Here is a 60907-nt window from a genome sequence, read left to right as displayed (position 1 = left end):
AATATGTCAAACACCAATAAAAATAACTTGCACCGGTTTGGTTTTTTTTCCTTTAAGTCTAAATGCAACATGTTTTAATAAATTAAGATATTTTATGTTGTGTGTTTGTATTTTGTGAGCTTTTATCTCACAATCATATTTAAGTAAATATTTGGCTTTTATCTGAATGAAAAAACATCTTAATCAATAATAGCTTTCATTTCTCAACAATATCATTATCAAATTATATAATTTGAATTTATTAAAACTCTTCTATATTATATATTTTGGTTCTTTTTTTTTTTTTTTTTTTGTTAATAATAATTTTTAGTATTGTAACGTAACAAAATAAAACATTTATTGTTATCTTCAACTTATATGTTTTGTTTTTATTTCCATGATTTAGTCTTTTAAAACTTTTAGCATGTAAAAAATTAAAATCATATAAATATTCTTGAGGTTACATGTGTCAAAACACTAGTTTTTAGATATTTGCAATAAACGAAATTTCATGTGTAAAAAGAAACAATGATAAAGTTGCAACTGTCAAATGAATTTGTTAGAGGGTATAAAGGTAGTTTAGATTAAAAGAGATCATTACATATTACCCCTTCTATGCAAATGCTTGTGAAAGTGACAATTCTCCCTATCCCTAACACTCTAAAGAAATGTTAACAGATGGGTAGTGTTGGCAATAACGCCGGAGAGCCAACACGAATTTAAAAAAATATTAATCTTTAGATTGTGATTCAAAATAATATACGAATTAATCTTTTGAGTATATATTTTAACTTTTCTAAATTTAAAATATTTGATATAAATATATTTTTAGATTAATAACTATGGAAAAATGAAAACTTTTCAATAATTTTTTTAATTTAATCTATATTCAATTTAAAAAAAAAAAATAAAATGACTCATAAAAGTGTATTATCCTTTGTTTTTAAACTTTATTAAATATATTTCAAATAGGGCATAAATTATTAATATTTTATGTAATCTAAATAAAACATGTTTTACTAGTTAAATTTATATTGAAATAAAATAAAATTCAAGGTATTTACTATATAGAAAGAAAGAAAGAAAGAAATATTGGAAGTTAAAACTAGTAGAATTGCATTAAAGAAATAGCAAAGAAAAGTAGATAATCTCTCTCAAAGCCTGGAGAGAAATATAAAATTCTTAATTATAATTATAAAACCAAAGTCCATCTAAATGAATTTATCCATTCAGGTTCTAAATTATTCAACCCTAAGCTTCTGCTTCATTTTCATGCCAGTTGCCTTCTGACAGCATCAACAGCCCCCACTGTCTGCACCTCACCTGCTCACCGGCCTGCAATACATTCACCAAATATAGACTAATCGAACATTCATGAAACCAAAAAAAAAAACACGAGTTTGTAAAATTATTCCAACCCTAGCACTGATTTTTTGGTGATTGAGCAGCGGTTGTTGGCCTGGTCCATCAGGCCGCTGGCCTTTTCCTGAGTTTGGCCCTGGCCACGCCGGCGTGTAGCACATCTTCTCCTGTTGTCTGCCATTTTGCCTTGGTTGATTGCTTATGGAAAGGGTTTACCGAGGTGTGATAAACAAAACAATACAAAAGATTGGTGATGAATTATTGGTGAAAGTTGCCACTATTTATAGGTTCTGAAGCCACCATTGCTTGAGGTGTGTGGACAGAAGCTTGACAAGTGTCACTCTAGTTTGGGATGAGTGGATGCCATGGATTTAGTCCTTTTGACTTGGAGGTCTTAATTGGAAAGATATTTTTCAACAGTTATAATAACCCGTGACAGCTTATAATTTACAAAGATATTTATTCTACCGACATCTTCCGATTATATTTTACTAGTATATTTAATATTTATATATATTTATTCTTTATGACAAAGAGATGTTCGGCTTCCTCGAGAGCCTATAATTTAGCAAGAGTTCCAGACTTCCAATCCACTTTCATTAGCAACAAAAAAAGACTTAGACACAACCTCTCTTGAAATATATTAATATATTATTTTAGTAATATATTTAAAAATTTTATCAAATTATTAAAAAGGTTCGTTAATTAACTATAATTTAATCTTATAATTTTACTCATAATTATAATTGGTCAACTCTTTCTCTCATAATTTTGAAATAAGTTTTACTTACTATAAATCCTACTTATCTACTATATCACGTCAGAAGTTACAAAAGAGGTTTTGCCTACTTGCTTATCTACTTATACTAGAGGTTATAAAAGAGGTTTTACCTAAGTCTTGCTTATCTATATACACGTCAAAGGTTATTAGAGAAGGTTATAGGTTTAACATTATGGTTTATATTTCAATCAACTTCAATTTCTATAAGATTTAAAAGAGCAAAACACTTCTAAATTATTGTTAAAACTTTCAAATTTAATAAAGGTTAAACTATTTGATTATATCTTCCGTCCCACATCCTTTCAACCATAAAAATTTTTACTTGTAAGAAATCATTATACAATCACCAGCTTGGAGGCTCAAATCTAGACCAAACAATTACTGAGTTGAACTTATTCCGATTTTGATTGCAGCAGTTAAGCGTTGGAAGGCTCTTACCAAACAACACAAGTACATATAAGCATGAAGCAAAGGCTCCAACAAGTTTAAGCTATAACACTCCCATTCCTGGAGCTTTGCTTTTCTTGGCCCTGCTGCATTCCGTAATTCTATTGTTGTCTTTGCTTCAACATAATGAGATAGTAAATTGCCGGTTCTTTTATACGTATTTAAGGTGTCCATTCAAGACCGGCGGACTTGACAGAATATATATTTATCTAAAACTAATCAGGCCAGAGCTATTAATGCTTCTTATGGCATTTGTTGCAGCAACCATCAACAAGCCATGAATAAGCCCATACAGGGAAAACAGGCACAAGCAGGCCAAATAAGAGCTCTTTAGCACTGTCCATCTTTGCACCTTGCAGAATCCATGAATCAGTGCCTGTAATATAGTCACATTTTCTTTGTCACTAGTTAAGATGATCCCATGCCATTGGAAAATCCATACTTTAAAAAAATGAACCTCACATGTCAGCTATAAACCGATCCATATCTGCCAGTGACCTTCCACCTTACCAGAAGTTGCAATAACTTGATTTGGCAGAAAAAAGAAACTCTAATAGGAAAATTCCATCATCTGCGGTTCCAATCCGTGCATACTGACCAATTGCAACAAAAGAGCCTATACATGCTCTGATGCTCGATCACCTTTTCCATGAAATGAAAATGTAAGACTCCAACTTTGTTGAAATTCCCAGATTCCTTTATGGTGTGATTCATCTGCTCCATTTCCTTAAAATATTTTTATTTGAAAAAAAATAATTCAACGGTATTTACTATTAGAAAGAAGAAAGAAATATTGGGAAGTTAACTAGTAGAGAATTGCATTAAAGAAATAGCAAAGAAATGTAGATAACCTTAAACTAGTAGAGAATTGCATTAAAGAAATGCAAAGAAAAGTAGATAACTCTTCAGAAAACCACGACTAAAAACCTGGAGAGAATTATAAAATTTTAATTATAATTATAAAACCAAAGTCCATCTAAAGAATTATTTTTCTATACATTCAGGCTTCTAATTATTCAACCCTAAGTTCTGCTTCATTTCTTCATGCAGTTGCCTTCTTGACGCATTGACAGCCCCCAGTGCCTGCACCTTCACCTGTCACCGGCCTGCAATACATTCCCAAATATTGACTCATCGAACATTCATGAAACCAAAAAAAAAAAAAAAAAAACATGAGTTCGTAAATATTTTTCAAACCCCTAGCACTGATTTTTTTGCTGATTGGGCGGCGTTGTGGCCTTGCCCATCATGCGCTGGACTTTTCCTGAGTTTGGCCCTTGGCACGCCGGCGTTGTAGCTCTATTTCTGGGTGTTGTCTGCCATTGTTTTGGTGATTGCTTATGGAAAGTTTACTGGGATGATGATAAACAAAACAATTACAAAGATCGGTGGTGAGCGATAGATGAAAGTTGCCATATTTATAGTTCTGACCAGTCCATGCTTGAGGTGTGTGGACAGAAGTTTGACAGTGTCTTTTTGGAGTAACACGTGTCACTCGAGTTTTGGCCTTCTGGGATGAGTGGATACCATTGATTTAGTCCTTCTGAGTTTTGACTAGAACTTAGAGGCCTTTGAGTTATCCGATGGGAAGATATTTTTTCCGATAAATAATTATAATTAACAAAGATATTTATTCTACCGACATCTTCCGATTATATTTTACTAGTATATTTAATATTTATACATAATTTTGTTTTTTTATGACAAGGAGATGTTGATATAGTTTACACACATCTTAACTAATTCATCAAGAACTTAAAATTATTAATATTTATACATAATTTTGTTTTTTTATGACAAGGAGATGTTGATATAGTTTACACACATCTTAACTAATTCATCAAGAAATTAAAATTATTGAAAAAGTAAAAGCTCTAATGTCCACCTTTATTATTGAAGAAAGACTCGAACTCAGGATCTCTTAACTAATACACCTAAAGGTCCTATCGAATCACTCAACCCCTGAGAGGTCGGTTAATATTTATATTCGAATAATTTTAGGTCTATAACTTATTCTCACAATTTTCTCTTACAATCCCCAATATGGTAACTCATAATTGGTCAACTCACAAATATATTTTATTTACTTGCTATAGATCTCATCTGTCTATTTACGAACTAACCAATTATGAGCTACCATATCAAAGGTTATAAGGGAAGATTGTGAACCTAACGTTATTGTTTATATTTCAATCAACTTCAATTTCTATAAGAACTAAAAGAATAAAACACTTTTAAATTATTGTTAAAACTTTCAAATTTAAATAAAGGTTAAACTGTTTGATCATATCTTCCATCCAACAGTCCCTTTCAACCATAAAAATTTTGCTTTTAAGAAATCATTATACAATCACATCTTGGAGGCTCAAATCTAGACCAAACAATTACTTGGTTTGAACTTTATTCCGATTTTGATTGCAGCAATTAAGTCGTTGGAAGATCTCTTACCAAACACAACTACACAAGTACATACAAGCAATGTTCTGAGAACCAGACCGAACCATCCGGTCGAACTAATTTGACTAGAAACTGACGGTATTTTCGATCCGGTATCATTTTCTATTAAACCAGATTAAGCCGCAGTTGGACAGCCAGAATACTGTCGAGTAACAGTCCAATCGCCGCTCAATCCCGTCAAATTCTGGCATCGTTCGATGGTGAAAACACTACTATTCGACGTGATGACTTCTCCACGACAAAACCCAACCATTTTCAGTCGCCGTCGTCCAGCCTTCGTCGCTCGCCGTCTACCTAAAGTTCACACTACCGTTAGGCTTCTTTTGTTGATTCCGGCGAACTCCGACGCCGATGGAACTCCCTAGCACCACCATCAGATTTGCCGGAACCTATTATAACGCCCCACTTGAGGTACGTAGCTAATGTTTCTTATTTTACTCTTATTTGAATTGGAATATTGTTAGTATGGTTTGGTAGGCCCTTGGTTGAATGGATGTATTGGTTTGATTGAGTGGTTGCCCTGAAATTGTAGAGACTTGGTGGAATTTTGGGGTTACAGTCTTCGTCGGGGCAAAGAAGAATCGTCGCCGCAGCGATGAGGCCCTACAACCCACGGTATAGGTTCTGTGAAGTTTCGCCTGGGCGAAGAAATAGTCTTCGCCGCGGCGACGAGCCTAACAAAAAATTGGATAAAGTTTCTAGAGAATTATTCCTTTGGGGCACAATGACCATTCTACCCCTAATTAGCAGAAAAAGTGGGGAGTGAAATGCAAGGAAATTGCACGGAGAATAGTTTAATTGGAGGTGCATTTGTAAAGAATTAAAAGGGCAAAAGTGGAATTCTCAAGAAAGAGTAAGGGTAAAATGGGAAAGAATGGAGAAAATATGTGATAATAAGGGTTTAACTTTAGAAACCCATTCATGCATCTTCTTCTCCACCGCCATTCTCCTTTCCTACTTCCTCTCAATTCCTTTTTCATTAGTTCAAGGATTTTTAAAGGGTTTTTTAGAGTGATTGGAGTAGAAAATCAAGCTAAGTCATCCTAAGGTAATGATTCTTGCTTTGGATGTGAGGTTTTGTGTATATTTGTATATTAAAGTTGTATGGTTTTATTATTTAAAGGGTAGAGAAAAGTCAAGGAAGCAAAGGAAAAGAAAATACTAGTGAGAGTTCTTCATCACAAGGTAAGTAAATCCTAACCCAAGTTGAGATTTGAGAATTTGAGTAGAGATTTAGTAGAAAGTATATATGCATGTTACATGTATGTTATTGAGAATTTGAGGAGAGATACATGCCTACTTGTTGAGAAATTAAATGGAGATGAGTATTCATGTGGAGTTGTTGGATACTTTTCTTTTATAAGAAGTGTTGACGTGTGAAGAGTTGAGATGAAGTTAAATGAGATTGAATATATATTTTGGGAGTGTTTTTCTATGATAGAGGTTATGCCCATGGAAGGGAGTTTATTCCCATTTTTGGATGGTTAAAAAGAGAAATAGAGTTATAATTAAAGAAGAGTTTTTATGTGCACATGAGTTGTTTGATGAAATGCCTAAGAGAAGCGTGAGAATGAATTATGAACCTTACTTATTGCAACATTGCATATTGGCATTTCCTAAGTGCATTAATGAGCATGAACCATCCATATGTATTAATTGTGCATTGTGAAATAACTTGAGAAATAGTTGAGAAAGAGTAGAGAATTACTCTAAGAGTTAAGCTACATTATGATGAGTAGCTAGAGAAAGAGTAGAGATCTTGTGCACAAGCTACTCTAAGAGCTAAAGAAGAGAATAGATTAAGTTGTGTGATGGGGAACCCGTGAGTGATAAGTAGAGTCACGAGAGTGGGTGCTTAGTGATCCTCAGCCGTACCTCTGGTCAGATAGGGTCGTGACCGTCACATAGAGTGGAACATGAGATTCCAGCCGTGCCCTCGGTAAGAAAGGGCCGTGACAGTTAAGAGATATAGAGAAAGAATGTACACTCACATGGCCAAGGGTTCCGAATCCGTGCATGACCAAATCTGATCGGTAGAGGAACGAGTAGAAGTCAAGTAGAGTGGTAGCGCCCAGTCGTGCCTCTAGTCAGATGAGGCCATGACATTCCAATAAATAAGAATGAGAAACAAGGAAATAGAAAGAACAGAAAGAGAAAAAGAGTAAAGTCACGAAGAGCGGGTTGAGTTCCCGGACGTGCCTCCGGTAAGATGAGGCCGTGACATACACCAGAGGGTGTATAGCAAAGAATATCAGAAAAAAAAACAGAAAGAGAACAGAAATGAGAAAAGAATAGTGTAAGGAAAGAATTAAGAGATAGTGTTACGGGGATAGACAAGTAGAGGATTTACTCACTGAGCATTAGTTATGCTCACCCCATTGTTTCTATGTTTTTGCAGGTTCCAGGTGAGTACGCAGTCGGATGGACGTCAGCGTGCGAGGGAGAGTAGTTGCACTGTCCACCACACTTTTGAGAACTTTTGTAAATGATACTGACTTTATGTAAAGAATATGTATATTAAATGAAAGAAAATTTTTGGGCCCAACTAGTTTGATTAATGTATTGTATTTTTTTATTGTATGTGTTTTTATGAATATCGTAATATAAAGCAGTTATTACACCTATGCATCAAAAGCCCCATGATTCCAACTTCAATTGGCCATCAATCGTTGCTGTCGCCACCACTCACCAGTTTCTTCGCGTGACAGGGTGTTTTAGATAGATTTCAAACCTTTAGGGACTATATAGGGTGTTTTTGATGAATTTCAAATTTTCAAGGACTAAAATGTAATTTTATAGAATACGGTCCAATCGACCGAATACCGATCCAACCGGTCAAACCAGAAATCGGACCCTTGAATAGGTCATAGTTCGGTCCGGTTTTCAGAACATTGCATACAAGCATGAAGATAAAGGCTCCAAGAAAGTTTAAGCTATAACACCCCCATTCTTGGAGCTTTGCTTTTCTTGGCCATGTTGCGTTTCGTAATTCTATTGTTGTCTATGCTTAAACATAATGAGATAGTAAATTGTCGGCTCTTTTATACGTATTTAAGGTGTTCCATTCAATACCGGAGGACTTGACAGAATATATATTTATCTAAAACTAATCAGGCCAGAGCTTATTAATGCTTCTTTATGGCATTTGTTGCAGCAACCATCAACAAGCCACAAATAAGTCCAATAACAGGGAAAACAGGCACAAGCAGGCCAAATAAGAGCTCTTTAACACTGTCCATCTCTTGCACCTTGCAGAATCCATGGATCAGTGCCTTGTAATATACAGTCACATTTTCTTTGTCACTAGTTAAGATGATCCCATGATCCATTAGAAAGTCCATACTTTAAAAAAATTGTTTTGCCTAAAAAGTTACGCTGATGTCATCTCAATAAGTGCCTAAAAGACAAACTGTACTTCCTGTCAAGCCCATACCGCCTCAAATATATCTTATACTAACCTTATCTCATTTTAAGAGAAGAACCGATGAGAGTTGTCCATGTGTCAAGGCAACTTGCAAAACACTCATTACATTGACTTCAGAGGTGTATAAATTGACACTTCTCTTTACGAAAAGGGGGACTAAACATATGAGAGCTAGACATAGATTTGAGCTTCATTCTTTCTCTCTGTAAGCAAAGCATTTCCTCATCTTTGTATGTCTTACGGGCAATATCATAGAAATAGTCAGAGATTAATAAAATAACAGTGGATGTAGGACTTGCTTTAAGCATCCGAACCACTATAAAAACCTCTCTTGTTAAGTCTATTATTTATGTTTCTGCAACATATATAATCTCAGCTCCATATTCAAATCTCATAGATCCATCACGTGTAATTTCTAAGACTCTCTTAACACTTTGCACGTGCAAATCGTTGGTGTCCAAAATCAAGCATCAACAGTTTGATGGCCCATGCAGGTCTTAAACTTGAGTCCAAGTTCCCTGATGGCGTGGTCAGATCATAGATTGCAAGCCGATTTCTTGACTAGATCGTAGATTACACGGGTCAGAGTTCTCTGATCGCGTGGTCAGATCGCTAATCGCACGCTTAGATCGTCTTGATCTTCAACTTCAAATCGTTAATCTTTAGCTTCAGATTACGTGGCCAGATCATTGATCATACGCTTATATCATCTTAATCTTTAGCTTTAAATTACTGATCTTTAGTATTTTGATCGTATGGCCAGATAAAAGATCACATGCTCAGATCGTTTTGATGTTCAGTTTCATATCACTGATAAACAAAACAATTACGAAAGATTGGTGATGGACTATTGATGAAAGTTGCCACTACTTATAGGTTCCGAAGCCAGTCCATTGCTTGAGGTGTGTGGACAGAAGTTTGACACGTGTCTTTTTTGGAGTAACACGTGTCACTCTAGTTTTGGCCTTTGGGATGAGTGGATACCATTGATTTAGTCCTTTTGAGTTTTGACTAGGACTTGGCGGCCTTTGAGTTATCCGATGGAAAGATATTTTTTCCGATAAATAATTATAATTTACAAAGATATTATTTTGCTTCAACCGACATCTTCCGATTATATTTTACTAGTATATTTAATATTTATAGATAATTTTGTTTTTTTTATGACAAGGAGATGGTTAAATATTTATATATAGTTTTGTTTTTTATGATAAGGAGATGTGTAACGAATTTTAACTAATTCTTTGAAGTCTTAAAACTATTAAAAAAATAAAAGTTATAATATTCATTTTTATTAGCAATCAATGAGAAATTTAAACTCAAGATTTCTTAAATAATACATCTAAAAATCCTATCAAACTACTCGACCACTCAGGGGTTAGTTAATATTTATATTCGAATAATATTAGGTTAATAATTTATTTTTACAACTTTCTCTCATAATCCCTTATATGATAACTCATAATTGATCTGCTCACAAATAGGTTTCATGTGCTTGCTATAAGTCTCGTCTGTCTACTTACGAGTTAACTAATTACGAGTTACTTTGTCGAAGGTTATAAAAGAAGGTTGTGGGCTAACATTATTGTTTATATTTCAGTCAACTTCAATTTCTATAAGAATTAAAAGAACAAAACACTTCTAAATTATTGTTAAAACTTTCAAATTTAAATAAAGGTTAAACTATTTGATTATATCTTCCATCCAACAATCCCTTTCAACCATAAAAATTTTTACTTTTAAGAAATCATTATACAATCACCAGCTTGGAGGCTCAAATCTAGACCAAACAATTACTTGGTTGAACTTTATTCCGATTTNGCAAATTTATAGCTTAGCTTCAAAGCAAGGCAAGGCATTAGCACCCACAAAAACAACTCCCAGATTATTAATGTTAAATATGAAGACTGCTGTTTGTTAAATCAGAACTTAAGACAAGAATATGGATATAAAAAATGTTGTGTTTTACTGTACAAGGGCATCCAAGATATACTGACAAAATTCCTAAAAATATACACACACTGATCCACTTTTTCAGCTAAATGTCTAGAATAGGATAAAAGTACAAAAACTTATAAATATACATATATGCAATATTTTCCCTCTCATTTATCCTAACAATTAATATACTTGATTTTTAAAGTAAATATTTGCATGGTATAAATTATAAAAATAACATGGTACAGAATACTCTTTCTACTCCCGGATGCCATTTAACAATTGGGTCATGAAACAGCCAAGCCCAGCCAGAGACAAAAGGTTGCACTCAGATCAAAGATTCCTTTCTTAATAAATTTTCTTCTTCACAAATATTACATACTAAAACAACAAAGAAAGAAAACCTAGAAAGTCCTTCAAGCAAGGGCAATACAACTGTGCTTCATTGTGACAACACAAGACATTACAATAATTACTTGGAACCTGTACAATATAACATCCTATGCAAAGGGCAAATAGCACACTAGAGTAAATGTTGCAACAACCCTCAGTTATCATACAATTATTTAACTCATAACCCCAGAAAGTTAGCCTATTACATAACAAATCTATGGAGACAAAACAGAGTGACATAACAAATCTATGGAGACAAAACAGAGTGGCAGAGCTACATCTCATCATACAGAATGAAAAGCAAGGTTACAATTATAACCAGGAAACCAAAATTAATGTCCCAGTGCTGCATAAGGCCTTCCACTTTGAATTATATTTCCAACAGAGGCCTAAGTTGAAACCTCTTTATATGATTGCATCCCCAACTATTCCAGCCCAGCTTTGGATATACACCTAAGAACAAATCCAAGGAAGTTGGAAGTCCAAAAATACTATAAAGCTCAAAGCTTTTTAGGCCTCACCAAAACCCATTTACAAAGTCTAATGAGTTTAGAGAACTGTCCCGCTGCAAAGATAAGGTGGTCATCTGATAGACCAATGCGTGTCAACAGATTAAACACTGTATCTTGTGCTAACAATGCTGAGTAATCAGGAAGTCCACACTTTCAGATCAGTTTCATGTAACAGTGAAATAGGTTAGAAAAAAAAATTACCTATATTGATAACTCAAGGAATTTTCTTAAAAGAATTAAAAATAAGAATATCATTTTAAGTACAATCTTAAGTTTTGTATTCTAAGTTAAGTGATAATTACATGACAATGTTTATATCAATTGCCCCATAAATAATAGATCTAAGCAACACATTTTAAAAGGTTAGTATGGATTTCATTACTAACAAATTATTACAAATACATATGCACAAGTTAACTAAAAGTACACAGGGAATAGAAAAAATCAGCCAACAAAGAACATCAAACCAAAATAAAAGATATATGAGGTCCTCAAAGTTCTGCAATAACTGAATGTTTCCTACTGTGGTTCCATAAACTTTCTGTTCCTAGCTCCCAAATATTTTATAAAATTGACAGTATCTCCCACTTAAATATCCCTTAAAACAACTCAACCTCAGATGAAGACCTTCAAAAACTGCCAAAGAGTGGACACAACAACCAGCAAAACAAAATCAAAACAAGGAACAATAATTGTTAAGATGATCCACCACCCATAGTCCTTATTGATACTAATCTCTCTCCAAATAACAATAATCTAATAGTAATACTTCCAGCATTATCCCAATCCATCTACTTTCATACCCTATACCTTGTAATAACCTTTCTGCCATGTGCGCTTGTAACTGACTCTATCCAAAAAGTTTCAAGGCAATTAATGATTAAGACCAGTTTTTAGTTAGAGAGCAGACAGGTATGATAAATTTCTAATGCACTTTGGGGAAACATGGCCAAAGAAAAACATGAATCGAAACTAGGCATACAACAAGTGACCTGGATCTAACCATTACTATGTCTAATACAGTACAGAAACTAGGTTGACTAGTTCAACTTGTTAAACACATTCATCTTACCTCGTCCAAATGTTCATATGGTTCAATATCAAAAGCACCTAATAAACCTACTGCTGAAGTACCACATAATCTGGAAAAGAAATAAATGATTTAACTAAATTTAAACAAACAGAACATGTTAGGGATCATCATTTGAGAACATAAACTCAGAAGTAAAAACAGTCTTTTGCTGTAAACCTTGCAATTACATACACATTTCAAAGATGGTTCCTGTAAGTTGAAACTCGAAGAATCATTACAGTTACAATAAAAACTTCAGATACATATTACATACATATTACATATGAATTTGACAATTTAACTTCCATCAAGCTATTGAATAAAACTGTAAGTATTTGGTTTTTGATTCAATTTAGTCATTCATAGATCATTGAGGATTTCAGATACTATATGGGCGTATGGAAACTGAAACATAAATATCTAAAAGCACAGTAAAATGTGAAACTTGAATACCTTAAAAGTTTTATTTGCCACTTAATAAAAGTTGATGATGTGCCAGCAGGAAACAGATTTGCTATGATGAGTGTCAAAATTTTCATACCCAAAAATTTTTGAATAAATGCCATGCTACATCAACCTCAAAAAATACAAAGAAAATACACCACACTGAAGCCTAAGCAGCCACAGCAGCAGCAGAACCTCCACTAGATTTATTCACGAGGAAGAGATTTAAAACATCAGCGTGGTTGCGGATGTAACCTGGGCACCTAGACAATAAATCTTGTGCTTCGCTATGCCTTCTGGCCTGGAAAAAGGCTTCAAACAAGCGGAGAACCACAGACGTAGAAGGAAACCTCTTTGAGGTCATAGTTTTTAGGAAAGCAATAGCATCATCACCAGTTCCAGACTTCGACACATAATCAATAAATGGATCAACAAAAGGTGGGAAACCATGACTCTTCATTAAACCCACGAGACTTAAAGCATCTTCAAACCTGCGCTGAACCAATAACTTCTTTGTCAATTCTTTGTATGTTGTATGTGAAGGCTGTAAATGATTTTCTCTGACATAGTCATGCACAAGCTTGCAAGCATCTGTTGCTCTGTTCTTTCTGCAATAAGCATTTACCAACAATTCAAAGGCATGGCCAGCGCAAGAGGCACCCTCTTTTCCAACCATCTTTTGGAAACATTCGGATGCCCTTTCAAGATCCCCAGCTACACAATGCCCTTCAATCAAAGACACCCACGTCTTGTGGCCCAAATCACTCCCTGAAGTTTCTACATGATCCATAAACTCGCCCGCTTCATCCTTTTTACCACCACTACTAAGCCTAAACACAATTTTGCTCTTCATATTACCACTAGCTACAAACCCACCTTTCTCCATCACTTGGAAGATCTTTTTACACTCTCCCAACCTACCAACACTAGTCAAAGCCTTTAAAACTGCATTAAGCATTGAGTCCGTCAATATATTCCCGTTTTCTGTAAAAACACTTACAACCTTTGAGAAAAGACCCATATCCAGCTGCTTAGCAACCACTATTTTCCTCAATAAAAACGTGCAACACTGCACTGAAGGCTTATTCTTACCAGCCATTGCAAACTCATACAAGTCCACGGCATCCTTAACCATTTTCCTCTTAGAGAACCTCCCTAAAACCTTAACATATGTCTCCTCCTCCATCTGATACCCTCTACTCCTCATCTCATCAACAACCTTCCAGAACCGATCAATGCAATCCTCCCTCCCCAAAACTCTTGCCATGGCATTATAACTCTTCCCATCGTGCTTCACCAAACCACTCTCCTCAGCCCACCTGAAAAATATCAATGCTTTCATCGGGTCATCACCAAGATTTTCCACTGCAAATTTAACCAAATCACTAGAAAATGTAACATTCAGTTCTCGTAACCGCTTCTCAACATCATCACCCCAGACCTCACTTCTGACAATCTTGCACACCCTAGAGCTAATCTTCTCTATTGAATTATCAATCGACCCAGTAGCAAAAACCCCTTTTAACTTCTCTAAATCACTATCTAAACCTTCTTTCTCGAACTTTTCAGTCATTTTATTACGCACATGGCCAGATACACCATAACCCTTTTTCTTCATAGCATCAACCAGAGCCCAAAACTCCTCAATAAACCCATTAGCACCCAGAATTTTTAACATCAAATTATATGATTTCGAGCTCAATCTCGCGCTCTCTCTCTCCGAAACCCAATAAAAAAACCTCCGAGCCACATCTGGGCTCGATTCGAGATTACTCAACACTTTCAGCACCATTTCATGAGTAAAGAGAACACCACTCGATTCCAACTCTTTGTTAATATCATTAACATCACTAAACTTATTGAAAATATCACTAACAACCATGAAGTCTGAGTCTTTCAGCTCCATTGCTGGCTCAGATGAGAAGCTACAACTCATGGGATTCTTATAAACTATTGAACTTTTAGATTTTACGGGGTTTTTAAAGTGAAAATAGAAACTGGATCTTTGTGAACCGGTGTCGCTGAGATAGTGCGTGCTTGTATGAATGTTTGAAGAAAGAGTACGAAGTGATTCATGAAGAGAGTTACATAAACTGGAGTGTACCTGGGAAGAAGGCACTGTGGGAAATTGGAGAGGCGAACGAGGGTACTTTCGGAATAGGAGATAACGCCATTGATGTCTCATTTTCGGTAAAAATTTTGTTTGTGGTTTGTGAGAGAGATTTGCAGATTCAGAAGATGAAAGAACGTGAGTTTTAGGGTTTTAGAGAGGTGTACTTAAAAGTTTAATGGACCGAATCAACCCGACCCGGAGCCAACTATTTTTTGGGTCCAGGATTTAGATGTGAATTCGACCATATTTTCAATAATACATTAAAGGGTTTTTGATTAAAAGAATGTTGGATTAATAAAAAGTTAGATTACCTTGAAATGGTTAATTAGTGGGTATATTATATTAATATGTTTGGTTGGAAGGAATAAATTGATGGGTATATTATTTAAATTACTGAATTGTCCTCTAATTAAAATTATTATTAAATTATTTTTTAATATTGATTATGATTTTGATTATTATAACCCGGTATTTAAAAACTTAGCAAAAATAACTCCATAATAAAAGTTTGAAAAATTAATAAAGTACCCCTACCAACCCAGCCATTGCCGGTCACGGGGAACCACCGTAGTTCGTCGACAACCTATCGACGCACGGAAGGCAAGAAATGGCCTTTGTGCTCCATATGACCATTTTCGACAAGATCTGGCCATTTCTGACCAGATATCTGGTCAGAAATTGGCCATATCGACGCACGACGACTATTTTTGGCCTTTTGTGCTCCGTTCCGACGGCAGCCACGGCTAGCCATGATGGTGGTTGTCAGCGACAAGTGGTGGCAGGTGGGTGGGGGTGGTGGCTTAGGTGGGCTGCAATATGTTTTGAATTCAATGATAATTTTATCCAGAAAGTTAATTAATTTGGGTGAAATAGTAAAAACCATAGTCATATAAATAAATTTAAAAATAAGACCATTATTGTCCTAAAATTTTATTAATAAGGGATAAAATTGTAACAAAAAAAAAAGATTACCTTGGTAATCTTAGAATACCTAAAAAAATTGAGGTAATCAGATTACTTACAATATTACCAATAGTAGTTACTATTGGTATTTGAAAATTACCGGAATCTTATCTTACTTCACAACCAAACGTGGTAATCAAGTAATATAAGATGACATAACTCCAGTAATCCCACATTACCCTCAACCAAACACCCCCTTAAAATAATACTACACCAACAACGCTCTCCTATAAATTTTCTCTCATAACCCTGATGTGGTAGTTTATAATTAATTAATGAGACCCATGTGAGACCTGTTATAAACGGACCATTGCTCAATGTAATTAGTGTTTGTCTAACCTTTATTTTTTTAGGAGAGAGTTATCTATTTATACCCGCTTTACTCAAGTAATTGGTGGTTTTTACAAGTTGTCTAATGGCATGAAGATTCTTTCTGCCTTCTTATTCATTGAAAACTCCCAAGTACATCTTTAAATTAAATAAGACCTTAAATTAAATGAGAAATAAGACTTTGATAGGTGTGCAAACCAAATTCACTAATGGGCATTCTTGAGACAATCTGGGTTTTCATGTCTTGAGGTGCATGTCAAATTCTGATTGGTAGAAAGATCTATTGAATTCTTATTGGTAGAGATAACATCACCGCATGTTAGCCCTTTTTTTTTTTTAAGGTATATATATATATAATTTGTAATAATATAGTTATCATACATGTAAATATATAAAAATAACTTCATAATGACATATATGTCAAAACACCAATAAAAATAACTTTAGCACCAATGATTAAGACCAGTTTTTAGTTAGAGGAGCGACAGGTATGATAAATTTCTAATGCACTTTGGGGAAACATGGCCAAAGAAAAACATGAATCGAAACTAGGCATACAACAAGTGACCTGGATCTAACCATTACTATGTCTAATACAGTACAGAAACTAGGTTGACTAGTTCAACTTGTTAAACACATTCATTTTACCTCGTCCAAATGTTCATATGGTTCAATATCAAAAGCACCTAATAAACCTACTGCTGAAGTACCACATAATCTGGAAAAGAAATAAATGATTTAACTAAATTTAACAAACAGAACATGTTAGGGATCATCATTGAGAACATAACTCAGAAGGAAAAACAGTCTTTTGCTGTAAACGTTGCAAAAACATGCACATTCAAAGATGGTTCCTGTAAGTTGAAACTCGAAGAATCATTACAGTTCAATAAAAACTTCAGATACATATTACATATGAATTTGACAATTTAACTTCCATCAAGCTATTGAATAAAACTGTAAGTATTTGGTTTTTGATTCAATTTAGTCATTCATAGATCATTGAGGATTTCAGATACTATATGGGGTATGGAAACTGAAACATAAATATCTAAAAGCACAGTAAAATGTGAAACTTGAATACCTTAAAAGTTTTATTTGCCACTAATAAAAGTTGATGATTTGCCAGCAGGAAACAGATTGCTATGATGACTGTCAAAATTTCATACCCAAAAATTTTTGAATAAATGCCATGCTACATCAACCTCAAAAAATACAAAGAAAATACACCACACTGAAGCCTAAGCAGCCACAGCAGCAGCAGAACCTCCACTAGTTTATTCACGGGAAGAGATTTAAAACATCAGCGTGGTTGCGGGATGTAACCTGGGCACTAGACAATAAATCTTGTGCTTCGCTATGCCTTTGGCCTGGAAAAAGGCTTCAAACAAGCGGAGAACCACAGTCGTAGAAGGAAACCTCTTGGGTCATAGTTTTTAGGAAAGCAATAGCACATCACCAGTTCCAGACTTCGACACATAATCAAAAATGGATCAACAAAAGGTGGGAAACCATGACTCTTCATTAAACCCACGAGACTTAAAGCATCTTCAAACCTGCGCTGAACCAATAACTTCTTTATCAATTCTTTGTATGTTGTATGTGAAGGCTGTAAATGATTTTCTCTCACATAGTCATGCACAAGCTTGCAAGCATCTGTTGCTCTGTTCTTTCTGCAATAAGCATTTATCAACAATTCAAAGGCATGGCTGGCGCAAGAGGCACCCTTTTCCACCATCTTTGGAAACAATCGATGCCCTTTCAAGATCCCAGCTAACAATGCCCTTCAATCAAAGACACCCCAGTCTTGTGCAAATCACTCCCTGAAGTTCTACATGATCCATAAACTCGCCCGCTTCATCCTTTTTACCACCACTACTAACCAAACACAATTTTGCTCTTCATATTACCATAGCTACAAACCCACCTTTCTCCATCACTTGAAGATCTTTTTACACTCTCCCAACCTACCAACACTAGTCAATTCTTTAAAACTGCATTGAGCATTGAGTCTGTCAACATATTCCCGTTTCTGTAAAAACACTTACAACCTTTGAGAAAAGACCCATATCCCCTGCTTAGCGACCACTATTTTCCTCAATAAAACGTGCAACACTGCACCGAAGGCTTATTCTTACCAGCCATTGCAAACTCATACAAGTCCACGGCATCTCTTAACTTTTCCTCTTAGAGAACCTCCCTAAAACCTTAACATATGTCTCCTCCTCCATCTGATACCCTCTACTCCTATTCATCAACAACCTTAGAAACGATCGATGCAATCCTCCCTCCCCAAAACTCTTGCCATGGCATTATAACTCTCCCATCGTGCTTCACCAAACCACTCTCCTCAGCCCACCTGAAAAATATCAATGCTTTCATCGGGTCATCACCAAGATTTTCTGTAATTTCTTATTTTATTTTTTTATAAATGAATAAATCTAATTTTTCTTATATTACAATTTTATTGTATTAAAATTGAATTAATATTTGAAATGTTAACAAAAAAAAAAATAATTTAATTGAATTATTGATATTTGAAAAGTTAACTAAAAACAATTACACAAAAAAAAATTAAAAAACCAAAAAAAAAAATTGTGGGCTAACCGGGCCCAGCCCGCATCATAACCTGCTAGGTTAAGGTTGGCGAGCCAAGGTGGGCCAGCCTTTATGGCCAAGAGGTGGGCCTAACCCAACCTGCCCTTGTTGGCAGGCTGAGCCTAGCCCGGCCTGCCAATCCCTATAACCCGTCGTGGGCCGGGCAGGTTATTTTTCCGCCACTACTTGTGAAAGACAATATTCAATGAGATGAAAGCCAATGAAATCATCAACTAATGTGTTTGACAAACCCACTAAATAACAGCCAGGAGATTCTTAGCTGGTTAAACAAGCAAATTCTATAGGTCATGCGACTCTTAACATAATAAAAACATGTATCTCGTTCCCCCCTACCCCCAACTAAAAAAGATGAAAGAATTTGCTCCAATGAAGCAAATTTATAGCTTAGCTTCAAAGCAAGGCAAGGCATTAGCACCCACAAAAACAACTCCCTGATTATTAATGTTAAATATGAAGAATGCTGTTTGTTAAATCAGAACTTAAGACAAGAATATGGATATAAAAAATGTTGTGTTTTACTGTACAAGGGCATCCAAGATATACTGATAAAATTCCTAAAAATATACACACACTGATCCACTTTTTCAGCTAAATGTCTAGAATAGGATATAAGTACAAAAACTTATAAATATACATATATGCAATATTTTCCCTCTCATTTATCCTAACAATTAATATACTTGATTTTCAAAGTAAATATTTGCATGGTATAAATTTATTAGTTTACTGTATAAATAACATGGTACAGAATACTCTTTCTACTCCCGGATGCCATTTAACAATTGGGTCATGAAACAGCCAAGCCCAGCCAGAGACAAAAGGTTGCACTCAGATCAAAGATTCCTTTCTTAATAAATTTTCTTCTTCACAAATATTACATACTAAAACAACAAAGAAAGAAACCTAGAAAGTCCTTCAAGCAAGGGCAATACAACTGTGCTTCATTGTGACAACAAAAGACATTACAATAAGTACTTGGAACCTGTACAATATAACATCCTATGCAAAGGGCAAATAGCACACTAGAGTAAATGTTGCAACAACCCTCAGTTATCATACAATTATTTAACTCATAACCCCAGAAAGTTAGCCTATTACATAACAAATCTATGGAGACAAAACAGAGTGACATAACAAATCTATGGAGACAAAACAGAGTGGCAGAGCTACATCTCATCATACAGAATGAAAAGCAAGGTTACAATTATAACCAGGAAACCAAAATTAATGTCCCAGTGCTGCATAAGGCCTTCCACTTTGAATTATATTTCCAACAGAGGCCTAAGTTGAAACCTCTTTATATGATTGCATCCCCAACTATTCCAGCCCAGCTTTGGATATACACCTAAGAACAAATCCAAGGAAGTTGGAAGTCCAAAAATACTATAAAGCTCAAAGCTTTTTAGGCCTCACCAAAACCCATTTACAAAGTCTAATGAGTTTAGAGAACTGTCCCGCTGCAAAGATAAGGTGGTCATCTGATAGACCAATGCGTGTCAACAGATTAAACACTGTATCTTGTGCTAACAATGCTGAGTAATCAGGAAGTCCACACTTTCAGATCAGTTTCATGTAACAGTGAAATAGGTTAGAAAAAAAAATTACCTATATTGATAACTCAAGGAATTTTCTTAAAAGAATTAAAAATAAGAATATCATTTTAAGTACAATCTTAAGTTTTGTATTCTAAGTTAAGTGATAATTACATGACAATGTTTATATCAATTGCCCCATAAATAATAGATCTAAGCAACACATTTTAAAAGGTTAGTATGGATTTCATTACTAACAAATTATTACAAATACATATGCACAAGTTAACTAAAAGTACACAGGGAATAGAAAAAATCAGCCAACAAAGAACATCAAACCAAAATAAAAGATATATGAGGTCCTCAAAGTTCTGCAATAACTGAATGTTTCCTACTGTGGTTCCATAAACTTTCTGTTCCTAGCTCCCAAATATTTTATAAAATTGACAGTATCTCCCACTTAAATATCCCTTAAAACAACTCAACCTCAGATCAAGACCTTCAAAAACTGCCAAAGAGTGGACACAACAACCAGCAAAACAAAATCAAAACAAGGATCAATAATTGTGAAGATGATCCACCACCCATAGTCCTTATTGATACTAATCTCTCTCCAAATAACAATAATCTAATAGTAATACTTCCAGCATTATCCCAATCCATCTACTTTCATACCCTATACCTTGTAATTACCTTTCTGCCATGTGCGCTTGTAACTGACTCTATCCAAAAAGTTTCAAGGCAATTAATGATTAAGACCAGTTTTTAGTTAGAGAGCAGACAGGTATGATAAATTTCTAATGCACTTTGGGGAAACATGGCCAAAGAAAAACATGAATCGAAACTAGGCATACAACAAGTGACCTGGATCTAACCATTACTATGTCTAATACAGTACAGAAACTAGGTTGACTAGTTCAACTTGTTAAACACATTCATCTTACCTCGTCCAAATGTTCATATGGTTCAATATCAAAAGCACCTAATAAACCTACTGCTGAAGTACCACATAATCTGGAAAAGAAATAAATGATTTAACTAAATTTAAACAAACAGAACATGTTAGGGATCATCATTTGAGAACATAAACTCAGAAGTAAAAACAGTCTTTTGCTGTAAACCTTGCAATTACATACACATTTCAAAGATGGTTCCTGTAAGTTGAAACTCGAAGAATCATTACAGTTACAATAAAAACTTCAGATACATATTACATACATATTACATATGAATTTGACAATTTAACTTCCATCAAGCTATTGAATAAAACTGTAAGTATTTGGTTTTTGATTCAATTTAGTCATTCATAGATCATTGAGGATTTCAGATACTATATGGGCGTATGGAAACTGAAACATAAATATCTAAAAGCACAGTAAAATGTGAAACTTGAATACCTTAAAAGTTTTATTTGCCACTTAATAAAAGTTGATGATGTGCCAGCAGGAAACAGATTTGCTATGATGAGTGTCAAAATTTTCATACCCAAAAATTTTTGAATAAATGCCATGCTACATCAACCTCAAAAAATACAAAGAAAATACACCACACTGAAGCCTAAGCAGCCACAGCAGCAGCAGAACCTCCACTAGATTTATTCACGAGGAAGAGATTTAAAACATCAGCGTGGTTGCGGATGTAACCTGGGCACCTAGACAATAAATCTTGTGCTTCGCTATGCCTTCTGGCCTGGAAAAAGGCTTCAAACAAGCGGAGAACCACAGACGTAGAAGGAAACCTCTTTGAGGTCATAGTTTTTAGGAAAGCAATAGCATCATCACCAGTTCCAGACTTCGACACATAATCAATAAATGGATCAACAAAAGGTGGGAAACCATGACTCTTCATTAAACCCACGAGACTTAAAGCATCTTCAAACCTGCGCTGAACCAATAACTTCTTTGTCAATTCTTTGTATGTTGTATGTGAAGGCTGTAAATGATTTTCTCTGACATAGTCATGCACAAGCTTGCAAGCATCTGTTGCTCTGTTCTTTCTGCAATAAGCATTTACCAACAATTCAAAGGCATGGCCAGCGCAAGAGGCACCCTCTTTTCCAACCATCTTTTGGAAACATTCGGATGCCCTTTCAAGATCCCCAGCTACACAATGCCCTTCAATCAAAGACACCCACGTCTTGTGGCCCAAATCACTCCCTGAAGTTTCTACATGATCCATAAACTCGCCCGCTTCATCCTTTTTACCACCACTACTAAGCCTAAACACAATTTTGCTCTTCATATTACCACTAGCTACAAACCCACCTTTCTCCATCACTTGGAAGATCTTTTTACACTCTCCCAACCTACCAACACTAGTCAAAGCCTTTAAAACTGCATTAAGCATTGAGTCCGTCAATATATTCCCGTTTTCTGTAAAAACACTTACAACCTTTGAGAAAAGACCCATATCCAGCTGCTTAGCAACCACTATTTTCCTCAATAAAAACGTGCAACACTGCACTGAAGGCTTATTCTTACCAGCCATTGCAAACTCATACAAGTCCACGGCATCCTTAACCATTTTCCTCTTAGAGAACCTCCCTAAAACCTTAACATATGTCTCCTCCTCCATCTGATACCCTCTACTCCTCATCTCATCAACAACCTTCCAGAACCGATCAATGCAATCCTCCCTCCCCAAAACTCTTGCCATGGCATTATAACTCTTCCCATCGTGCTTCACCAAACCACTCTCCTCAGCCCACCTGAAAAATATCAATGCTTTCATCGGGTCATCACCAAGATTTTCCACTGCAAATTTAACCAAATCACTAGAAAATGTAACATTCAGTTCTCGTAACCGCTTCTCAACATCATCACCCCAGACCTCACTTCTGACAATCTTGCACACCCTAGAGCTAATCTTCTCTATTGAATTATCAATCGACCCAGTAGCAAAAACCCCTTTTAACTTCTCTAAATCACTATCTAAACCTTCTTTCTCGAACTTTTCAGTCATTTTATTACGCACATGGCCAGATACACCATAACCCTTTTTCTTCATAGCATCAACCAGAGCCCAAAACTCCTCAATAAACCCATTAGCACCCAGAATTTTTAACATCAAATTATATGATTTCGAGCTCAATCTCGCGCTCTCTCTCTCCGAAACCCAATAAAAAAACCTCCGAGCCACATCTGGGCTCGATTCGAGATTACTCAACACTTTCAGCACCATTTCATGAGTAAAGAGAACACCACTCGATTCCAACTCTTTGTTAATATCATTAACATCACTAAACTTATTGAAAATATCACTAACAACCATGAAGTCTGAGTCTTTCAGCTCCATTGCTGGCTCAGATGAGAAGCTACAACTCATGGGATTCTTATAAACTATTGAACTTTTAGATTTTACGGGGTTTTTAAAGTGAAAATAGAAACTGGGTCTTTGTGAACCGGTGTCGCTGAGATAGTGCGTGCTTGTATGAATGTTTGAAGAAAGAGTACGAAGTGATTCATGAAGAGAGTTACATAAACTGGAGTGTACCTGGGAAGAAGGCACTGTGGGAAATTGGAGAGGCGAACGAGGGTACTTTCGGAATAGGAGATAACGCCATTGATGTCTCATTTTCGGTAAAATTTTTGTTTGTGGTTTGTGTGAGAGATTTGCAGATTCAGACGATGAAAGAACGTGAGTTTTAGGGTTTTGGAGAGGTGTACTAAAAAGTTTAATGGACCGGATCAACCCGACCCGGATCCAACTATTTTTTGGGTCCAGGATTTAGATGTGAATTCGACCATATTTTCAATAATACATTAAAGGGTTTTTGATTAAAAGAATGTTGGATTAATAAAAAGTTAGATTACCTTGAAATGGTTAATTAGTGGGTATATTATATTAATATGTTTGGTTGGAAGGAATAAATTGATGGGTATATTATTTAAATTACTGAATTGTCCTCTAATTAAAATTATTATTAAATTATTTTTTAATATTGATTATGATTTTGATTATTATAACCCGGTATTTAAAAACTTAGCAAAAATAACTCCATAATAAAAGTTTGAAAAATTAATAAAGTACCCCTACCAACCCAGCCATTGCCGGTCACGGGGAACCACCGTAGTTCGTCGACAACCTATCGACGCACGGAAGGCAAGAAATGGCCTTTGTGCTCCATATGACCATTTTCGACAAGATCTGGCCATTTCTGACCAGATATCTGGTCAGAAATTGGCCATATCGACGCACGACGACTATTTTTGGCCTTTTGTGCTCCGTTCCGACGGCAGCCACGGCTAGCCATGATGGTGGTTGTCAGCGACAAGTGGTGGCAGGTGGGTGGGGGTGGTGGCTTAGGTGGGCTGCAATATGTTTTGAATTCAATGATAATTTTATCCAGAAAGTTAATTAATTTGGGTGAAATAGTAAAAACCATAGTCATATAAATAAATTTAAAAATAAGACCATTATTGTCCTAAAATTTTATTAATAAGGGATAAAATTGTAACAAAAAAAAAAGATTACCTTGGTAATCTTAGAATACCTAAAAAAATTGAGGTAATCAGATTACTTACAATATTACCAATAGTAGTTACTATTGGTATTTGAAAATTACCGGAATCTTATCTTACTTCACAACCAAACGTGGTAATCAAGTAATATAAGATGACATAACTCCAGTAATCCCACATTACCCTCAACCAAACACCCCCTTAAAATAATACTACACCAACAACGCTCTCCTATAAATTTTCTCTCATAACCCTGATGTGGTAGTTTATAATTAATTAATGAGACCCATGTGAGACCTGTTATAAACGGACCATTGCTCAATGTAATTAGTGTTTGTCTAACCTTTATTTTTTTAGGAGAGAGTTATCTATTTATACCCGCTTTACTCAAGTAATTGGTGGTTTTTACAAGTTGTCTAATGGCATGAAGATTCTTTCTGCCTTCTTATTCATTGAAAACTCCCAAGTACATCTTTAAATTAAATAAGACCTTAAATTAAATGAGAAATAAGACTTTGATAGGTGTGCAAACCAAATTCACTAATGGGCATTCTTGAGACAATCTGGGTTTTCATGTCTTGAGGTGCATGTCAAATTCTGATTGGTAGAAAGATCTATTGAATTCTTATTGGTAGAGATAACATCACCGCATGTTAGCCCTTTTTTTTTTTTAAGGTATATATATATATAATTTGTAATAATATAGTTATCATACATGTAAATATATAAAAATAACTTCATAATGACATATATGTCAAAACACCAATAAAAATAACTTTAGCACCGGTTTGGTTTTTTTCCTTTTTAAGTCTAAATGCAACCATGTTTTAATAAATTAAGATATTTTATGTTTGTTTGTTTGTATTTTTGTAGCTTTTATCTCACAATCATATTTAAGTAAATATTTGGCTTTTATCTGAATGAAAAAACATCTTAATCAATAATAGCTTTCATTTCTCAACAATATCATTATCAAATTTATATAATTTGAATTTTATTAAAACTCTTCTATATTATATATTTTTGGTTCTTTTTTTTTTTTTTTTTTTTGTAATAATAAATTTTTAGTATTGTAACGTAACAACATAATAACATTTATTGTTATCTTCAACTTATATGTTTTGTTTTTATTTCCATGATTTAGTCTTTTAAAACTTTTAGCATGTAAAAAATTAAAATCATATAAAATATTTCTTGAGGTTACATGTGTCAAAACACTAGTTTTTAGATATTTGCAATAAACGCTAAATTTCATGTGTAAAAAGAAAACAATGATAAAGTTGCAACTGTCAAATGAATTTGTTAAGAGGGTATAAAGGTAGTTTAGATTAAAAGAGATCAATTACATATTCACCCTTCTATGCAAATGCTTGTTGAAAGTGACAATTCTCCCTATCCCTAACACTCTAAAGAAATGTTAACAGATGGGTAGTGTTGGCAATTAACGCCGGAGAGCCAACACGAATTTAAAAAAATATTAATCTTAGATTTGTGATTCAAAAATAATATACGAATTAATCTTTTGAGTTATATATTTTAACTTTTCTAATATTTTAAAATATATTTGATATAAATATATTTTTAGATTAATAACTATGGAAAACTGAAAACTATTTTCAATAATTTTTTTAATTTTAATCTATATTCAATTTAAAAAAAAAATTAAATTGACTCATAAAATTTGTTATTATCCTTTGTTTTTTAAACTTTATTTAAATTATATTTCAAATAGGGCATAAAATTATTAATATTTTATGTAATCTAAATAAAACATGTTTTTACTAGTTAAATTTATATTTGAAATAAAATAAAATTCAAGAGTATTTACTATATAGAAAGAAAGAAAGAAAGAAATATTGGGAAGTTAAAACTAGTAGAATTGCATTAAAGAAATAGCAAAGAAAAGTAGATAATCTCTCTCAAAGCCTGGAGAGAAATATAAAATTCTTAATTATAATTATAAAACCAAAGTCCATCTAAATGAATTTATCCATTCAGGCTTCTAAATTATTCAACCCTAAGCTTCTGCTTCATTTCTTCATGCCAGTTGCCTTCTTGACAGCATCAACAGCCCCCACTGTCTGCACCTTCACCTGCTCACCGGCCTGCAATACATTCACCAAATATTAGACTAATCGAACATTCATGAAACCCAAAAAAAAAAAACACGAGTTTGTAAATATTATTCCAACCCCTAGCACTGATTTTTTGGCTGATTGAGCAGCGTTGTTGGCCTGGTCCATCAGGCCGCTGGCCTTTTCCTGAGTTTGGCCCTTGGCCACGCCGGCGTTGTAGCACATCTTCTCCTTGTTGTCTGCCATTTTTGCCTTGGTTGATTGCTTATGGAAAGGGTTTACTGAGGATGATGATAAACAAAACAATTACAAAAGATTGGTGATGAATTATTGGTGAAAGTTGCCACTATTTATAGGTTCTGAAGCCAGTCCATTGCTTGAGGTGTGTGGACAGAAGCTTGACACGTGTCACTCTAGTTTTGGGATGAGTGGATGCCATGGATTTAGTCCTTTTGACTTGGAGGTCTTATCCGATGGAAAGATATTTTTGAACAGTTATAATAACCCGTGACAGCTCTATAATTTATAAAGATATTTATTCTACCGACATCTTCCGATTATATTTTACTAGTATATTTAATATTTATATATAATTTTATTCTTTATGACAAAGAGATGTTCGGCTTCCTCGAGAGCCTATAATTTAGCAAGAGTTCCAGACTTCCAATCCACTTTCATTAGCAACAAAAAAAGACTTAGACACAACCTCTCTTGAATATATTATTAATATATTATATTTTAAGTAATATATTTAAAAATTTTATCAAATTATTAAAAAGTTCGTTAATTAACTATAATTTAATCTTATAATTTTTTATCTCATAATTTATAATTGGTCAAACTCTTTCTCTCATAACTTTTGTAAATAAGTTTTACTTACTATAAATCCTACTTATCTACTTATATCACATCAGAAGTTACAAAAGTGGTTTTGCCTACTTGCTTATCTACTTATACTAGAGGTTATAAAAGAGGTTTTACCTAAGTCTTGCTTATCTACTTATACCACGTCAAAGGTTATTAGAGAAGGTTATAGGTTTAACATTATGGTTTATATTTCAATCAACTTCAATTTCTATAAGATTTAAAAGAGCAAAACACTTCTAAATTATTGTTAAAACTTTCAAATTTAAATAAAGGTTAAACTATTTGATTATATCTTCCGTCCAACAATCCCTTTCAACCATAAAAATTTTTACTTGTAAGAAATCATTATACAATCACCAGCTTGGAGGCTCAAATCTAGACCAAACAATTACTGAGTTGAACTTTATTCCGATTTTGATTGCAGCAGTTAAGCCGTTGGAAGGTCTCTTACCAAACACTACACAAGTACATATAAGCATGAAGACAAAGGCTCCAACAAAGTTTAAGCTATAACACTCCCATTCCTGGAGCTTTGCTTTTCTTGGCCATGCTGCATTCCGTAATTCTATTGTTGTCTTTGCTTCAACATAATGAGATAGTAAATTGCCGGTTCTTTTATACGTATTTAAGGTGTTCCATTCAAGACCGGCGGACTTGACAGAATATATATTTATCTAAAACTAATCAGGCCAGAGCTTATTAATGCTTCTTTATGGCATTTGTTGCAGCAACCATCAACAAGCCATGAATAAGTCCCAATAACAGGGAAACAGGCCAAATAAGAGCTCTTTAGCACTGTCCATCTCTTGCACCTTGCAGAATCCATGGATCAGTGCCTTGTAATATACAGTCACATTTTCTGTGTCACTAGTTAAGATGATCCCATGATCCATTAGAAAATCCATACTTCAAAAAAATGAACCTCACATGTCAGCTATAAACCGATCCATATCTGCCAGACGACCTTCCACCTTACCAGAATTTGCATATAACTTGATTTATGGCAGAAAAAGAACTCTAATAGGAACATTCCATCATCTGCTGGTTCCAATCCATGCATACTATGACCAATTGCAACGAAAGAGGCTAATACATGCTCTGATGCTCGATCACCTTTTCAATGAACTGAAAATATAGGACTCCAACTTTGTTGAAATTCCCAGATTCCTTTATAAGTGTCAATTCATCTGCTCCATTTCCTTTAAAATATTTTTATTTGAAATAAAATAAAATTCAAGGGTATTTACTATTTAGAAAGAAAGAAAGAAATATTGGGAAGTTAAACTAGTAGAGAATTGCATTAAAGAAATAGCAAAGAAAAGTAGATAATCTCTCTCAAAGCAACCCACTGACTAAAAACCTGGAGAGAATTATAAAATTCTTAATTATAATTATAAAACCAAAGTCCATCTAAATGAATTTATCTTTATCTATACATTCAGGCTTCTAAATTATTCAACCCTAAGCTTCTGCTTCATTTCTTCATGCCAGTTGCCTTCTTGACAGCATTGACAGCCCCCAGTGCCTGCACCTTCACCTGCTCACCGGCCTGCAATACATTCACCAAATATTAGACTAATCGAACATTCATGAAACCAAATAAAAAAAAAAAAAAAACATGAGTTTGTAAATATTTTTCCAACCCCTAGCACTGATTTTTTTGCTGATTGAGCAGCGTTGTTGGCCTTGCCCATCATGCCGCTGGACTTTTCCTGAGTTTGGCCCTTGGCCACGCCGGCGTTGTAGCTCATCTTCTGGGTGTTGTCTGCCATTTTTGTCTTGGTTGATTGCTTATGGAAAGTGTTTACTGAGGATGATGATAAACAAAACAATTATAAAAGATCGGTGATGAACGATAGATGCTGAAAGTTGCCACTATTTATAGGTTCTGAAGCCAGGCCATTGCTTGAGGTGTGTGGACAGAAGCTTGACACGTGTGTTTTTGGAGTAACACGTGTCACTCTAGTTTTGGCCTCTGGGATGAGTGGATACCATTGATTTAGTCCTTCTGAGTTTTCACTAGAACTTAGAGGCCTTCGAGTTAGCCGATGGAAAGATATTTTTTCCGATAATTATAATTTACAAAGATATTTATTCTACCGACAACTTCCGATTATATTTTACTAGTATATTTAATATTTATATATAATTTTGTTTTTCATGACAAGGAGATGTCGTTACGCTTAACTAATTCTTCCAGATTTTAGAATTATTGAAAAAGTAAAAGCTCTAATGTCCACATTTATTAACAATTGAAAAAAAATTTGAACTCAAAATCTTTTCAGTAATACACCTAAAAATCCTATCGAATCACTCGACCCTTGAAAGGTCGGTTAATATTTATATTTGAATAATATTAGGTCTATAACTTATTCTTACAACTTTCTTTCACAATTTCCGATGTGGTAACTCATAATTGGTCAACTTGTAAATATGTTTCGTTTGCTTGCTATGGATCCCGTCTATCTACTTGCAAACTAACCAATTACAAGCTACCACGTCAGAGGTTATAAGAGAAGATTATGAACCTAACATTATTGTTTATATTTCAATCAACTTCAATTTCTATAAGAACTAAAAGAACAAAACACACTTAAATTATTGTTAAAACTTTCAAATTTAAATAAAGGTTAAACTGTTTGATTATATCTTCCATCCAACAATCCCTTTCAACCATAAAAATTTTGCTTTTAAGAAATCATTATACAATCACATCTTGGAGGCTCAAATCTAGACCAAACAATTACTTGGTTTGAACTTTATTCCGATTTTGATTGCAGCAATTAAGTCGTTGGAAGGTCTCTTACCAAACACAACTGCACAAGTACATACAAGCAATGTTATGAGAATCGGACCGAACCATCCGATCGGACCGGTTGGACCAGGAGCCAACGATATTTTGCGGTCCAATATCTCATAAAAACCATCATTTTCTGTTAAACCAGATTAAGTCGCAGTTGGACAGCCTGAATACTGCCGAGTAGCGGTCCAATCACCGCTCAATCATGCCAGATTTTGACATCGTTCGACGGCGAAAACACTACTATTTGACGTGACGACTTATCCACGACAAAACCCAACCATTTTCAGTCACCGTTGTCCAGCCTTCGTCGCTCGCCGTCCACCTAAAGTTCACACGACCATTAGGCTTCTTTTGTTGATTCCGGCGAATTCCGACGCCGATAGAAATCCCTAGCACCACCATTAGATTTTCCGGAACCGATGCATCAAAAGCCCCATGATTCCAACTTCGATTGGCCGTCGATCGTCGCTGCCACCACCACTAACCAGTTTCTTCGCGCGATAGGGGTGTTTTAGACAAATTTCAAACCTTTAGGGAGTATATAAGGGTATTTTTGATGAATTTCAAACCTTCAGGGACTACAAAAATTTTATAGAATACGGTCCAACCGACCGAATGATCGATCCAACCGGTCAAACCAGAAACCAGACCCTTGAACGGGTCATAGTTCGGTCTGATTTTCAGAACATTGCATACAAGCATGAAGACAAAGGCTCCAACAAAGTTTAAGCTACAACACCCCCATTCTTGGAGCTTTGCTTTTCTTGGCCATGCTGCATTCCGTAATTCTATTGTTGTCTTTGCTTCAACATAATGAGATAGTAAATTGCCGGCTATTTTATACGTATTTAAGGTGTTCCATTCAATAGCGGAGGACTTGACAGAGTAAATATTTATCTAAAACTAATCAGGCCAGAGCTTATTAATGCTTCTTTATGGCATTTGTTGAAGCAACCATCGACAAGCCACGAATAAGTCCAATAACAGGGAAACGGGCACAAGCAGGCCAAATAAGAGCTCTTTAGCACTGTCCATCTCTTGCACCTTGCAGAATCCATGGATCAGTGCCTTGTAATATACAATCACATTTTCTTTGTCACTAGTTAAGATGATCCCATGATCCATTAGAAAATCCATACTTTAAAAAAATTATTATGCCTAAAAAGTAACTTTACTTCCTGTCAAGCCCATACCACCTCAAATATATCTTATACTAACCCTATCTCATTTTAAGAGAAGAACGGATGAGAGTTGTCCATATGTCAAGTTAACTTACAAAACACTCATTACATTGACTTCAGAGGTATATAAATTGACACTTCTCTTTACGAAAAGGGTGACTAGACATATGAGAGCTAGACATAGATTTGAGCTTCATTCTTTCTCTCTGTAAGCAAAGCGTTTCCTCATCTTTGTATATCTTACGGACAATATCATAGAAATAGTCAGAGATCAATAAAATAACAGTGGATGTAGGACTTGCTTTAAGCATCCAAACCACTATAAAAACCTCTCTTGTTAAGTCTATTATTTATGTTTCTGCAATATATATAATCTCAGCTCCATATTCAAATCTCATGGATCCATCACGTGTAATTTCTAAGACTCTCTTAGCACTTTGCACGTACAAGTCGTTGGTGTCCAAAATCAAGCATCAACATGTAGGTCTTAAACTTTTGTCCAAGTTCCTTGATAGCGTAGTCAGATCGTAGATCGTAAACCAATTTCTTGACTAGATTGTAGATCACATACGTCAGAGTTCTCTGATCACGTGATCAGATCGCTAATCGCACGCTCAGATCGTCTTGATCTTTAACTTCAAATCGTTAATCTTTAGCTTCAGATTGCGTGATCAGATCACTGATCATATGCTCATATCATCTTAATCTTTAGTTTCAAATTGCTTATCTTTAGCTTTTTAATCGCATGACCAGATAGCCGATCACACGCTTCGATCGTTTTGATCTTCAGCTTCATATACTGATAAACAAAACAATTCCAAAAGACTGGTGATGAACTATCGATGAAAGTTGCCACTATTTATAGATTCTGAAGCCAGTCCATTGCTTGAGGTGTGTGGACAGAAGTTTGACACGTGTCTTTTATGAAGTAACACGTGTCACTCTAGTTTTGGCCTTTGGGATGAGTGGATACCATTGATTTAGTCCTTTTGAGTTTTGACTAGGACTTGGCGGCCTTTGAGTTATCCGATGGAAAGATATTTTTTTCCGATAAAGATATTATTTTTATTCAACCGATTATACTTTACTAGTATATTTAATAGTTATAGATAATTTTGTTTTTTTATGGCAAGGAGATGGTTAAATATTTATATATAATTTTGTTTTTTTTATAATAAGGAGATGTATAACCATTTTACACCAATCTTAACTAATTCTTTAAGCTTTTAGAGCTATTAAAAAAATAAGAGTTTCAATATCCATTTTTATTAGCAATCGAAAAAAGTCTTAAACTCAATATTTCTTAAATAATATACCCAAAAGTCCTATCGAACTATTCGACCATTCAGGGGTTAGTTAATATTTATATTCGAATAATGTTAGGTCAATAACTTATTTTTATAACTTTCTTTCACAATCTCTTACGTGATAACTCATAATTGATCTACTCGCAAATAGGTTTCATCTGCTTGCTATTCTCGTCTATCTACTTACGAACTAACCAATTACGAGTTACCATCTCAGAGGTTATAAGAGAAGGTTGTGGGCTAACATTAATGCTTATATTTCAATCAACTTCAATTTCTATAAGAATTAAAAGAACAAAACACTTTTAAATCATTGTTAAAACTTTCAAATTTAAATAAAGGTTAAACTATTTGATTATATCTTCCATCCAACAATCCCTTTCAACCATAAAAATTTTTACTTTTAAGAAATCATTATACAATCGCATCTTGGAGGCTCAAATCTAGACCAAACAATTACTTGGTTGAACTTTATTCCGATTTCGATTGCAGCAATTAAGCCGTTGGAAGGTCTCTTACCAAACACAACTACACAAGTACATACAAGCATAAAGACAAAGGCTCCAACAAAGTTTAAGCTATAACACTCCCATTCCTGGAGCTTTGCTTTTCTTGGCCATGCTGCATTCCGTAATTCTATTGTTGTCTTTGCTTCAACATAATGAGATAGTAAATTGCCGGTTCTTTTATACGTATTTAAGGTGTTCCATTCAAGACCGGCGGACTTGACAGAATATATATTTATCTAAAACTAATCAGGCCAGAGCTTATTAATGCTTCTTTATGGCATTTGTTGCAGCAACCATCAACAAGCCATGAATAAGTCCAATAACAGGGAAAACAGGCACAAGCAGGCCAAATAAGAGCTCTTTAGCACTGTCCATCTCTTGCACCTTGCAGAATCCATGGATCAGTGCCTTGTAATATACAGTCACATTTTCTTTGTCACTAGTTAAGATGATCCCATGATCCATTAGAAAATCCATACTTTAAAAAAATGAACCTCACATGTCAGCTATAAACCGATCCATATCTGCCAGATGACCTTCCACCTTACCAGAAGTTGCATATAACTTGATTTTTGGCAGAAAAAGAACTCTAATAGGAACATTCCATCATCTGCTGGTTCCAATCCGTGCATACTATGACCAATTGCAACAAAAGAGGCTATACATGCTCTGATGCTCGATCACCTTTTCAATGAACTGAAAATGTAAGACTCCAACTTTGTTGAAATTCCCAGATTCCTTTATGAGTGTGAATTCATCTGCTCCATTTCCTTTAAAATATTTTTTGACATTAGGCCTCTGTCAACTACATGATTCCAAAAGAGACCCAAGATATTGTTATCATTAGCATAAGAAGCATTGAAACACTTAAAGAGTTTCAGAGTTATCATCAACCTTCTTTTATACATTTCCTCTAATATATCTAAAGTGGCATTTGCTTTTCCAGCTCTCCAGTAAGCATATGCCAAACTAGTATAAATAACACTATCTCCAGATATACCATTTTCTTGCATAAGACTGAATACTCGTTGAGCACAATCAACCTTTTCTATCTTACAAAACCTCCTTATTAGTGCTCTATACACTGATATGTCAACACAAACACCTCTTCCCACAAATTCATCCAGAAGTTTAATTACTGCCTCATCATTGCACTTTTTGCAATAGCCATCAACAAGCCAACAATAGGTGCAATAACTAGGAGCAAATCCAGCATCAAGCATGCCAAACAAGAGTTCTTTAGCACTGTCCATTTCCTGAACTTTGCAGAATCCATGGATCAATGCCTTGTAAGTATATTGGTCTAGCTTCAATCCAGCCTCAAGCATCTTGTTCTTCACTTTCATTGCAGACCCCATATCGCCTATCTTACAATAAGCATTAATCAGAGTGTTACACGTGACATTATCTGGTTCAACATTCTTATCACCCATCTCATTCAAGAGTCTGTTTGCGTCCCTTATCCTACCTTCTTCACACAACTTGCGCAAGATAGAATTATAAGTAACAACCCCAGGATACAATCCTTTAACCACCATTTCCTCCTGCAGTCTCAAAGCTTCTTCAAGATCATTCACTCTGCAATATCCATCAATCAAAGTAGTATAAGTGACCTGATTAGGAGTAGCACCTTTAATATCCCTAAACAGACTCACAGCCTCTCTCATTCTACCCTCTCTACAAAAACCATGAATAAGAGAATTATACGTAACAATATCCAGAGTCACCCCTTCTCTTTCCATCCTATCTTGAACGCACAAAGCCTCATAATGCATTCCTTTTTTACAATACAAAGCAATCAACGTATTATACGTAAAAAGATCAGGTTTCACACACTTAAATTCCATTTCACTCAACAACTTCTCTGCTTTCTCAACATCACCTGACTTGCAACAAGCATGAAGCAACACGTTATACACATGAATATTAGCAACAACTCCAAGTCTAACCATCTTCTTATGCACTTTCCACACCTTATCAGTCAACCTATCTTTTGCCAAAGAATTCAACAACACAGTACAAGCATGCAAATGAGGACTTAAACCATGAACCCTCATTTGATCAAACACATGTACAGCCTCTTGGGTCATTTTCATATTTGCATAAATTATCACCAACCAGCTCAAAACATGAGAATTCCCAGCTGGGTCATCGTGAACTTTCACTAAAGCATTCAAAACCGACGGAGTTGATAAAAAGTCTCTATGAGCAATTTTTTCAAGCAGGTGCTGTGCATTCTTGAAGTGTTTGTGTTTTGTTAAAAAATGAATCATAATCCAAGAAGACTGCAAGGAGTGCTTGTAATTGGGTACTGTTGATTCAATCCATTTAAAGAATGCCCACGAATTAGGACTGTGAGTAAACAGAGAGAGATTTAGAAGGACCTGGTGAATGGTTGCTGAAGAGAGAGATGAAACGATATTGGGTTTCAAGAGTTTAGCCCAGTGACCCTTGAGCACAATTGCAGAAATGGTTAGAATGAACTTGGCGTCAGTGTTAGCCATTTGTGGAGATTGTTCGAGGGAATCGAATCACTATAATATTTTATTTTATGGTTCAATAGAATTCTGTCATTCTTCAATCATATGAACTGCTAGGAAGAAGAAATAAGTAAGCCACCCAATTTACATATTACCATGGAAAATTATGATTTTTTTATTTATTTATTTATTTTTTGTATGACTGAATTGTCCGGGTCAATTTACGCTCATCTCAATTAGAGGATGTTTGTTTGAGCTTATAAGCTAGTCCAACCAGTTTACAAATTCTAAAATTAAGTTAATATGTTTGTTTATAATTTTTTTTAGTCTTATAAGCAAAAAATTAAAAAAATAAATTGGAAGGAAGGTATTTTTTTTTTTTTTCTGCTTATAAGCTAGTTTAACATTATCACGTTATCTCTATTTAATTTTAAAATTTCACTATATAATATATTATTTGATAAAATAATATAAGACTCTTTTTAATTATTTTAATAATAAAATATAGTTATAAGCTACATTTTACTAAATATGTCAATTATTTATCAGTTACTTATAAGTATTTTAACCAAACGTAACTGCTTAAAATTCTAAATAAGTTGCTTATAAGCTAATTTTCATAAGCTCAGCCAAACAAGCTCTCTCTCGAAACCCTAAAATTATCGGTTAGATAAAAGCTTCAATGCCTACCTCAATTAGGATTTGAGAAGGAATTTAAACTCAGAATCTCTTGAGTAATACACCTAATAGTCTCTATTGATTCACTTGACTACTAGAGGTAATTATTATGATCCCATTTTCACACAAGGGATTTTTTTTTTTTTTTTTAATTAGTGTTGTTGTGTGATTTTATTATCCTATTAATAATTTTTATTTCATTTAACATAAAGTGATATATAAATTAGAGAATAATATTATTCTTTTTTTTCTTTTAAATAAAAAAGTAATTTCATTTAACAATGTTCAGTTATGTTAGTAAGAATAAAGATAAGCTGACAAATGAATCTCACAAATTTTTTTTCTCACAAACTCGACATGGCAGTTGAATTGGTAGTTCCCAGCACACTTAAGACACTAAATAACTTTGATTAAATATGAATGATCGTTTCTTAGAGACGAAAATGAATGGCATCTCCTTATGAATATAACAGTCATTCCTTAGAATGAAACAATCATTCCTTCTTATGGAACAATCATTCATTCTTATGAAAGAAAAATCGTTGCTTATGAGTGAACGGTCGTTCATCACTAAGGAGCTGCTGTTCATATTTAGTCAAAGTCGTCAGTTAATATGATAATGCTAACTTAGGTGCTACGTTGAGTTTATAAAATTCGTTTATCAGTATAGTATTACTCATATTATTAATCATGAGGAAAATGTTCTCCCATTATTAATTGAAGATAATAGAAATAATCTTCTTGAATTAAAATTTATATGTTATTAATATGCTTTTGTTAATATTTATCATATCACTAGTTTCAATATTTTATATTTTCACGTTCAGGTTAAAAATTATTAAATAGATTTATTTGTGTAGTAAAAAGAAAATCCTAAACCTCAAGGGTTGGTCTAACGGTCAAAGAGATTTATTCTCTTTCTTGAGTTCTTAAGTTCACACCTTGAGGCTATCTATTACTACTACTACATCGTGACTTAACTAATCCTTTGGACTTGTAAGGTATTCCCTTTAAACTTGTAGGGAGTTTAATAGATTTCGAAAATTAATTTAGCATACATGCAAGCTTGTCCAGACATCTCAGTTATTAAAAAAAAAAAAATCCTAATTAAGTGGTTTGAGGAAAAAAAGAAAAGAAAAAAAACTTAATAAAATAACACAAAAAAAAAAAAAAAGCTTGAACCGGGTTCAAAGGGAAAAATTGAACCGTGTTGGATTCATCACAGGCGTGGCGCCCTAACCTGCTTGTTCCACGGGGCCCTTAGCTAGTTAGCTGCTCAAGTTTATTTTTCCTTTCGCAAAGCCTTCTGCGCAGCAACTGTTGAGTGGAAAACATGGGAACGAACGAGAGGAAGAAGAAGAAAGTCAAGTCTAAGAAGAGAAGCAACCTTCAACTCTCTGAAAACGGCGAGTCCTTTTGCTTTTCTTTTTTTCTGGGTTCTCTTTTCTGGATTGGTTATAGCTTACTATTGGGTGTTCTTTAGCTGAAACTCATTGAATGACAGCTGGGTTTGTTTTGGTTTGAGTCTTTGTATGTAAAAATATAATTTCTTCATTTTCTTTGCTTGTTATTATCTTGCTATTAGTTTTTGTTAATGTATACAGGCAACTAGCTTCCATGAAAGGAATTATGACAAAACCGAAAAAAATAATAGATTATAATACGAAAATCGAATGGAAAATTGGAAAAAAACGAAGAATAACCATCATAAGTCAAGTTGATAGTAAAGGCTATAGCCTAATTAAGTTCAGGTAGTCTAAAACGTGCATGGTAAAGAAACTTTATTCTTTTCCTTTTTAAAATGATATTTTTTCTAATTACATTTTCACTTATATAACAGACTATAGATTGTAGGTGGGATTTTCAGGTTATTTCCGGAGAAGTCAATTGATATATTGTTTGAAAGGCTCACTGTAGTTTGTGTAATGTTCTGGGATTTTTCATTGAAGAAGTGAGTTGTAGGAATTCAATTTGTTCAAACTATTTGCAATGACTGTTTGGGGTTGTAGAATGTACTAATTGCCTTGTTAGAATACTATATGGCAAACCACGTGTATTATACAAAATACAAAATTTCTACCTTTTTCTTTATTTTTATTTTTTTGTAGTTCAGTATTTGTGCAGGTGAAATAGTATTGGTGCCATATATATGATTATTGACTGTGTTAAGTTAATCACCAACTGATAGAGCCTGCCTCTTTTGTTTTTTTCAGTTGAAATGATAAATACAGTGGAAGAAGAAACTGAGAAGAATCTACCTTCTGAGAAGAAGAAAAGAAAAAGGGAGAAAGGAAATGCTGTTGATGTTAGCAGTGCTGTTCAGAGCAAGATCGAAGGTGGATATTGTGTAGATCTACTAGAATTTACATTAGTACGACTTTAGATTTGAAATATGTTTCTCTTATTGTTTTCTTGCTTCTATAGGTTGTGCAGATAATTCAATTGAAGAAATTGGAGGGAAAAAAAGGAACAAAGCAAAGAAGATACCAAAAAGTGGCAATGCTTTGATCGACAAATTTGGTCAGCTTGGTGCTTAGGAAGAAGATGGTGTCAATAAATTAAATGGTGTGTGAAAATAAACCTAATCATTTTTTTTCTTTGATTTTTTTTTTTTTTTTAATTATTTATGGCGTCTTCCATCCAGTGTTGTTCTTGCGTGCATGCATAGGGACAGCTTGTGGTCCTGATAAATAATTTTCAATTAACAATGCAATTTCCCTTCAATGATTTTATCTTGTTATCCATTAATATATGTGGTGGAGTAATTTCCTTTTTCTTGAACTGGAGGTTGTTACTCTCCTCTACTTACCCTGTGCAAGGAAATTTGTAAATGTTGTTTAGTTGTAAGTTATATGATTGTTTTTGTTTGCTCTATATAAATTTTAACAAATGGCTTTTAATAATCATGTAGTTATTCAAATATGATTTACTTGAGGTTTTTCTTTTGGTTGTAGTAGGTAACTCTAAGAAAGCTAAGAAAAAGAAGAAGAAGGATCATGATTCATTGAAGCAGGATGAAGATTTAACAGAAAAGAGTACGGAAGCTGATCAGAATGAAGTTTATTTTATCTCTTCAGGGGATGATGACTGCTCAAAAGGAATGAAAAGTATGAAGCATTTTACTGGTGATATATGTTTGTTGTTTTTAACTGCCTATGATCTAGTGCTAAACTCATTGACTTTGTAGATAGTTAAATGAGCCAAATGTTGTGTCAGATGGTAAATAGTGTATATATATATAACAAGCTCTCAATTTGACCATTAAACCCAATTTGTGCATGTTTGATATCCTCCAGTATCTTTCCCTCCTTTTTTCAGTCCCTTTTTATTTTTGGTTTTGGACTGTTTTGCTTGGCCATTCATAACTTTATGTGCGGCTTGCAAGTTGCCTGAAAAAGCTTTAATTAATTTGTACCACTATGAACTTCAGCCAAGAGGTCATAGTATATCAACTGTCCAACCCGCTTCCCCCTTCCTGAAAGTGTGCTGGTAAAAGTTTCTCAATTCAGATTTATGAAAAAAGTCAAACATTTATTTTTGGCTTTTCTTGTTAAGGTTATTATATCACACTATTTGCAATTGATGGGCATGCTTTATTATTTAGTTTTCTTACCGAGGGCTTCTTAAACTACAGAATGGGTTACAGAATACCATCAAAGTAGACCAGGTTTGAAGGTTTTACAACAGAGAATTGATGAATTTATCACTGCTCATGAAGCAAAACTTGAACAGGTATATTTGCCCTTCTGCTTCCTTATAATTACTGTTATCTGACTTTCAATTGGAAGATTCTTTTGAAATTCCTTGTCTTTGCAATTGTTGTACCTTTGCCCTTGAGAATGGTCTTGTACTAACACACGAACTAAATATGTTAACAAACTCAAGGGATCATGTTTTCATGTAGAAATAAGGACTTTTTGATAATTGTTGCCTCGTATGGGAACATAAGATTGGTGGTAAAATATGCTTCTTCATTGTACATGCAAAATTTCTTTGAACATAGGTAAATGTGTTTATCTAAAGTCAGTCTTGTACATTGAAATCTTACATATGTGTTCATGCACATATATTGTGGCTTACGTGCACTTGTGCAGTGGTAACTTATGAAATTTAAATGTTTATGTATAAACCTGTATGCATCAACTAGTCTATTTTTATTTTTGTTGTAAAAAATGGATCTCTTAGCAAACATGCTGACATGTTGTCAGCATCTAGCCCATAGTTTCTCATTCAGCGTTATGGTACTTGCAGGGAAGAAAAGAAAGAGAAGCTCTTGCTGCAGAAGGGGGATGGACAGTGGTTGTACATCATAAAGGAAGGAAAAAAACCACAGATTCTGAAAGTGGAATTACTGTGGGCTCTGTAGCACAAGCTGCTGTGGAGGATAAGCTTGGCAAGAAGAAGAAAAAAGAGGTTGGGCTAGATTTCTACCGTTTCCAAAGAAGAGAGGCCCAGAGGAATGGTATGGCAAAATCTTATTTAAATTTTATATCATTTTCTTTCGCTAAACCGCAATATTAGCTTTATATTCTAACCATGTTGGTTGGAAATATCTCTTAATTACGACCTTTGGTTTTTGACTAAAAAATTTGAGGTCTAAACCCTCTTGGGCCATCTACCAGGGGATATATATCTAACAATTTCCCTAACTACTAAAGGGCATATGGTCTAAAAGCAAATGAGTCAAATGATTTTGCGACACCTCACAAAAGTACCTACTGTAATGCAAACCCAAGGATGTTTAAAAAATAAAAAACAAATAAAGAAAAGATGGAGAGAAATGAGAGGGTTGGGGGGGAGTTCAGTCATGCCAGTTAATTTAGCTTCTGGTCTATACTTAAAATAAAATCTCACATAGACCGGGAAGGACAAAATAATTGGATTGAGTTCTTACCCCACTGTGGCTCAGCTTGTAGGCCAGAAGGGGAAATAAAAGTTGCATCGCCGCATGTCCAATTAATCAACATATGAAATTGCTGTGGCCTACTGATAACCTATGGATTCTCTCTTTATTTTCTCATGTAAAATATATTGGATGATTTGTAGAGTGATTTGATCTCTGTATTATTGATTCATTGATGTTGACACATAATGCAAAATATTGGTACTTTTTTTTCTTGCAGAAATTATGATGCTTCAAAGCAAATTTGAGCAGGATAGAAAGCGAATACAACAATTAAGAGCTGCTAGAAAGTTTCGACCCTATTGAATTTTACTGACTCATTCACAAGGCATGGGACTTGAAGCAACTCTTATAATTTCATAAACGTTAAAATGCGGGAATCAGAGGGCCAGCTGCATACTCGCCTGTTCTTTTCAATTTTTTGTGCTGGTTAAGTTTGCTGAAGAAATCAGCAAGTGCGTTGATAGATGCTAATTATTTTTGATAATGTACAACATTTGCCCGATTAGAATTAGAAATTTTGTTCTGTTACTGAGGAATTTATGATTTTCTTATGCCTGGTTGTATATTGGCATTATGAATGAATATATCATCAAGCCATTGAAGATTTTGATGAGTGCATCATTGGATTCTTCATTTGTGTCCGCACAACTCTGATGGATTCCCATTTCCTGATTTACATATTATGCCCATTTATGGCCACCATGAATCATGCAAATCTTATATGTTCCTCCAAAAAGTCATTGAGAATATCACATGCTTGGAAGTTGGAAGGAAACTGACCCCAAACAAAAGTGAAAGTTGGCAGGACATATTTTACTTAATTGCACAACTTTTCCATCAGTCGGCAACAAATAATTGGGCAGTGATACCAAACCAAGTTGAATAGCCAAGTAGAACGAGTAAGCAAAATGCAGTTTACAAGAACCTTCCTTTTAGAAGACTGAAGATGGTCATTCAGAAATTTGTTTTTCTATTCAAGTGCTGAATCGTATTCCCCACTTTAAGTTATTGAACGCCCTTGCCCACTAGTTGTTCCTTTCTTCCAACACATGGTCTGTCTTTTAGCTAATTTAAGTTTTCTTTTTACTTTATGGTCAAGATTGGCGGCTGAGCTGGGTCGATTTTTCTTTTATTTACTTTCAACATTAGTATTCCCTTTCCTATCATATCAGGTTGGATTTTGAATTAGTGGCCGGTGGCCCAACATGCACCCACCAAATAGAACGGCTCTTCTCACCGTAAGTTTTTTTATTAATGAGTCAAGGAACTGCCCAGCTATTCTATTAATATAGAACGATTTAGAAGTCAAGAATACTAATTATAGTGAATTTGATTTTGATATTTATTGGGAAACCATTTTCTTTTGTATTTGAGGATAGAAGTATAAATGCTTAAGTACCTCTAGCCGAGTGGTTCAATAAGAAACTCAAGAGTTTTTAAATACGAGTCCTTCCTCTGTTGTTAATAGGGTTAGTCAATAAAACTCTCACCCAACAGATAGTTATAAGGTTTCTTAATGGTTCAATAAAAAACTTAAGAGTTCTTAAGTTTCAATCCTTCTTTGATTGCTAATAGGGATAGCCTAGGAGTAACTACTAGATCTATATAATTCTAAGTTCCAAAGAATTAGTTAAGATAAATAAATAAATGCTTAACTACCTCTAACCGAGTGGTTAGAGTAGTTCAATAAGAAACTCAAAAGTTCATGAGTTCAAATCTTTTTTCGATTATTAATAAGATAGCCAATGAAACTCTCATTCAACCAATAATTCTAAGGCCCTAGATGGACCTAATGGTTCAATAGGGGATTAAGACACTCAAGAGTTCTCAAATTTGAATCATTTTTTAATCGCTAATGGTTCAATAGGCCAACCGAACAATTTACAATTTCAAAGTCCTTTTTAATCGCTAATGGTTCAATAGGCCAACCGAACAATTTACAATTTCAAAGTCCAGAGAATTAGTTAAGATAAATAAAAAAAAAAGTATAAATGCTTTTAAATAAATGCTGCCAAACATTTTTCACAATGAAAGAATGCCCAAACAGGATTTAAATAGTCTTCAAATTTTCTTAGCCTTGACCACAAGTATCATGCAGCCTTTGACATTAAAAAACTCGTGAAAACAACTACTGCTGCAATGAAGAACATCAAGAAACCAGAGACAATTTAAAGTATAAGCAACACAAATCTTTTATTTTGATAGGTAATGATTTAACAGCACTATGTCTGCAAATCTAATAACATAAATCTTATTCAGAATATCTCAAACAGTAGAGAGAATAGGCAAGCAAAGTTGCTAAAACCCTACAATTAGTACATAACCCCACAAAACATCATATTTTATTTTTATTGAAAGCAATAAAGGAAAAACAAAGAACAACAAACAATAACAACAAACAATAACAAATCAGGGACTACTTCCCTTCAACTTCCTCGTCCTTCTCGTCCTCGCTCCAGCAGCATTTCAGAATGGACCTGGGAGATGAAGAACCGTCAGCTCTAGTAAAACTGTAGTAGATCTGCGAGCCACCGTTACCAAGCACTTCAAAACTCTTTTCTCCAATAGCATATCCCTTCAAGTCCACAGGGAACTTTGTTGCAAGTTCTTCACCAACAATGTCAGAGTGCAAAGAAACAGAAAACTCAGCTGGCTTAAAGCAGGCCAGAACCCTCTCCAGCATGGGTACCAATTTGACAACCTCAAAATCATATCCAACAGACTCAAAGCTTGCATAACTAAAACCATCTTCAGGAGTGACATGTATGGTAGATATAGCATCCCCTTCAATACTATTCATGGAGTAGCCACAAGGGTCGAACTCAAAATCACATATCTCAGATTTCGGAAGAATCTTCCTGATACCAGAATCATTAGTCATCAGAGCAGCTGAGCTTGTCTCAGTTTTATAGAAGACAGTTGCCCTCTCCTTGTCTAAGCCAGTCATGCACATCTCAAGAGTGTAAACCGGATCCGAGTGTTTCTCCAGTTTAGCAGAAGCAGAGTAAACATGCCATTTCTTGGTGTCGTCAGGACTACCCATCACATAAGCTGTGCTGTCCAAACCAAACTTGCCAAAGTGACCATCCAAGACAGCTACTTCTTCAGAGAAGCTACGATGTGGAAATGGCTGGGCTCCAGGAAATATGAAGCTTCCACGAGTGTACCTCACAGACTGAATCTTGAGGGAGAGTAAATCAGCCAACTTAAGTATGGCAGGGATTGACAGAAGCAACTTTGTTGTACCACAAGTTTTGATGATAACTTTGTAGGGGTACACAAAGAGGCTAGATTCCGAGAGCACATATGAATCAAGATACTCATTAGACAATGAGGAAACAATAGTGCATGCCGCTGGTTTCAGTATCTCATCCAATTGATCTTTGGAGAATGAGCGGAAACCGGCACCTTCAGGATCAGCAAAGACACCAGGCTCGAAAAAAGAAATCTCAAGCCTCTTTTCAAAACCTTCAAATCCAATTGCAGAGACTGGCAATTCCATCTTGCCTTACAGAGAGCAGCAAACAAACAACGATTGCAAAGAGAGCGAGAGCGAGAACGAGTGAACGAGGGAAGCAGAAAAGAAATAGGCCAAGTAATTTGCAGAATTGATGAGAAAAACAAAATTAAAATTGCAGAATGAAAAAGCTCAATGGGGTTATGACTGAACTTAAGGAATCTCAGGAAGGCTTTCGGACGCACTGCATAAACAAAATACAAGAAACAATTGTCAGCTTGATAATTCATTCATGTTTGAATGAGTCAAAGGAACAAAATCATGAGATGAAACTTACGTTAGAGTATGCAGCTGATCTGAATTTCTTGATTCCACCGTGAGGCCTAACGTCTTCAATGCTGTAACCGAGGGGAGCTTCGTAAAACAAGGATTTACTACTACTACTACTACTAGACTTCTTTTTACCGCCTTTGGTTTCCATTAGCTCATTCAATCTCCTGTCAAAAACAATCAGAACATATATCAGCACCATAAACCAGTCCAAGCCAATCAACATATACAAAACCAACCATTGATAAATGTAAACCCATGTCTCATCAATAACATCAAAACACAAAAAGAAAACATTTTTACAAGAATTAAATGGAAATAAAAAAAAACCAACAAACAGAAGAACAGTGTCAACACACTGAATCAGATCTCCAAAAAATTTGGAAAGACTTAAATATATCAAGAACCAATTAGTTCCAGATTCTAAAAACTAAAAACGTTTGAAAGAATTCGAAAAAAAAATATATTTGGGTAAACGAAAGGAAAACATTAACATCCAAAACTCAAAAAGAAGAAATAAAAAACGAACACATGCGAAACAATAATAACAATAAAAGAAAACAACAGTTTCTTACACAATCACTGAATGGGGTCACCAGAAATTTGAAAAATATTAAATCTTTCATCCAACAAGTCTCAAAACTATGATCTTTCGTCCAGAAACATCACAAACAGTTTACTAAACAGATATTGTTCAAATAAAAACCGTTTCTTTTCATCATCACATAAACACACACAAAGATCTATAAAAACTACCCAATAAACCACACAAAAAAATTAAAAAAAAAACACATTACATGAAATCCGTAAACAAAAACAAACATAAGCCAAAAACACAAACATAAACAACAAAACAACAATCTTTCAGGAACTTACGATATTTAAAAAAAAATCCGGAGAAGAAACCGAGAAGCGACGCACCGCCAAATAAACCCTAGAAAATATATCAGAAAAGAGAGAAGGGTTTCAACTACAAGCGATGAAGAGAGATACGAGGGGGGGTTTCAACTATGCAGAGAGAAAGAGATTTGTTGTAAAGGATACGCCGCCGAGTTAAACAACAATTTTTTTTTTTTCTCCTTCTAACGTTAAGAGGAGACGAGAGGCCCATTATATAGGAGGAGTTCTCCACGATTGCCACGTCTTTTCGCGATAATTACGGCCGTTACCCCTTCAAATTTTAGGGTTTTATTTATTTTGAAATTTTTGGACGTACCTGAATAGGCTGAATTTCCTCGAAGGCATCGATTATTGGTTTGCTTGCCGTGGATTGTGGGTGTGCTGGGATTGCTGCTGTAATGACAGTTTTGCCCCTCCTAGATTGTATCGAAGATTTACACTTGTATCTGTGTCAGGTTTTTTAGGTACACTAAAAGGGAGAGGGTGAAATTAATTCAAATTATAAATATAGAAATTAATAAGAATTAGAAAATGGGAAAATAATGTAAAAAAGGAATCTTGTGAGTTTGTTTGGAAGATGGGCGAAGGTTGTACGTGTGGAAGAGGGTAGTTATTAAAAAGGGCATAAAAGGCAATAGACAAACACATGATGGGTTGGCATGATTTGGGCCAAGAAATATATCTCCAATTATTTTGTTATAATTTTTTAATCAATATTCAATAAAATAATAATATTAAATTTAACCTAATAGTAGATCCTATTATCCACATTATACCGAGAAAAACCTAACAAATAAAATTCTGATTTTATATCCAACATGTTCTTATATTATACATTATTGGATCTCAGTTTTTTCAAACCATTTTAATCCATAAAATGAATCATATTATTCAAGTGCCGTCTTAACAAACTTATATCACGTCTATTATGCCTAGTTTCCTAGCGATCAGATCTATGCCACACGTCTTTTGGTTGTATCAAAGCCTGATGGTCAAGATGTTCTCATGTGTCATCCTATCAGTGTTTGCTTCTCTTACAAGATGATTAATGTCACAAACATGGGTTAGATTGCTATTAGCGTAGCCCGATCAGTAATAAGCATGAAGATTATTAACTCAAATCCTAATTAAGGGGATTATGCGTGCAAGTAATCCCGTAATATCCACTCTCAATCATTGTCGGACGAGACCAAGTATAAAATAAGCTCATGATTTCCGTTTCAAAGGAGGATTTTAGTACTAGTGTAGTGCAAGAGAAAATTATAATTTATATTTAAAGAATAAAGAGTCTGTTGAACTTCTGTTTATATAAATAAACTCTTTATTTCTAAGGTTAACTAGATATCTATGGTTAGTACATCATTATTAGAAAATAAAGATATGATATTTAAGCACCATTTTGACATCCTAATTATAGAACTATTGAATAAACAAACCCCGAAAGTTCACAAAACTTAAAAAGAAAGATATAGAGCATAAATCACGATATGTTAGCATAATCTTAATTAAATTAATATGGAATAAACGAACCGTCAAGGTTCACAAGACTTATAACAAAGATGTGGAGCACTCAATGGGAATATTAAGTAGAAGAGAGGATGACGATAAGATTGGGGTGTGGATCAAATAATTGACTACAAAATATGTGAGCTGTGTTTTTTGTCTTTCTTTCGTTTAATCCCCACATGGGTCCACAGCATCAAACAAGCCCCGCTTTTATAAAATGTCTTTTTTTGTAAATTACCAATATGCCCTTCCGCACATTTTATTTTTATTTTTATTAAGTTATTTACAACCACTCATGAGTGTCCCATGGACAGGACATTGTCACACATATATTGAGTTTATTCAGTTTGGAGTTTATATTAAAATGGAAATATGATTTATAATATAATAAAATATCAGCCAAATCCTATGTTAGGAAGGTGTTATACAGATGGTCACAAAAGTTAAATTTGTTTTATGTGCACCAGTCTCTTATATTATTATAAATTAATGAATATTTATTGAATTATTCTTATATATTTATTTTAATCTTCTAAATTAATAGTATAGAGATTTATGTTATTTCGAAAACTTTTTAAAGAACAAAGATGGTACAATTAGGCATATCTCACCACTTTATACCCCGAAATAAGAAAATAAAATCTTTAAAAGTTGAGCCTAAAAAGGGGGGTTGTAAGGTGTTCAAAGATGCTTTAAAGGTATGAAAGAAATAAACCTGCATTAGGTATAATTAAAATTAATGTCTAATGTTGGTAGGATTAGGATAATGTGCTGGTTGGCAATAACTTTCAGTTTTATGTTAAGAAAAGCATGGAATTATTCTATCTCTTTATCACCCCTTTCAACCCAGAAACTTAAAAAAAAAAATAATAATAATAATAAAAGGGTTGCCTAATCTTAATTATTGTGGTAATTAGCTGTCATTAAATAATAAAACTATTGCCAATTCAGTGAAGATAGGAGTGCCATGCAGGACAAGCAACTTAGGAGATAAGAATACATAGTCAACAACACGTATATAGGCATTTGGCCAGGAAGGAGGAATTATCTGCAGAAAGAATGAAAAAAAAAGCAAGAGATGGACCATCTTCATTCTCAACTGAACATACAATTCTTATTATTCACAACTCTAACAATATTAAGCAAGGGGCTTTGGCAGAATCAGCCCACCACAAAAAAACCTCAACATTTAGATTTACATCTCTTCATACAATATAGTTGCCGATGCAGAAAGAGAGAGAGACCAAAAATTAAAAAAAAAAAAAAAAAAAAAAGAATCGGGGTGTACGGATTGATCAGATTAATCGTTGCGAGTTCAACCTCAGAGATGATTATTCATTGCAGCTCTTTTCCATTACTTTCTACTGATTGAACTGATTTTTCATTCTTCCTTTCATACTCATGCTTCAGTTCCTCCAAACGCCTTGATACCTAATGATTAACCGATACTGTATATAAGACATGAGATGCAATAAAATCAACATAAACTATTAAACAACAGTCATGCACAAAATCTACATAAACTAAATATCAGTCAGGCAGAAGAAAGGCAAAATCTTACTACTGATTTGCCAAAAAAAGAAAAAAAGACAAAGAAACAACATGGGATTACAGGGAGAAAAGGAAAATTTAGTACAGTGGTTGCAATGCTATTATGATTTTACCTTAAGATATAGGTGGAATCTCAATGACAATTAGAGTAGGAAACGTGGACTGAATTAATATACAACCAAGGTAACCAATTCCTACAAGCTGAAATTTTTGAAAAGAATTTCCTAAAGGAACAAGAATGAGAGAAATTGAGGACACAGTTATGCCTAGAGGAAGAGAAAAAGGACATCTATAACCAAGAAAATAACATCTTCAGGAGCCTATTTTGGGCTCAGCTAAAGAATTATCCTTTCCCTCCAATGTTGTTTTTTAAGCTCCATCTCAGTAAATGCTCTTTTATTTACGTTCCATTCAAATACACCACATTAGAAATTTCGGAGCTGCTTTTCAAGCTATACGACTCCTTTTTCTCAAACTAAAGCTATGGCAACTACTGACAAGTTCAACACTAGATTAAAGCATCACTCAGAACAACCCAAATGGAGAAAAGGAAAGCACCATAACTCATGTATAATCACACAATGCAATAGTAGATGAGCCACCATTTCCTTGTCCCTTTATTGGAATCTAAGCCGCAGACAATTTTCTTTGAATTTTTTTTCCATAAACTATACTCGATGATGCTCTGACTGTTTTACTAACTTGGTGAATTAACAAATGATTCCCATTCATATACTATGCTTGGTTACGAATGAGATGATAAGAACTGTTTGAAAGCAACTGGAAGCATAGCTTCTGAACATAAATTTGAAGATCATAAATATGTTTGTCATTGCTGTTCAAGGCACGTGTTAAAGAGATGGTAAACTACGTATTCCAATCAGCAAGCAGAAATAGCTTAAATGAACTCTTTATTGTCATAGAGGTAAAGCACTGAAAGCTAGCCTTACAAACTATTCTCATGTTCTAACCTTTCCTAGCATGTTGAAAGTTCTCAACACATTTGTCTAACGATGAAATGTAATGGTTCAGCATAAAAGGATTCTCACAAACACAAGAAAGAGAGAGAGAACCTTAATTGAGTAAGCCATTGGCAATAGTGTATCTGGATCCATGGCATGCTCAGGGAAGTTACGCAAAGCATGTATGAGTTTCTCAAAGGGTAATTTTACCTGAAAACAGAAATACTATCTATAAGCAGAATATCCAATTTCAGATATGGAGTAGATTTTAGGTACTCAGTTACTCACCAAGTCATCATGGCAGTATTTTAAGAGGGCCAAACCAACTTTGAAAACAATCTTAACACCCTGTGGGAAGAAAAAAAAAATTTATAAACACCAATATAACATTTTCAAATAACCAAATGAGCTTCCAAACAATTCATAAAATACCATACTAGCAACCACTGACCTCAAAGAGGAAGACATCCCAAATTCGGAGCGCCAAATGGAATGGAAAAGAGTAAGAGAAAACAGTTATGAACCACTGACTAGCATACATGCTAGGATTTATCATTTCTTTAGTAAAATGCTCTCCAAGCTTTGGCAAGTGCTCCCGCACCAAGTGGTCAAACTGAAACAAGTATTGTTGCACAAGAGGTAGCCCCACCTATTTCACAGGCATAAAAATAAAACTTTCAGGAAGCTGTAAAATACTTCATCTCAGTTCTTGTGTTTATATATATATATGAGCAAATCATAGAGAATTAAAAAAAGGCTAATCCCACATAGGAATGAAATTTACTAAGATGAACAATCACAACAAGAAGTTGATGGATCAGTTTCTTCCAAGATTCTTTTTCAGATGATCAACTTGTGAGATCAGCTATGCAAATGCTAATGCACCACTCACTTTAGCAAATGTCAGATGTTTGCTCTATCAAGATTCTATTTAAAAAATCTTGTACCAAACTCGACCAAAAAAATGTTACAACCAGGTAACTACAAAATCTTCTTAGTTCAACCTCCACAAATCTTAGGTTATCAGCTAACTGATGGTTTAATCTCAATACAAACGGTTTAATCTCAATATAAACCCTCAGAATAATACCAAGGAGCTCTTAATAGTACTGAATTACCTGATACAATCCTTCCATTGGGGCATGGACAGCTCCTTTCAATAACGCAACCATTAACCAAAATGCATCCTCTTCACTCATGTAAAGAAGCAAAAGACCAGCTAGAAAACCCATTCCCTGCAAGTCAAATTTCAATCATCAATAAATACCTTATCAAAGTGAATACATAATTCAGTAAACAGTTAGAGTCTCTGAGTCAAACCTGAACATATCCAACATCTCTGTCATATACAGAATATGCCTTCAAAACATTGTAGAGAGACCTTTGACCAGGTCCATGTCTCTGGCGGAAGAAAACATGAGAAGGGAAAGTGCGCGAAATATCCCGAATTATATCCAGTTCTGAAGCTGACGTCTCATATATTACTAGTTGCTGCCACAAACAAGATTTCATCAGATATATATATATATATATATATATAAGAAACGTAAAATGAATATTAATGAAAAAAACTTAGAAAGTGGATCAGAAATCCACTCCTACAAAAACAATTCGTCTAAAAAGGGGCTAAAGCTTTACAAAGAGTATTATGAGCCAGTACAAAAAGAAACCCAAAAAAAGAGAGACACGATGGCATGGACAAGTCCTAAAAACCAGAAATATCTAACCACGCCTAACAAATTAAGGTGGAAACATAGCAGAATATTATCAATTAGATTGTGAGAAACTAAGGAAGATGTGTATCCATTGACAAAGTAATTGAAGATCAGAGAAAGAGAGAACCATGTACGTAAAAAAAAGAGTAATGCTATATGTACAAACAAGTCTTACAAAGATTTGTGTGTAAATTGATGTGACACAAAATAAATGGAAGAGTGAATATGATGAGTTTGACTTTTTAAATTCACTCTTCCATTCATTTTATGCCATATCAGTTTGTACACAAATTTTTGTAAGATTTGTTTGTACATCTAGTATTATTGTAAAAAAAAAAAAAAAAAAACATTTCTATATATGAAACCCCTAATTTCAACCCAAAACACATTTTAATTTGCTTTACCAATTCAATCATTCAAAGTAACAGATAGCTAGGATAATTATCAAATTTAAAGAAAGAAAACAAGCCAATAAAGTGAAGTATAAATCTTTCAATGCACTCAAAGAAGAAGACAATGACCATTCGATTGCTTAATAGGTTAGAATAAGTTTATTCAGGACCATTAAAAAACAGCAGAAAAGGTGTCCCTAGGATATGAGTAAAACTATGCTTTTTAAGGATTAGGAATCAAATTAATCTTAAATATATGCTCAACAAAACCCATTTACCCATCCAATAGAGTACCGATGAAGACAGATAGATAAAAGAATGATGATACAAGGCATCAGGTGTAAATTATCAAGGAAGCAGAGCATAAAATCACCCGTATTCGTTCAAATTTATGGAGGGGGATGAATTAGTAATTGAGGAAAGAAAGGTGATAGCCTTTTCCCATGATTACTGGAAAGCTGAATGCAAATTCGAGAACAAAAGGATATGCAAGCACAGTCCATGGCATATAAAAAGTAAAAAATTATTTATCCAAAAGTAAGATCAATGTTCAACGCAATATATCAAGATGAAGAATATGAGTACCTCATAAACACCAGGGTTCATCAGCAAAAGATCCCGACTTCCAGAGATCAACTGCCAAACAAGACCCCTTAAACAATCAGGAATTCCTTTCCTTACTCGCCTTTTGACCACCTGAGGTCTTCGCCTAACATAATGCTTCCAATCACTCCCTCCAACCCCAATCATCTTTCTCCATTTTCTAACTCGTCTTTCCTCCCTGAAAATGTTAATATCCACAGCAAACAAGAAATTATACAAGTTAATCAGAGCAAAGGAGAAACACTCTTCAACCATTCTTTCAGAGTCATTCTAACTAAAAAAGTTTCATATATTAGTACTAAAACATAAAACATACCTCTCAAATTCAATGACTGACCTGCTCTTGATTGCACCTTCAGGAGAACCAGTTTGTTCCTGCTTCACAAAACCAAATTTATCTACTGCTCGAGGTGAAGGAACTGGTCCCGGTTCATAATCATCTATTCTTCTCCTTTCCATTCCACTTTCACCAACAAGCTATAGCATGTGACCAGGCAAATAACTAAACTTTACTTTACTTAACATGTTGATCCCCTAACCAACGTCGGATCAAAAACTGCAATATCTGACAGATAGTGAATAAAGCACATGATATTGTTTTTGAAGTCACATTAGTAAATTTATCAATTTACAAATGCTATGGATATTGAAATAGTCAATTAGCTGTCATGATGAATATATTAAACTATAATCTGCAATCACAATAAAAATATTGATAAATCACCAAGAGTACTTCATTATGCGATGAAAGTACCAAATACGGAGAAAAACTGAAGTACATCGGTGAAAATTTATATTAGTCAGAGAATACGAAGACCAACAATGATATTGTTAACTCATTATATAATAAACCTCTGACATAGTAATGATTACCAGAACAACTAGCAAAAAATCAATAGCTCAAATTCCTTAAGAGAAGTAAAATCCAAGAACAAGAAACAAGAAACAGGAGAAAATTTCAATACTAAAAAAGAAATGTCAATCTACTAGATGACAAGAAAACGAATATCATTCTTTTACATAACCAAATACAACTTTCGAGCAAATCTCTTACAACAAAACCAATAATCAATATCTACAACACAGGTATTGCAAGCAAAAAATACGAATAAGAAACCACTAAACAAAATTGTTGCAGGCCCATCATAAAAAATAAACCAAACATGATTCAGAAATCAAACAAACGGCTCCAATATAGAAAACAACAATTCGAACAAAAACAAAGCAGCAAAAACACCGTGAAGTATGAAAACAACGAGCCAAAAATTGAAACCCAGCAATGATATCCACGATCATCAAATGGGTCATTCCATAAACATTGAATTACCAAAGAAGATTACGAACCCCTATAGGAAAACTAAAAATGATCAAGAACACCAACCTGGGTATGTTTTGTCTTCGGATTTATCTGAGCCTATGAATGATTGATTCCTGTTCTTCTTTGTTTTGTCAAAAATATCGTACTAAAAAAATGAAAAAGAAAATCTAAAAATGGTAGCTCTTATTTAATATCTCCAGGCCAATAGGAGGCCGAAGCGACGCCATGTGAAAGTGTATGATTTGATCGGATTGAAACGAACTCTTAATATATTTTTCTCGAGAAAATGTGTGCGTGTTTACCTTACTACTAGCAAAGCAACGATGTGACGTCGTTTATGTTTTCTTGCTGTTACGTTGCTTGTGTTTGTTTATAGTTATAAAACTGGATAAACATAAAAAATTATTGGGGCTTTCTTAACCCCAAAGTTTTCCTCTTGTTTTTTTTTTTTTTTTTTTTTAAATAAATAAATAAAACATTTTTTTATTGAAATTTACTCATAAGTTACTACAAGAAATATTTAATAGTATATTTGATAGTTTTAGATTTCATAAGAGTATATGAAATAAACCTTGTAACGATATTGATATTAAATAATTAAGAGGGCTATTATATTTTTATGATCAGAGGGTGTTTGGACCAACTTATACTCACATAACTAATCTCCCAGAACCCTAGAACTATTGACCGGATAAAAGCTCAATTGGCTACACCTATTAGCAATAGAGGAGAGACTCAAATTCAGGACCTCTTGAGTAATACACCCAAGAGTCCCTATCAAATCACTCAGTCACCCATAGGTGGTTATATTGATATGAATTCATAGTGGTTTCATTTTCCATGTTTATGTTATTTACATTTGCTTTTTTTTTTTTTATTACAATTATAATAAATTATGTTATATGTACATTGTTCTTGAGAATAAATTAAGTTTAAAATCTAATTACGATTTTGCATATTTTAGTTTGAGAATGATTTTGAGAAGTTAAAAGTCTATTTGTATATGAATTTTGATAAGATAATGTTTATGTAGAGTGAAATATATGTTTTATCCTAATAATTTAATGGAAGGAAATTCATATGACAATTTTTATATACCTTAGTATATATCTTTATCATTTAATGGAATATATTTATCTCATGTGAGGACATTCGATGATTACACACACACACACTACACACACACACACTCTGAATATCCATGCAGGTTGATCACCATGTGGCCTATTTTGAAAGATCTAGAATTGCTCTATTTTGACACATTTGATTGACAAGCCAATTAAATTATTCTATCTTGACACGTTGGGTTGATATTTATTGCTCCATCTATAATTATTAATTAATTAAAAAAATGAGATCTTTATTAATAAATAATAATAATAATAATAATAATAATAATAATAATAATAATAATACAGGTTCATTGCATTGACATTCCAAAGATGGGCATTAATAACAAGTATACAGGTGCATTGGATTGCTATTACTAATTGTGGTTTAATGACATTTATCTAGGATTGCTATCTATAATTATATAAGTGCATTGCATTGACATTGGAAAACTTTCTTTGTATTGAATTCGTATTTAATTGCGTTGGTATTCGAAAGGTCTAAATAAGAGGTTATAAAAGGGGCGCATGTTCAATTGTGTATCATCGCAATTTGTTAGTTGGTGTCAACAATACGTTTAGTCTTTTGCTAATTGTTTATAGGTCATTTTAGTTTGTGAAAATAATATGTATGTTCTTCATTTTTTTACAGATGATTATTTATTTTATTTAACTTTTTGTTGTTGTTTGTAGGTCAAAGATTCATGAATTGGCGTGGAATAAAGGCATGATGTTCGATTGACACTGTCAAATGAGTTGTTATTTTGATTTGTTCTTCTGAACTGTAAATATATCTTCTAACTATTTTAATGTAAAACTGTAAGTATGTCTTCCAAATATTTTAACGGTTATTGTTAGATTGAATGATTGTTTTTGTTCGGTCAATTTATTTGAATTATTAATTGTGTTATTCCTTCCAAATGGTAAGTGTGTTCTTTGATAATTTTAATATGAAGATTAATTAACTTTTGTTGTTTCCATTTTTAGGTACCAGATTTTATATGAATGGATAATTGTTCCTTAACAATGTTAACATGAAGATCGATTACATTTTTTTATGTTTGTTTTCAAGGAAATGAGGATTTGTGTTTATTATTTCTTTGGTAGAGTCATTGATTCGGTGCGTCTCTTCTGCCGATCGATTGGCATAAAATGTGCATTCATTGATTTTGTTGATTTTGTTTTCAGGTTACAGGGAAAAAAGTTGACGTGTTCATACAAAGGCCAGTGTGTTCCATACCAAGTTGTGTTTATTAAGTCTTTGATAAGGTCATTGATTTGGTATGTCAGTGGTTGCAATCGATCAGCGTGAATTATATGTTCATTGATGTTTGCTGATTTTATTTTCAACTTACAATTTCGGCCGAACAGTGAGTATTGGTTGTCGGTATGTTCATATGAGGGGCAATTAGTTTTTCCCTGTATTGTTGACGCTGAGTAACATTAAACGTTCATGGTTTGTATTTTGTCTAAAGATTAAGCATTGTTTTTTCGGCCATGCTATCTATTTGTTCCAGTCGATATGTAATTATTTGTTTTGGGACTGAGCTACATGAAACTTTTATGGATTGTTTTATGTTAACAAGGCTCACGTGAGTATTGTTTTTGCTAACTTTGTTTTCAGGTGATACGATCGGCCCTCAACTATCATCGAATTGTGCTGCTCGGGCATTGTTGTCACAAGGTAGCAAAATTCGATAGTAGTTGAAGTTCGATTTTGTGATTTATGAATGGAATGTTATTGTATCGGATTTGGTCATTGTGGATGTCAACGATTCGTGCTGTGAGAGTGTCATGGTTAGTATCCTCGCATGATGGTGATGGTGATTTAGAGATTTGGTTATTCCGGGTTCGGTGTTGTTGGATTATGATAGCTGTTATTGTGCAAGTTATTTTTGCCTGCATGAACATCTGCGGTTTGACATTTGATGATGTAAAGATTTGTTGGTTGTAGTCAATATATGGTGATTTTGATATATTCAACTATATGTGTCCCAATCATCTATGTATTTATTAATACTCAGGCAATATATCAAAGGTGTGCTTTCTGGATCATGATATCTTATGCCAATGAATTATAACAAACAAATTGCCAAGCAGATAATGTCGCCCAATTATGGATGACGATTTTTTACTTCTTTTGTCAATATGTGTGCATTGCATTAGCATCCCGAAGGTCTAACCATTTTGACATCCTTATAATGTTTTCTAAGTTGTAGGTTTAAGATAATATTTACTATCCTTTCCTTTGGACTTGCGCCAATGAAATATTCCTAAATCTCACTGCCTAATACTTTATTTGACTATAAAAAATAACTTAGAGTGACCAATATTGGAACAGACGGAACTGCATCAAGGTATCCAAATTCCAATCAAATTCATGGTTTAGCAGTGTTCCTAGAAAAGTTATAACAAATTATAAACGCAACCAATCATATCCTGATAATGGTTCGGCAATGGAATGTAGACCTCAATGATACCTTATGGATAAATTGTGGATTGATATGTACTATATTACCATTTTATTTGATGGTTTGACAGTGAAGTTATCAACTGCACATAGTAGACTTTGAACAATCATAATTATAGACAATGGTTAGGCAACGGATTCCATACTATTTGTTAGACAATTTTTTAAAGATGCCAAACTACAATATCAATAAAAAATTAAGTGGCTTAACATCTCTCTAAATTGGTATCAAGCAAGCTACTTAATACTTGGTGTGACTATAAAAAATAACTTGGGACTGACTAATATAGGAACAGATGGAATTGTTTATCTTTTTGATATATCAAGCTATCCAAATTTCGGCCATCCTTAAATCATGGATAAGTATTCAAATTCATGGTTTAGCAGTGTTCCTAGAAAAGTTATGACAAATTATAAATGCAATTAATTACATCATGATTATGGTTCGGCAATGGCATGTAGACCTCGATGATACCTTGATCTGTCAAAATTCCAAGCATTCTTAAATCATGATATCACAATCGGTATTTGCCCTATTACCATTCTATAGCCAAATTGATGGTTTGACAGTAAAGTTATCGACCACAACAGGCTTTGAATAATCATAATTATGGACAATGGTTAGGCAACGGATTCCATACAATTTGTTGAAGATGCCGAACTATAATATTAATAAAAAATGAAATGGCTTAATTTCTCTTTGAGTTTATATCAGCAAAGCTGTCGAACTATAATATTAATAAAAAAATTGAAGCGACTCAATGTCTCTCTCAGTTGAAAATTCCAATATTTGTCTATAAACGATGAAGTTTATGATTTGCATTGTAATAAACCATTTGTTGTGCTGTAATTTATTCAATATATCAAAGGTGTGGTTTCTGAATCATGGTATTTTATGCGGATAAATTGTAAGAAACAAATTGCCAAACTAATCACGCGGCCCGATGGGTTAATACACTTACTTTTTCATTGATATGTTCAGTATTTTGATGATGTTTGGTATTCTCATATTTAATGTTGTTCTTAATGGTGTTAGTCTCTTGATATTGTGATTTGTAGCTTTAAAATTGCTCCTTTTTGATGCATTGGATTTGTACTATTAATAATTTTATAGGTGCAGTGTTGAAGCTGCAGATATTTATCGATATACATTTATCCAAAATTGATTGGTGCATTGTACTGTTATGTGATACTTTCAATGTGATATTACTATTAATGGTTAGGATATCAGAATTTTGGTTTAATTATGGGTTAATGTACTTCCTTTTTTATTGATGTGTTTGGTATTATGATGATGTTTGGTATTCTGATGTTTAATGTCATTCTTAATGTAGTGTTTTTGTTGAAGTGTTGATGAAATAAATGGCACTATTTATGTCACATAATAGTACAAGTTTGTATCAAAAGCAACTTAAATAAGAAATACAGCTGTCCACATAAAATAAATAAAAACATCCTGGTCGTTATTTAATTTTGTTATTATTGTTATGTTGTTTATTAAGTGTTATTGAAGTTGATGCAATTTTGTGGATAGTTATTTATCTAAAAGAGATCGATACATTATATTTGCTATGTATTATTGTTAATGCGAGATTAATGTGAAGTGTGAGGAGTATTTATTTGAATATGAAAGGTTTTATACATAACTCTTGAAATTAATGCGTTTGTTATATATATATAGTTGTTTATGTTGTCGTACACGATTAAGAGAAATAAGTAAAGGTATTTGAAAGTACATCATTAGATCATTGTTCCCAAAAAAAAAAAAAAAAAAACAAAACAAAAACAAAAACAAAAAAATGCTGGCATAGTGAGATATTAGTTCCTGTACAGGTAATGATACCTTCAATTGTTTTTATCTTTCTATTGTAATGTTGTATAGGTTGGATTATGAATTCGTCAAAAAGCTAGGGGTGAGCGGTTGGGTACCCTGCACTTTTCCGGGGAACCGGAACGGAACGCACAGTAGGTTCCAAAAAAAGGAACCGGAACCGGAACCGCCAGTACAGGTTCTTCAATTCAAGGAACCGGAACCTAAAATGCAGGTTCCGGTTCCTTTCCAGGGTACCCTGTAAAAAATCAATTACCCCCTATTAGTTTAAAAAATAACAAAAACACCATAAGTTTACAAATACAACCCTAACAAATTTTCGTTATTCATCATTTGTGTCCAAAGAACTCATAAGCAATTCTAAGCAATGCTTGAATTCAACCAATTATCACAAACCATAAAATTCGTCAATCAAAACCAAAACACAAACAATTATTCATCACAATCACATAAAATAACTTCACCAAAATCATTTAAACAAACAACAATTCTTATACTAATTCTAACTTGCCATTTGCCAGGGGTCTATTTGATAAGTAATAAATATTAAGTTTATAATTTATTAATTTAATGTTATAATTGGTTAATTGAGTATTTTAATATACCAATATAATTTAGTAAATTTAATATTAGAAACAAAAGGTATAATAATAAGTGATCATACTACAAGTAAATTGTAAGTTATAATTAATTAAGTGATCATACTACAATGTAAATTGTAATGTATAATTATTAAGTAATATATTATTAATTATAATGTAATATTATAATAATTAAATTGTTAATCATTTAATTAAGTATAATATTGTTATAATAAATGTTATAATTAATTAATAATCATACCATAAATTTATAATATAATGTTATAATTAATAAAATTATAATAATTCGATTAAATATTGTGCAAATTAGTAAATTACTAATGTTTATAATATAATGTCATAATCAATTAAGTAATCATTAATATGAATGTTATATTAATTATATGATCATACTTATAGTAGTAAGTTTATAATGAATTAAGTAATCATACTACAAATCTATAATTTAATATTATAATTAATTAAATTTCAAATCATTTATTAATATACTAATGTTTATAATGGAATGTTATAATTGATTAAGTAATCA

The 60907-nt window shown here is 33.9% G+C and overlaps 7 protein-coding genes across 12 annotated transcripts; 1 reads left to right on the top strand and 6 right to left on the bottom strand.

Annotated features, from left to right (window-relative positions):
- Nucleotides 1-12726: 12726 nt before the first annotated feature.
- Nucleotides 12727-15041, bottom strand: LOC116137718 (pentatricopeptide repeat-containing protein At3g02490, mitochondrial-like). The gene has a single exon (XM_031423403.1). It carries the CDS (start codon nt 14992-14994, stop codon nt 12979-12981), a length of 2016 nt encoding a protein of 671 aa, XP_031279263.1. The 5' UTR covers nt 14995-15041; the 3' UTR covers nt 12727-12978.
- Nucleotides 15042-21670: 6629 nt separating this feature from the next.
- LOC116137805 (pentatricopeptide repeat-containing protein At3g02490, mitochondrial-like) lies at nt 21671-23981 on the bottom strand. The gene has a single exon (XM_031423510.1). It carries the CDS (start codon nt 23937-23939, stop codon nt 21924-21926), a length of 2016 nt encoding a protein of 671 aa, XP_031279370.1. The 5' UTR covers nt 23940-23981; the 3' UTR covers nt 21671-21923.
- A 5066-nt stretch (nt 23982-29047) lies between these two features.
- Nucleotides 29048-29612, bottom strand: LOC116137789. The gene is made up of 2 exons (XM_031423491.1): nt 29412-29612; nt 29048-29317 (listed from the first exon to the last, which is right to left on the bottom strand). Exons 1-2 carry the CDS (start codon nt 29538-29540, stop codon nt 29243-29245), a joined length of 204 nt encoding a protein of 67 aa, XP_031279351.1. The 5' UTR covers nt 29541-29612; the 3' UTR covers nt 29048-29242.
- A 3873-nt stretch (nt 29613-33485) lies between these two features.
- LOC116137769 (pentatricopeptide repeat-containing protein At5g38730) lies at nt 33486-36120 on the bottom strand. The gene has a single exon (XM_031423462.1). The coding sequence runs from the start codon at nt 36070-36072 to the stop codon at nt 34309-34311; it is 1764 nt and encodes a 587-aa protein (XP_031279322.1). The 5' UTR covers nt 36073-36120; the 3' UTR covers nt 33486-34308.
- A 2817-nt stretch (nt 36121-38937) lies between these two features.
- Nucleotides 38938-42236, top strand: LOC116137770 (ribosomal RNA-processing protein 7 homolog A). Of its 3 annotated transcripts, none has more exons than XM_031423464.1 (6): nt 38938-39062; nt 39151-39291; nt 39684-39851; nt 40361-40458; nt 40978-41188; nt 41850-42236. In XM_031423464.1, the coding sequence occupies exons 3-6, from the start codon at nt 39827-39829 to the stop codon at nt 41933-41935; spliced, it is 420 nt and encodes a 139-aa protein (XP_031279324.1). In that variant the 5' UTR covers nt 38938-39062; nt 39151-39291; nt 39684-39826; the 3' UTR covers nt 41936-42236. The 3 variants fall into 3 exon arrangements, with proteins under 3 accessions (XP_031279324.1, XP_031279326.1, XP_031279323.1); XM_031423466.1 differs by having other exon boundaries at nt 39681-39833; XM_031423463.1 differs by having other exon boundaries at nt 39681-39851.
- Nucleotides 42237-43859: 1623 nt separating this feature from the next.
- LOC116137732 (S-adenosylmethionine decarboxylase proenzyme-like) lies at nt 43860-46519 on the bottom strand. Its single transcript, XM_031423428.1, has 3 exons — nt 46296-46519; nt 45427-45586; nt 43860-45333 (listed from the first exon to the last, which is right to left on the bottom strand). Exon 3 carries the CDS (start codon nt 45132-45134, stop codon nt 44049-44051), a length of 1086 nt encoding a protein of 361 aa, XP_031279288.1. The 5' UTR covers nt 45135-45333; nt 45427-45586; nt 46296-46519; the 3' UTR covers nt 43860-44048.
- A 2366-nt stretch (nt 46520-48885) lies between these two features.
- LOC116137781 (EVI5-like protein) lies at nt 48886-54682 on the bottom strand. 4 transcript variants are annotated; one of them, XM_031423481.1, is made up of 9 exons: nt 54430-54682; nt 53386-53613; nt 53031-53226; nt 51659-51829; nt 51457-51573; nt 50790-50987; nt 50627-50686; nt 50450-50548; nt 48886-49256 (listed from the first exon to the last, which is right to left on the bottom strand). In XM_031423481.1, exons 2-9 carry the CDS (start codon nt 53505-53507, stop codon nt 49161-49163), a joined length of 1059 nt encoding a protein of 352 aa, XP_031279341.1. In that variant the 5' UTR covers nt 53508-53613; nt 54430-54682; the 3' UTR covers nt 48886-49160. The 4 variants fall into 4 exon arrangements, with proteins under 4 accessions (XP_031279341.1, XP_031279342.1, XP_031279339.1 ...); XM_031423482.1 differs by having other exon boundaries at nt 48886-49273; nt 53365-53613; nt 54430-54679; XM_031423479.1 differs by having other exon boundaries at nt 53365-53613; nt 54430-54678.
- Between the last annotated feature and the right edge of the window lie 6225 nt (nt 54683-60907).

The sequence above is a fragment of the Pistacia vera genome, unplaced genomic scaffold (assembly GCF_008641045.1).
Source record: "Pistacia vera cultivar Batoury unplaced genomic scaffold, PisVer_v2 Contig333, whole genome shotgun sequence".
NCBI lineage: Eukaryota > Viridiplantae > Streptophyta > Magnoliopsida > Sapindales > Anacardiaceae > Pistacia > Pistacia vera.
Note: the sequence above shows the minus strand (reverse complement) of the source record. Positions and strands in the feature narration are given on the sequence as shown.

What these genes read in the sequence shown, in the direction of transcription:
- LOC116137718 (XM_031423403.1), bottom strand. Translation starts at nt 14,994, where the DNA reads ATGAGACATCAATGGCGTTATCTCCTATTCCGAAAGTACCCTCGTTCG.
- LOC116137805 (XM_031423510.1), bottom strand. Translation starts at nt 23,939, where the DNA reads ATGAGACATCAATGGCGTTATCTCCTATTCCGAAAGTACCCTCGTTCG.
- LOC116137789 (XM_031423491.1), bottom strand. Translation starts at nt 29,540, where the DNA reads ATGGCAGACAACACCCAGAAGATGAGCTACAACGCCGGCGTGGCCAAG. An exon ending in CAAAAAAATCAGTGCTAGGG is followed by an intron (nt 29,318 to 29,411) that starts GTTGGAAAAATA and finishes AATGTATTGCAG; the next exon opens with GCCGGTGAGCAGGTGAAGGT.
- LOC116137769 (XM_031423462.1), bottom strand. Translation starts at nt 36,072, where the DNA reads ATGGCTAACACTGACGCCAAGTTCATTCTAACCATTTCTGCAATTGTG.
- LOC116137770 (XM_031423464.1), top strand. Translation starts at nt 39,827, where the DNA reads ATGAAAAGTATGAAGCATTTTACTG. An exon ending in AAGTATGAAGCATTTTACTG is followed by an intron (nt 39,852 to 40,360) that starts GTGATATATGTT and finishes CTTAAACTACAG; the next exon opens with AATGGGTTACAGAATACCAT. An exon ending in AAGAGAGGCCCAGAGGAATG is followed by an intron (nt 41,189 to 41,849) that starts GTATGGCAAAAT and finishes TTTTTCTTGCAG; the next exon opens with AAATTATGATGCTTCAAAGC.
- LOC116137732 (XM_031423428.1), bottom strand. Translation starts at nt 45,134, where the DNA reads ATGGAATTGCCAGTCTCTGCAATTGGATTTGAAGGTTTTGAAAAGAGG.
- LOC116137781 (XM_031423479.1), bottom strand. Translation starts at nt 53,507, where the DNA reads ATGGAAAGGAGAAGAATAGATGATTATGAACCGGGACCAGTTCCTTCA. An exon ending in CAATGGAAGGATTGTATCAG is followed by an intron (nt 50,988 to 51,456) that starts GTAATTCAGTAC and finishes CCTGTGAAATAG; the next exon opens with GTGGGGCTACCTCTTGTGCA. An exon ending in CAATGGCTTACTCAATTAAG is followed by an intron (nt 49,257 to 50,449) that starts GTTCTCTCTCTC and finishes GTTAATCATTAG; the next exon opens with GTATCAAGGCGTTTGGAGGA.